The following is a 72,089-nucleotide window of genomic DNA, read 5'->3' as shown; positions in this document are numbered from 1 at the left end:
AGATTTCTCCCCCACTTCTGCACCCACCAGACAAATGGCCTGGCACCGGCAATGGGCCCAGACGGCCTGAGGCCCGGGTGTGAAATCGATCCTCCTCTTTTCCGATGCTCCATGCTCTCACTTCTCAACTGAGGGAAATAGAGAGAGGTGCTGTGGGGAGGGGGGCGGAAGGAAAAGGAGAGGTAGCAGGAAGGAGGCTGGGTGGTGGAAGGCGGTTGCAAGGCCTTGGGTGAGCTCATCTATTCCACAGCCACTCTAAACCAGCAGAGAGTGGCTGGGGACAGGGGGTGACTCGGGGACAGTGGGTACACAGGTGGAGGAGACACAGTCCAGCCATCGAGAGTTTGACCACCTAGCCAGGGCTCTGGATACTCAAACATACTATATAAGGCCTACAAGCAAGAAGCTGGAGGGATCAGGGCAGCCCGGGTGGCTCAGCGGTTTAGCGCCACCTTCAGCCCAGGGCCTGATCCTGGAGACCCGGGATCGAGTCCCACGTCGGGCTCCCTGCATGGAGCCTGCTTCTCCCTCTGCCTGTGTCTCTGCCTCTCTCTCTCTCTCTCTTTCTTGTGAATAAATAAATAAAATCTTAAAAAAAAAGAAGTTGGGGGTTTTAGAGGAAGGGTGGGCTGGGAAAGAGCTCAGCTTTGATGAGCAGGCTGGGAAAAGATCTGGGAGTTTGATGGCATTTAAAATAGTTCTTAAAAGATGAGTAGGATTTCAGTAGGTGATGGTCTTCTTGAACTCAGGCAACTGTAAAAGTGTAAATACAGGTAAGGGGGGTATACAAGCCTCAGATGGATCCTGACTAGTCCCTGAACTGGTCCCCCCCAGCCACCAGCTTCCCCTGAAGCTACCACTGAGTCAGCCAACAAATGGTGACTTCTCTGGAGCAGAGGAGGGAGAAAGGGAAGAGAATCGGACTTCAAACTTGGGCCACTGAGGCCCAGAGCCCTCCCATCAGCCAGCCTGCTGAGTCAGACCGCCAAGGGCCACGGGGTTTTGCTGTCAGAACTGAAGTCTGGGAGTGTCTTCGATTAGGAATAGTTTCTGAGTGAGACAGTGAAGCTTTCTAGCCCGTCACCGTGTGGGATGTGCAGTGCTTTCTTCCCCGCCGCTGGCTTCGCTTTGGTGTTTCAGTAATGAGGTACCCACAGTGGCGCCCCCGTGGCCCCAGGCACGTCTCTTCAGATGCTCCAAATTATCCGTCTGCCCTGCTGAAGGAAACATTGTAGAAATCTTTTCTTCCAGAATAACAGCGTGAAAAAGAAATGACTTTTTTCCCCCTATTTTTCAGCTTTTTAAAAGGAACATTTCAAGCATATATAGAAGGCAGAGAACAGGGCACGTGAACACTCAGGTTCCCAACATCCAGTTTCAACCACTCTCAGGGCTGCTCATTTATTCCTCTACAGGCCCCCTGCCCGGCACCTCCAGGGCCCGTCGCCTCACCCCCTGGATTATTCTGAAGCTAATACCAGACATCATATCATGGCATCAATAGGTACTTCAGTACTATCTCGATAAACAGCAGCTTTTAAAAATACATCATTACAGCGTTGTCATCACATCTAAAAATAGCAGTTCCTTAATAGGATCACATTTCCAATCAGTGTCCAAATGTCCCCATAAACTCATAAATGTTTATTTACTAATAAGCAGAACAATGCCTTCATACCGCATTTGGTGGTTGTGACTCTTTTAATCTGTGGCTTCCCCTCGCTCCTTTTCTCTTTGCAATTTGTTTGTTGAAGAAATAAGGTGATTGGTGTTGTAGAGCTTGCCACACTCCAGGCCTTTTGACTCCAACTGAAATAATAAATCCAGGCAATGATAATTGTAAAACCGTTAGGTGAGAGGTCAACAAGAACTTCAAAATGGATGTTACAGTTGACCTGACCCCCTGGACCAATCCTAACATCTCAGAATAACCTGAGATTCACATCACCTCCTATGATGAATGCTTACCAAAAAATTTAACTGGAATCCCATTGAGCCACCCGCTCTAATGATCAGTTTATAGCAAATACAAGGGACGAAGGAATATGGAAAACCACATGATAGGCTTTTTAAATTTCCATTTTGAAAAAAAAATTATATTTTGATGTCACAAACATGTATTTAAAATGTATCAGATTACTCTGTTATTATGAGACATTATAGTGTGATGTTTTCCCTAGGATTACTGAGGAGTAGGATGTATCCATGCCTCACTACATGAACTCGGAGTGCTATAATGTCTTGTTCTCTTGCTTGCCTTTTGTACACTTTAACCTACTTCCTAAGGACCGCTGACTGGACTGTACTATCACAATTTTTGCATGCCTCTGTGAGCCATGCCTCCCCCCAGCCCCTCGCTGCAAAGTTCTTTCCATTTCACTGTGCACTGAGAAACCAAATATCAACTTTTTCAGAACTTACAAGATAAAGGTTCTAAGTGAAAGCTAAACAAGAGCTCCTCTTCGTAAATGCACAAATATTCGTGGTGAGAATTTCATAATGATCGTTAAGTTTTTCGGGGTTTTTTCCCTCCCTAATTCTTGACCACACTCTGGATAGCAGAAGCTTCTGGATAAATGAGATGTAACCTGTGTTCTATACTAATTCCGTTGGATAGAAAGTTTGGTCACAACACCCAACAATAAGCCACAGTATGCATAGGGAAAATGGCAAAATTTCAAGTTGGAAAAACTCAGCACTGTGCACACACATGAAAGTTTGATGGGAATGTCACCTGGATTAGGTCATTAAAGACAAGGAAATGTAACAGCCTTGCTGTTGACATTCCCTTCTTCTCAAAACACCCTCTTTTTTGGGTTCCATGACCTAACACCCTCCTAATTTTCTCCGACCTCTGGGATTCTCCTTGGTCTTTTTCCTGGCTCATCGTCCATTTTACTGACTGTTAAATATTGGAAAATTTCAAGGCTTGATCCACTGCCCTGTTCTTCCCATCCTATACCCTCTGTCTGTGAGCTTGTCCATGCTTATGGTTTTAATTATTATCTATATGCTGATGACTCTTAAATCTATATCTCCAGCCTAGCCTCTCCCCAGAGCCCCCAGCCATAAATCCATTTGCCTATTCAACATCTTGACTTGGCCATCTCACAGCACTTCAAACTCCACATGGCCAAAAATTGAACTCAAACCTTCTCCCTGCAACCTGTATCTCTCCTCCCACATTCCTGCTCTCAATACACAGCACCGCCATCCGAAGATGAGCACACAAACACTTGGCAGCCATCCTTCACACCTCCTTCTCCCTCTTTGCCATATTCACTGCATCAGTAAGGGTTGTTGATCCTCATTTCCAAATCTGTCCATGCCTCTTTGTCTTCATGCTGCCACCACAGTACAATTTCTCACACTTTCACTCCTAGATTGCCTCCAGAGTCTTCTACACGCACCATGTCTTCCTTGTGTCCAATCCCTTCTGTAGCTACTTTCCTTGGAAATTGTACAAAATGTGCTCTTTATAAGTGTCTCATCTTCTCTGTGCCTTGAGGAGAGAGACTAAAATCCTTATCTTAGCTAACAAGGCCCTATGTCATCTGGCATTTATCTCCTTTACTTTCATTTCCTCATTCTGTGACCTGTTTCCCTGTGTTCTGGGATCTGATCATCATGGTTCAAAGGAGTTCAGGCCCCAGGACCTTTGCACATGTAGTTGCCTCTAGGATTGCTTTCTTCTCTTTTCCTTTTTTTATCGAGTTAACCCCTATGTGTCTTTCTTTATTCAGTTCTTTTAGAAAGTCTCTGTTGGCTGCTGGTTTGTCTTCCTAATGCCATGTTCACAGTCCTTGTTCTTTATGACTGAAACAATTTCACAACTAAAGAAATCGAGACCCAGAAATGTTATGCAACTTGCTTAGGTATCATATATCCAGGTAGTAGCTGTGCTAAAACACACTGGAATAATCTCATTTGAATAGCAGCTGGATCTGTTGTCAAGTATTAGAGTTCTGTGTCAAGTTTCAGCCTCTAAATGATGTGCAGAAGCTGGAATGAGTTGAGAGAAAAGGAATCAGCTAATTGAAAGGGAGCAAGTAGGACCTCTGAAGAAAGGTTAAAGGAGACAGGGACTGTTTAGTCTAGCATAATGTAGAGACATGGGAAGAAAAGAAATTTAAGAATTGTTCCAGTTTGGGAAGGTGGAAATGGCCACAAAAATATTTGTTTGAATGACCACAGGGCACAAGAGCCTATTGGAATCTGCACATCTCTGTAGGGATAAGAGGGTTTTAACCAGAGAGGGCTTGGTTTGACAAAGGCAAAGGTGATCAAAGATCTGAACAAAACACAGAGTTAGTTCCTGAAAGTCTTCTTGCGGAAATGATGAAGAGCAGGATCAATGAACATCTGACTTACCTGGTGGTTTCAATGTTGACCTAGGTCAGGCGGGAAGCCGGGCAGGCTGGCCTCTTGAGGTTGGAACGAATGAAGGAAAGGATGGATGTGAAAGTGAGCCTCGCCATCCGTCACAGGCCAGATCGTGCTCCCACCCTGCCTGGTGTGGAGAAAGAAATACTGAGTGGCATGTGTCCCCAAGGGCTCCTCAGCTGATCACACTCAGTTGGCCTTATCTGGCTCCCAGGTGTTTCCATTTATCTCTGATAAACTGTCAGCAGAGAGCCAGCTTTGTGGTGGGAGGTGGGGAGGGGGATGAGCGCAGGGGAGGCTAATACCCCAGATGTTTTCCGAGAAGATGGGAGAACGTTATTCTTCAGGACTAATGCATTTCGTCATCCCCTCCGCGTGCAGATGTTAAATTCGGGAACACTTCCAGGTTCTTTTTTCTCTCTTAAAATAAAATTAGTTGTGTATTAAAACACCTAGGACCCAGGCATCCCCAGGAACGTATCTCATTTGCATATGGATAAAGCTTTGGGAGCATAAGAGGGTTCTAAGTTTTACTGGCGTATGTCTTCCAGTCTAACGAATCCTGTGAGCTCCCTCCTTTGAAAAACAGGAAAAATAATAATAATCAGAAGTTCCATTTACTGAATATCTACTGTATGCCATATAAAAATCAAATCCTGTGACAACACTGCCAGCGTTGTATTAAAATCCATTTACAGATGAGTAAGTTGCCCCCAAATTGTGTTGTTTCTCCAAGTTCACAAAACTACTAAGTAGCAGAACCTGTATAGAATCAGGACTGTGTTACTTCGAATAATAATTGCAACCTTTTTAGAGCTTTCTTATGGGTCAACCACCCTGTGGAGCAGGTGCTATCAGGTCCATTTTGCAGGTGAGAAAACTAAGGCATAGGGAAGTCCAGTCATCGGCTGGAGTTTACACACCTAGCAAGTGCCAGAACAGAGTGCCAAAGGCAAGCAACTTGGTTTTGGAACTTGTGTTGTTGTTGTTGTCGTTGTCATTGTTGTTGTTGTTCTTATTCTTTTTTTTGTAGATTTTATTTATTTATGAGAGAGAGAGAGAGAGCACAGGTGGAGGAGCAGAGGGAGAGGGATAAGCAGACTCTCTGCTGAGCATGGAGCCCAACCCAGGGCTCATCCCAGGACCCTGAGACCATGACCTGAACTGAAACCAAGAGTTGGACGCTCAACCGACTGAGCCACCGAGGCACTCCTGGAACTTGTGTTCTTAACCACGACCCTGTACCAATTTTCATCCCCTTTCTATACTCCATAGACAGGGTTGGCTGGATACAATTTTTTCCACAAACTAGCTGATCTGAGCTTGTGATAGTTTGAGGTGGAAACTTCCCTCCCTTGTGTTGTCTTATCTTTCCATTGATTTTCTGCTGTTTGAGCAGCTGCAGTCCCCCCACCCTGGGAGAGCCTTTGCACACTAAGTCATTGGCTACAGGTGGCAAGATGGTGGCTCGGGTTCAAGTCTCTCCCCCGGAGTTGGATGTTCCAGAAAGGACACTGTGTTCCACAGAGCTGTCTCTCTGGCACAGGCTTTGATCTGGGAAAGGGTGAGCCTCACTGCAGAGCTGAAGCTGTCTCCCTGCTTTGTTTATGTGAGCATCCTTCCAGGACTCTGTCTGCTTTTAGGGTGGAAGTGCCCTGCCAAAACCTCCGGCTCTCCATGCTGGCTGCGTAGCCAACATACCTCCCGCCTTTTTGATGAGTCCTTTGCCCTGGATAGAGAGCAGTGTCTCATAGCCTTTTGAAGACTACAAAAGTTTCCTTGGCAGGATGAATGATCTACTGCAACACGCTCTTGCCTTTTGGAGTTGCCCTCTAATTTTTCCAGGCCCGATTTTGTAAATCATTTCATCTTGTACAAATACTGGGCTGTGAGCACAGATGATCTCGGAGGGGAGGATTGTTTAAAACTCCATTTAAGAATCTATCCTCCTTTCAACAGATTAATGCAGCTTGAATATGTGAATAACATTTTTCTTCAGTGCATGGTAATGTGCAGGTAGCTCTGGGGCCTTTGAGAGGAAGTAGAATGTGCTTCTAGTCCAGGAGGCTTCGGAAAAAGTGACTTGTCTGTGTATTGACAACTAATTTATCATCGGAAGCATTTAAGGTTCTACTCTGCGCAAGCGCTCATGCGGTGGCTGGAGGTGAGGGCGGGAGATGAAGTGGGGAAAACTGAAATGTTTTCAGAGAGATGTGTAAGATTGTAAAGGTCATTTAGAAGAGCCTCAAGCTTTCTGCCATCCCAAGAAGGTGGAAATCTCTAGTGGTCTTCAAGACAGATTAAAGTTAAATAGCTCACAGAATTGGAAGCATGTTTCATGGAACCATCAGAAGTCTTTTGCATCGTAGTTTGTCTGAACTTGCCCCTGACTCCAACAACGAAGGAACTCATGGAAGGCAGGCTGGGACAGAGAAGGTCCAACAACCACAAGTTGGTGAATGCACCATCAAAGAGGAGGTTTCTTTAACATCTCTGCTCTTCTTTCACCTGTTGACAAAACTGTTGCCCACACACCGTGACCACATTCATTTGAACTGAACATCCCTGAATCTTGAATGTTAGAAATTATCTTGCTGGTTTAGGGAGTTGAAGGCAGAACTGCCTCCTCTTAACTCACTTGGAGTAGAAGACCCAACTTGTTCCCCTGAGCGCAAGCAACTCAGTATGAGGCAATGAGTTTAACAAAAAGGTAACAAAACATTTTCTGTTGAAACTTTTTTCCTTAGGATGAAAAACTCTTGCCAGCAAGCTATATGCCAGGAGTGGAATTTTGGAAGTTGTTTTAGTGGAGTTAGAGATGAAAGCCTCTTGCAAGGTGATGTAAGCTGATGAGGGTGGAAGGGAGACATCAAGAGCCAACAGCCTTCTGTGAAGCATCACAAAATGCTACTTCGTGTAAATTGCACAAAATTTTCTCCTCTCCACAGATGAGGAAACAGAGACTTAGAGAGGTGAGGAAACATTTCCAAGGTACAATTCATCTGTGGCTGAGCTTGTAAAGGAATCATGGTTTTTTAAACTCTGAATCTTGTGGCCCTTCAGTTCCCCCAGGCCACCTCATTTACTTAGCCCAGGAAAGCGCTGTGAAGGGCTCCCCACCCATCTGCCTCTTTGCAGCGAGTCCCAGGCTCTGAGACAGAGCTGCTGCCCCACCAAGGCAATGGTGTCACATCGAGGAGGGGAACTAGACCGGCTCTTGCATTAGGCTGCCAGGGCCACTACTCCAGCTCTGTGGCTCTCTGGCTGGGGGCAAATGACTCAGACCCTTTGTATCTCAGTTTCCAAATCTGTAAAGAGGTGATAATACTCCTGCCCAACTGAGGGTTTTGTGAGTAATTAAATGATTTGGGAAGTGCTTCACCCAGTGTCTGGGAAAAAAAAAAAAAAAGGCTCACCATGTTAATATATTTTCTTTTTCTATTTGGAGCTTACATTATGTTTAGTTATATCAATTTCTTTATCATAAAACCACCCAGAATGAAACTTGGAGACTCTTGTGAAAGGCAAATGTAAACACTTATGAGCATGATCAGATAAATCAAAGAAAATGCAGACAATCCTAGAGAGCATCATAAAATGGCTGATCATACTTGTTTTTTAAGCAAAATAGAAATTTAAAATGAAAGAGCATGACTAGAGCAAAGGTGAGAATTGTAGGGAATTTCAATGAGGGTCGGTTCCCTATAATAATCAGTAACCCCGGAGCCATTCAGGAGAAGGAACCAGACTAATGCAATCTGCCTTTGTCACTGCCATTACCACCAGTGTATTTTTTTTAAACGTGAATTTAAAAAAAAAAGACTCAATTTTGTTAAAAATTAGGTGTCAGGTGGCCTCCAAAATGAGCTATGAAATACTGCCCTAAGCCAGAAAAAATGTTAGCCATCTTGCTAAAGAGTAGTCTTTAAAACAAAAATCTAAATAAGTTTCTTATTTTTTTTTACTATGAACATTTTGAATTTTCCATTATGTGAGGGGTCTTTTGCCAAGAGCAACGAGATTTGTGGGAAAGAAAAAAAAAAGCTCACAAACACCCCTTTGTGTATCAATTCCATTAATTTCTACACAATCAGAACACATATTAGTTCTCCCTGCACCAATAGAAAGCATGCTGATGGAGGGAATCCATCCAGGATATGTCAAAATAGGACCTTTTCAAACAATTCAGACAGTTTAAAGTTTCTCCTTAAAACAGAAGCTTATTTTTTTTCTCTGAGATTTTCCTTAAAGAGGTTGAGTTTCTGCCTCTATTCCCTCCCCAACCCTACATTTCAGGGGCATTTTCTTCAACGTCTCACCTTGGTGGTGGTGATATCACCCCTCTCTGTTGCAGGGAGAGGGAAGGATTAATGAAAATAAAGGTCAGCCCTTCCCTATCTCCTTTGGGGCCATGTCGTCTTAGTTTTGATCATTTCCCCCAAATTAAGATTTCTGCACAAACCCCCCATGTCTGTGTTTGGCTGGCAGTTTTATGGCTGACCAAATTTTGCACTGGCCAGTGTTCTGGTTGGCTGAATGTTTACACAGGCTGTTAATCAGATGAGGGTGGGGGATGGATGTGGGGGCCGTCTGTGAGCCGGAGCAGTCCTGTTTGCTGTCGTGTGCAAGGGCCTGCACTTTGTTACTACAAATTACATAATGACATGTTACATTTCAAAGTGTATTTTTACTTCAGGGAAAATTAAACCAATAAACAAACAACTCTGGTGGAAAAAAAAAAAAAAGAGAGAGGAAAAAAAATAAGATCCCTGGTTTCCAGATCTTCCTCTTCGTAAAGGTTCTTAATTAAATTGCAGCTATAAACAAATCTTTGTTTTATTGAAAAGAGAGCGATCGCATATAAAAGCTATTTTTAAAAATTAGGATTCGAACGTTTGCTGGACGAGGGTCTGGCCCGTGTTACGTGTTTTATGATCTGTCCAAAATGAAAAGGCAAGTTTGTGTGGTGATGGTAGATTCTCAATTTTTGATTGCTAATCCCTCTCAAATGTTGCTCCTGCCCCGCTTGAAAGGAGTATGTAAACACAGGAATTATCCTAGTGTTCCCAGGTACCAATTCAAGCAAAGCTGCTTAGTGTAAGGATGAACGTGCCGACTCTGGCTTTCTGGTCATGCAGGAAATCAAGACTGTGGAGCATACTATCCACGTTTTAGCAACTTTGAAGCAGTTTAGAAAAAAAAAAATCAACCCCTCCGAATCAACTTCCAAACCTTTCACCGCACACCTACAAATTCACTATTAAATTTTTTTTGTAAGCTGTTGAAACTAAGTATACGCTCAGGATCCAAGGTTATGGATGATGGCTCTTTTGGGGACTGGCCATGGGCACCTGTGTGGTTGTTATGCAAGTGCAGCTTCCCCTCACTACCTGACAGCAGAGCGTTCCTATGAAACCTTTCCTAAGCCGAAATTCGGACAGTTTAAAGTTTCTCCTTAAAACAGAAGCTTATTTTTTTTTTCTCCGAGATTTTCCTTAAAGAGTTTCTGCCTCTACTCCCTCCCCAACCCTGCATTTCAGGGGCATTTTCTTCAACGTTTCACCTTGGTGGTGGTGATATCACCCCTCTCTGTTGCAGGGGCAACAGGGGCTTCTTGCAAAGAAGCAAGTGCCAGTAATTTATGTGGAAAAGTCTTTGAGCATTCCCAGACCCAAATATAACCTCTCGTAGAGAGGCTTCTCTGACACCTTAGGACACATCTTGCCAATGGATACACACAATAAATGGAGATAAAGCAGAGATGCTCATAGACAGTTCAGAGCTGCGGCAGCCTGATGCTGAGATGCTGAGATGCTGAGATGCTGAGATGTTGAGCGGAGTCGGGGAAGGAACCTGGCCGGCCGCTCTCGCCGCTCGCTGGGGGTGCACGCTGCAGGGTAATGGCCCCCTGCAAACCAACACCGAGTGCTATTTTTGCTTTTCACATTTTTTTAAGTATAAAAGTGAAAATCCTCTTCGGATTTCTTTTGGTTAGCAAAAACAGGTACTAATGGAGGTCTTGGGTAAAAGCAAAGTGGTATAGTGCAAACTTACAAGCTTTCAAAAAGCAGGCAAGACCAGCATGTGCTGGCTAGACCTTTTGTAAAATTAATTAATTGATTGATTTTTTTTTTTTTTAGCATGAACGATGTTATCTAAAGAGAGTGTGTCCTGACTCTTTTTTTCCCCCAGTTATGTGGAGTACTGAGAATAAGGACTTATTAAACTGCACTTTAAATGAATGATTTCCCCACATCAGTCTCTTCCACATATGCCACTAAGGGAGCCACCTGACCTGGAATCTCCTGGGTCTTTTGGGGTGCTTGGCTGCTACCAGGAGTTGCAGCACCCCCCTGACTGGCTGCATGAAGATGCTCCCATGTCTATCTATCTATCTATCTATCTATCTATCTATCTATCTATCTAGATCACTTTTATATTTTAAACAGGTCCCATGATGCTTGCCTTTCTTAGGCAAAATTACGATGTGATTTAGGATAATTTATCAGTGCAGACCTCAACATGAGAACTCACAAGAGTTATTGAGGTAGACTGTCCACATCTTCCTCTTCAGTTTCTTTATTTTTAAATTCACAATGTCTACAAAGAGACCTTTTCTCTTCAGAGCTTAGAAATTAGTAAATGGGATTTTGAAACTCACAATGAAAATTTCAGATTTCTCCATGACTGAAAAACTTAGGAGGAAGAAAGGAGAGCAAAATAAAGGACAGATACAGAGTGGAGGTGTTTTTTGGACAAAAGGAAACTGTTCTAGACAATGCTGTTTGCTAACGATTGCCATGCAAATGCATGGTACCCTGTTTTATTTCATGGCAAAAAAAAAAAAGATATGCTTTCCTCTATCTCACCTTGTATCCTTGACAGTTCCATTTGAAAAATTATTTAGATTATTGCTTCCAAAAGTTCTCGACTCCTGAACCAAACTGAAGATCCACTGTTCAAGTGGTTTTTCACTTCGGGTGTGTTAGTGCAAGGACTGCCATCTGAGGCATTCTGTTGAGGCTTGGCCTTGACTTTAGAAGGAGCAAAAGAGACCACGAGACTTTTTCATTGTTGACTGTCATCAAATAAACAACAGTCCAAAGTGAAGAGTCTCATATGAATCCAGGGCTTTTATTCTATAAATGACTGACTAATCCAGTAAGAAAGAAGATTTTGAGCCAGGCAGTAGTCTATCAATGGACCCATCAGCCATGGTAAGCCTGTGAACGGGTAAGACGTCTTCATCTGGGTTTTTTTGCATCGCCAGCGTTTGAAGTGATAGATGGGGGCGAAGGGGGGGGGCACATACATCATAGCCTGTTGAATGGATGAATGAAAATGGGCAATGCAACAATAATAACAATAATAATGAGGCTTGACCTTCTCATTCTTTTTGATTGGATGCTCTCAATTTACCCATGGTGATGACTTCTCTCTCCTGCCTATTTTGGCTTCCAAGTCATGGTTTGTGTCAAGGCTCCAGGGAAAGCTCACCATAAGCACTGCTACTCCCCTGCACAAAGCCAGACAGGGGAAAGAGAGAGGCTTAAGGTAGAGGGAAGGGTGAAAGGTCAATTCTCAGATGGCAGTTCAGATGTAGAAAACAGAATGAGAACGAGGTAGCAGACATGGCCCTTCTTTCTAACCCCAACTTTGAATTTAGGTCCTGAAATGTATCTGCTTCTGTTTCTATCAATCTATCTACCTCTAGATCACTTATTACCCATCCATCCATCCATCTACCTATCTATTGATTTATCTATTGATCAATCTAATCTATCATCTATCTGTCCATTAGCTACCTATCACCTATTTTTTATCTATTCCTTCCTTTCTCTCCCTTCTTTCCTCCTTTTTTCCTTCCTTCCTTTTCAAAAATAAAACCAGTACTAATGCAGAAGTCTGAGATTAGACCTCACAAGCCAGTACTATTATTTTAGAGCAGTGGAGCATTTTGTTTTTTGTTTTTTGTTTTTTCCTCGTCTGGCTTTAACTCGCTTATTCTCTTCTCTCCCGTCCTTGCTGTGACATGTCCAAGAACCTCTTTGAAAATGTTTCTGTTTAATGCGGTTCAGGTTAATAAAAGTTCACCTTAAAAGAAACTCTCTGATATGGACTTGGTGATTAACTTTTGGGTGGAGGTCTATTTTCATATGCATGCAAATCTGTTTAAATGCTGTTTTAAATGTTCAGATCATGTGCACATATATAAAACCCACTTATGTGTCTTTAAATACTGTTTCAAATTTTAAAGTGTACACACATGCACAGAGCTTAACATGAATTATAATCGCATGCAACTCAAAGTAGAAAAGTTTACTTGAAAGCTGAACTGGCTTTGCACCGCAACGACAGATTAATCATGTAACATCTTATATAATGTATATGCCTATGAGTGTGGCATGCAAATGTGCTATTTAGAATATTTTCCTGATTGAATGAACAAGCCCACAGTTCACCATTTTCTATTCTCTTAAAAACATGAAACTCATTTTGAAAATGCTGGTTTAAATGGGCATTATTAAGTCTTTATCAGTTCTGAGCATTTCAGCCCTTTCCATCCAGAAATTTCTCAATCTGACAGAATAAGAAATGCATTTACATGGCCTAAGCTCTTAAATTGTCCCTTTCAATTAATGCCCCATCATGGAGCAATCTGGAAACCATTACTCAGTAACTCTTCATTATAATTGCTTGCAGCTGAGTATCCAGCCCTTGGTAATATAAGAATAAAAGAAAACTCAGTTAGTAACAAGTGCAATTGATTCCATTCAGAATTCCCCTGGTGCTTTGCCATGTTTGGCCTGCTTGAGAGGAAACACGAGGGTTTGGTTTTTTTTTTTTTTTTTTTTTTTTTCTTTTGGGGCCAGGAAATGAATTGGCAGACATAAGATGGTTTGTGTGGTGCTTGCCTTCGTTTTTCAGCTGGTCCTAGTTAAAAATGAGACGATGGGGCTCCTGCTTTCTCCCCCACTGGCTATGTTTTTTTTTGTTTGTGTGTGTGTGTGTGTGTGTGTGTGTGTGTGTGTTTTAGAGGGCTTTTCTGGTAATAGATAAGACTACAAAACTTCAATTTGCTGCAAAGTAACAGCATCTAGAAACTGTCACCCTCTGTAGCCACAGCCGATCCTGGGACTTACTTCTGCTAAGGAGAGGGTTTTAGAATTTGATTCACTCCCTCCTTGATCCTGTCTTTATGAGAGCAAAGTCCCTGGTGCATTTTGTACAGGTGGAGAGTGTTTATGTGTTTGGAGGCTATCAATCACCAACTCCAGAAATATAAAGATCTAAAATTATGATAGATGAAAATGTGAAAATGTGATGTGGTAAACTGCCCACCACCCCTACCTACCACAACTCCCCATCCCCTGTGTAAGTCAGGGACTCGGCTCCTAAAATTGGTGGAGGGGACTATTCTTAACACATTCATTCCCTTCAGAGACTCTGGTGGCTGGCATCCGTGTCCCCCTTGACTTGGAGCACCAGGGACCAGGGGGACAGTCACTTGGTAATATCCTGCCTGCCTTCTCCCCTATAGATGATTGACACCAGGTGACAAACGTGCCCTACTTCATGAATTTAAAATATGTCAATTATAAAATACATCTTATTATAAAAAAATTGATGCTCAGGATAGGGAAGTAGAACCCAATAAAACCGTAACTGCTCTTAATTAATTTTCATTTTTTGGTTTCATAATAATAGGGGAAAAAGCTCTCTATGAAGTTAAATAGCATTTTATTTTGATTTGCTATAGCAAAAAGATCGCAAATCTTCCATGACTAAGGAAGATTGCTATAAATATTTTAGTGTATTTCTCATACTTTTTTCTATGCACTTATTTTTAAAAAGGGGATGTTGGTTTTTTACATGGTTGTAATTATTCTGTATTTTCTACCCCATTGCAAACTTAAAAAAAATGTTATCACTATTACTAATTACATATCTGGAAAGCCCACTTGGAAATTTTATTTTTTTAAAAGATTTTATGTATTTATTCATGAGAGATACACAGAGAAAGGCAGAGACGTAGGCAGAGGGAGAAACAGGCTTGGGTGGGACTCCATCCTAGGACCCCAGGATCACAATCTGAGCCAAAGGCAGATGTTCAACCACCGAGCCACCCAGGTGCCCCCACGCTAGGCTTTGTAACTAAAGAGAAGCACTTAGGTAATGACCTCAAGCAAGAAGAACAATAGAAGGAGTAGTAGAATTCTCTTTGACCTTAAGAAGATTCAAGATCTCAATGCACAGAACCAGGAACGCCGACTTTCCCAGACTCTCAAGCTCTACTGCAGTGGTTATGAGGGACAGCAAACAAGCCTTCTCCCATGGGAGAACATTTTTTCCATTGAGAATTAAGTAAAAATGAATACAGAGGCAGATTTCATGAGGGCAAGGAGAATTGGATTGTTCTGTGTTTACCTGATTTTACATTTCCCTGAGATATAAAACAATTTTATGATGAATTTTAGATGATTAAAAATCATTGACTTCTCTGGTAGTATTTAACATTTTTTTTTTTCAGTTCCATTGCTTTAGGAAGAGATGTGGCCTATTAAGAACTGGATTCATTAAAATCTTTAATGAAGTAGATATAAAAAATATGTGGCAATGAAATCAGCTGATATCCAATGACCATGTCCGCTGACTATGAATTTGGGCCAATTACTTGTATTAATGGTTATTGACCTAGGAGGGTAGTGGTACGATGGAGGTTAAGTCTTTTTCCAATGAGAAGATGTGAGCAGTAGTTTAGGCTTTGATGTTTGAAATAATCCATCCCCAAAGTCCAACCTTTATATGCTGGTCTGGCCCAGCCAAACCAGCTTTAGCCAAATGGGCATATAGCTCTCGCATGTCTACTGATTTTTCCAGTTGAAAGTCTTATTCCTCTTTCATGGGAACTGGTCACGGATAGGTGCTGTGCCTTCATAAACCAGACAGGCCTGTCTGCTCTGCTCAATTCTCTAGACTGTTTATAGGACTTTGGCTTGCTTTCAGGTTTTCAGCACCTTTATTCAAATCCTCTCTCCCTTCCCTCCTGAGGTAGTATTTAAGCAATTTGCCCTTTTCCAATCAATCAACAGATCTTTTTTGAGGTCTAATTGAGTGGAATACTCCACCCCTGCCCAAGGCTGCTGATTAGTCATGTTTGTGGCCTGGCATCCCAAGACCAAAATCTTGGATATAATCCACTCCCCCTACCCCCACTATTTTAAATTGTGGTAAAATGCACATAATGTAAAATTACCATTTTAAACATTTTTAGGTGTACGGTTTAGTGGCATGAAGTACATTCATACTGCTTCATGGCAATGAAGATCTCTTTTCAGTGAAAATTATATCGAGTAGTAGTGAGTGATTTAAAATGCTGAGAAAAGATCATATTTTGTTTTTAGAGGAGGTGAAGCACACAAAAGCCTGTACTCTCACTTTTCACTGTGAGAAGATTGAGTCTATTTTGTTAAATCATATGTTTTTGTGTGATAAGTTCTACAGTCAAATGCTCTCCACTACCTAATGGTAAGTTCTGAATGTGAGTTGTTTTATTTTGCACATGGACATCCCATGACCTGGAACTGTACCAATGTACAAAAGAGACATATCAACAATAGCTGGTTCTCCATTGTTTATGGAAGGGTAGACTTGTAGAGGTTGCACACCAGAGGTCCCATGAGCATCCACCATCAGATGTGTTTGATTGAGCCAGCTAAGGATTTTTAGAAGTATAAATTGGTTTTCATCATTGCAGGATTAAGATAATTCATATGGAAATATTTATTTCCACTTTGTCTTGCAACTTGGTAGATCTGGCATCCTGGGCCCACACTGGGGCTGGCAGCCATCAACAGAAGCCGCAGAGGGGTGGCCCCTTCAGAGAGGGCAGGTGCCCTTCAGGTGGCCCCAGTTCTACTCACTCAACTCCACTCTTCATCACTTTGTTGAAACCCTGCCCATCCCCCACCCTTGAGCTCTACCATATTGTAGAGCTTCTCGAAATTCCCTAATTGCCCTCTTACTCATCACTGATGACAACACTCTTCTTAATGCTGCTTTATTGGCATTTGGGTGTTCATACAAACTAAAACCTTTGTGATCAACTTGGAATAAAATATCTGTCTGGGGAAAAAATTAAGGAAGATCTGGAGGAGGCCCCTCTCTAGTCACTGAAAGAAGGAGACAGCTTCTTTTATTTCCTGTAGCTGCCCATTGACTGTGAAGATAATAATTCCTGAAAGGAACATGAGATGGGAGGCCAGGGAACAAAAGAAAAGAGCAAATCAAGAAGACTCACGAATCTGCAAATGGGTCTGGAGCAGCTGAATTGTACCAAGTGCTGTAATAATGTCATAGAGAATCTTTGCAAGGGTTTGAATGGCACCAGGCATTCTAATCCAAAGAACCACATGAAATGGTGCGAATGCTTTGTTCCTGGGGGGACTGTTGGCCTCTAGTGAGGTCTCTCACCTGAGCAGCGGACCATATCTGAGGTAGACTGAAGGCTGTGGACCCACAGTCCCAGGAGAGAGGCACTCCTTCAGATCTCCAGTCTCTTCTGGGATCCAGTTAATTCTATGTTTAGAGATAAGGAGTGAACCCACATATGATGGTCTTTCGCAGGGGCCTCTTAAGAAAGGAAACTGGATCCAAAAGAGAAAACACAGTCTTTTCCTGGACACATCTCCATTCCCTTGGCCTTTGTGTGGTGACTTGGGAGGAAGAGGTGATTGCATTTGTGCATTCTCCCAGCTTCCAGAATCTTTCCCTGGGTGGGATTCTCAAATCTGGTTTGGATTGACAAATCTGGCTGAATGATGACCAAATCAAATCTGAAAAATCTTTCTCAGTGTTAAGGGGTTCTAGCCTTTAGTGTCCATAAAACCAAACAAGAGAAAGTTATGCTAAAAATAGGAACAGCAGGGAAAGAGCTCTTTCTAGGGTTTACGGTAAAGATCAAATGACTCCCAGGACCTCGGTGACTATTAACCCACTAGGATCCTTGCATCACCCAGAGCCAGAGCCATTACTACTAAAGAGTCTTTCTTACAGTTCTTTACAAGTTTTGTTGTTTGCACTCCCTGTGCAAGTGGGCAGGTGCCACCTGGGCCCATCCTAGGCATGGTGCTGATGTCTCACAGTCACTAACAAATGGGATGACACAAAAAATTGCTTTATCTAGCACAGCAAAATCAAGCTCCTCACATGAACCTCCCTTGGGCACTGTAGACCAGGGAAAGAAAGCATAATAAGCGGGTGACTTAACAGTTTCCTAGCAAAAGGCCCACCCCAGTTGTGTACCAACGAGGTGCTAGAACATTGCAGGCTACCAGTTACTTCTCTGAGCTTCTCACAGCCAACACCTAACTTCCTATCGTATCTGCTTAATTGTTTCAAATGTATGCACACAGGTTAATAGGAACCTTGTGCTTCCTATTCCAAAAGGAGCTGTGATTTCTTGGTAGTTATTTTGTCATACTTTCATCTTTCCTTTCTTCTCTTAGAAGACTCTCCCCATGGGTAGGCCTGGGACTCCCCTTACTAAAAAATCTGAAAGCCAGGAATGAGAGAGGCTGCAGACAGCAGGTCAGCCATGGCTCTTTCCTATCTCTGTCTTCCATCAGGGAGAGACTGTCCAAAGACTCTAAAAGCCATGGTAGCAGAGGCTGCCGAGGAATCTCCCAAACCTGCTTCCTCTTCCTCCCAGACTCATGCTGATAACTGCATTTCTAGCCTCCTTTGCAATTGGGTAGCTGCATACTGGGGCTCAGGCCAGAGCAATGTGAGCCACAGTGATTTGCCCCACCTCCAGGCTGAGCCTGTTTAACCTCCCATGGGAGGTTACCCATGCTTGTTGCCCCATTCAGCTGGTTAGGGTGGAAGTGAGTTCTGGGACAACGTTGGGAGTTGCCTAATGAAGATGCTGAGCCCCCCAACATGGAAAGCCCCCCTAAATAGTCTGATGGACGGGACCAGTGAGGAGCAGTCTCACATGACATGAGCTGTGACATGAGTGAGAAATCAGTTTGTTAAACCGTTGAGATTTCTGGGTTCTTCTAACATAGCAGTTAGCATTACTTTGGGAAAAACAAAACAAAACACAGACATTAGTTGGAGCTTTCTGAAGAAGCCGATAAAGAAATAAGGTCTAGGGATAACCTGTAGGAGAGGCAGGATGGTGCTTCTAAAGGACGGAGAAGGGAGAAGAAACACCACGGGTCCTCCACAAGATTTAGTATAGATCAATGTCTAGAGGAGCAGAATAATAGTTAGTGTGGCTCAGTCAGAGCCCAAACACTAAATCCCTGCTTCTTGGAGATATTGACATCTGTCCCGGCAGTCCGGAGCCAAGCATGCTTGTGGATGGTCACTCGGGAAATGTCAGAACTTAAGACCGTTGAAATTCTTGGAAAAGCTTATAACCAACACAGAGTCCTACATAGAGTAAGTAATTAAGTCTATATCCCAGAATTACAACCTTTACCCATGCAAAGCTGGAAACAATGGAAAGTATTTATATGCTGGACATTTTAATTACAGAATCGGAGGAAGAAAAATATACAGAGAAAAGGGATGTTGCAGTACCCAGGCTACAGTATTCCTAGAAAAGTAGGGAGAAAGTTCTGCTTTCACAAAAACTCTCACCAGTTTCCTGAATTTGAAGGGAGGAGATTATGGGTATGGGAGAAGGAACAACTCGAGTCACCCCAATGTTAGGAGTGTAGAACCCTCCTCAAGTCTTTCCTGGGTAATTGGATCCTCTATTAGGTGTATCACTTTGCCACTCAAAGTTGGGCTTGGATTTGCAAGAATGCTTTTCCAGAGGATTTGTGCTCCTGGGAGACAGTATCTGTAGAAGTAGTCACTGAGTATGTGGTGGCATCTGTTTTGGATGGCATGAAGCCCTCCCTATTCCCAGCCTCAGATCTGAAACACTCAAAGACAGACAGACAGACACACACACACACAATCTCCATTTTCTTCTTTTTTTTTAAGATTTTATTTATTTATTTATTTATTTATTTATTTATTTATTTGAGAGAAAGTGAATGAGAGAGAGAGAGAGAGCATGAGCAGGGGCACAGAGAAGAGGGAGAAGCAGACTCTCCACTGAATAGGGAGCGCCATTCAGGGCTCGATCCCAGGACCCTGGGATCACGACCTGAGCCAAAAACGGACACTTAACTGACTGAGCCACCCAGATGCCCCACAAAATTTCCACTTTAAAGTATCAAGAAAACAAGCCTTTATTTTAAAGACACTATAACTGTTCGTTAAATCTCATAAGATTAGAGATATATAAGAAGTGAATATATACATGCTATTTAAAAACAAAAATCAAACAGCTAGGCACAAAACTATTCTTAACCAGAATCTCTTTCTTCTTTTTTTTTTTTTTTTAAAGATTTTATTTATTTACTCATGAGAATCAGACACAGGCAGAGGGAGATGCAGGCTCTATGCAGGGAGCCCGACATGGGTCTCAATCCGGGATCCCCAGGATCACGCCCTGGGCTGAAGACAGGCGCTAAACCACTGAGCCACCCGGGCTGCCCCCCCTCCTTTTTTAAACCAAAATTTCTTAAATGATTCTGGGCAAAAGACAAAAATCAACTCTGAATTTTTTCCTAGTTTGAGAGTTCTGGACTCTGGGAAAGAGGATCTTCCGGTGCTGATGAGGCCATAGGTTAGGTAAGCTCGTTCTGTCTCTTTTTCTTTCCACTGTGTAAATTGGCTCGCACTGCCTGGGACAGAACTTTATCTATGTCACCCTTCTGGAGCCAAGGAGAGAACGAGATGGGAGGTGGCTGCCTTTCTTCTTTCTCTAAACCATGTGGTCTCTATTTTCCTTAGAGTAAAACACAGTAAAAACACATTCTATGGAACACATCAGACAAAATTTATGTGATTTTACCTATGCACTCTTAGAGTGAATTGAAGTCTAATCTGTGAATGTCTGATGAGTTTTAACACTATTTGTCTCTGAAATATTACACATACATATATATAAAATATATGTGTTATATATGTAACATTTATGTATATATATACATATATATACTTGATTAATATGTACATCTCTTGCACATCCTGAATCCTGCCGTAAGCCAGTAAATCACTGGCGTGCCATATTAAAAAAAGGCTCTGCGTTGAGTGCATTGCGCTACATGTGTCATTTGCTCTGGTGTGGCTTCTTTTCCTGGGGGTACGTTTTAATAGATAAAAGCCAACAAAAAGTGTGCATGTGAGAAGATCTGACTCAGCCCAGAGGGACAAAGGAAGACTGTTGCCTTTATGAAAATATTGTGTGATCCAGCAAATGTAGACACTGTTCGTAAATCGATGGAGGAACCTACAGGCTAGTATCAGCAAGGAATTAAAGACTGAGGTCTTTTGATGTTTATGAAGGCCATCCCACGTTCGTCCTCAGCCTGTGAAAATAGACCAATGATAAGAGGAAGCGGAGCTGGCAGTAAGTCTGGCCAGAGATGGTTGACTGCTTGGGAACTGGAGAAAACAGACGTGTAGTTGCAAATGTACCAGGAAAGCACCGTGAACAGCTGCCCAGGGAAGGGGTTGGTACAGAGGGTTCTCCCCACCAGTCCACAAGACAAGGTCTGCCCTAAAGTGATGGTCCTCAAAGTGTGTTTGCTGACTCAGCCCCAGCATCGCTAGGAACACCAGCTCTCAGGCCCACCTCAGACCTACTGAATCAGAAACCCTGGAAGCGGGTCCATCAGTCCATTGGTCCTTCAGCCAGCTTCTGGCCATTCTGATGATGGCTAAGTTTCAAGAACAACCATGCTACCGTGTACGCGGGGCAGGAGGCGTAACTTTGCTGGTCCTCGAAGGTGACTTTGGCCTTCCTGTCTCCTCTGGGCATCGGCCTCTTTTGATACTCTGTGTCATTCTAGTGTTTATGGGCATGAATTTTTTATGCCAACTAATCCCAAATCCAGCTCAAGTAAAGACACAGTCATCTATTTCAGGGCCAGAGAAAATCTAGCCGGGTCAGCCTTACTGAGCCGTGGGTATGTCCACTTTCTGAGAACACCACGCTGAGTGATTTTTGAGGATAATTCGATTATGGTTCAGTTTTCTTCTCATTGTGACACTGAAGCCCAGATAGATTCTATTCCACTAGGCCCCACCCTCCATCTCACTGTTTTGGCTTCTAATCAAGCAAGTCTCTGTGTCAGTCGCCAAGCACACACTCAGCCCCTTTCCGGAGATTCATTTAATGTTCCACAAATGTTTCATATTCAGCTAGATGACCTGCAACAGAGCAGATTTTTGAAGGGGATAAAAATAATCTTTTAAAATTATTCTGGGAGCTTTAAACACAATGAGTCTCTCTCAGCAGTTGCCCTCCTATATTCAGATGATTCATTCTGCATCAGATTTATATTATTAAAAAGACTTCCTGATGCATTATGAGCTCAGAGATCCCAGAATAGAGGCAGATTTAAGAATCCTATTCAAGTTCAAAGTTAACATGGAGAACACCTTTCCTCTGGTGTTATTTCCCATAGAAATATTGAGTTGTTCAGAAAGAATGCAAGAGAACTCAGTTATTTTGCTGTCATGGAGGACAAGGAGGACTTGACTAAACGTTGCTTTAAAAAAGATTTATTTATTTGAGAGAGAGAGAGAGAGAAAGAGAGAGAGGAGGGGGAGAGGGAGAGAGAGAGAGAGAATCTCCAGGAGACTTCCTGCTAAGCTTGGAGCCCCACTTGGGGCTCAATCTCACCACCCTGAGGTCATGACCTGAGCTGACACCAAGAGTCTGACACCCTATCAACTGTGCCACAAGGGCACCCCTAAACATTGCTTTTTATGTGGGGACTGAGCTGCCCACCACGATCCCCAGACTTGTGGGTTGCAGGCTGTTTTCTGGGTGTAACTAGGTTCCACCAACGAGAGGACTGGGAGCGGGCGAAGAGAGCAGCCAGAGCTCCAGCGAACAGAGCACTGAGCTGGCTGCCCGTCTGGCACCTGAGGCTGCACACGGATATGACACTTTGTAACTGCCATTGGATGTCGGAGGTCTCGCAGATGATAGCCCCACGGGGATCTCGAGAAGGCCACCTTCGCAAAGGTCTCTGGCTGGCTCCTTCTTTATGTCTGCTACCCAACAAGAAACCAATAGCAGGAAAAGATTTACAGTTTGGTGGGCAAAAGATAAATGATTTCAGTCTCTGGATGCTTTAAGAGCAAATTTTTGTTCATCATATGGTTAAAATTGATCATTCCATTGACTTTCAGATGGGCTGAGCCCAAACTAATGATGTTAGGTAATCAATGAGAAAAGGCTGCGCATGAAGAATTAAAAAGCGCAATAATGGATTACTGTTGCAAAAGGCCCCTCACAGCAAGAAAGAAGTGAGGGCTGGTCACGTTCAAAGGAGGCTGGATCAAGAATCACCTCCCCTGGCTCGGATGCTCTGAGCAGACTCTATTATAGACTGGTCTAAGAGGCCTGGCTTATGAAGGTAGCCCTCTGACAGTTATATTTCTTTTCAGGGAGATTTGGATTTCTCGGTCTGTGCTGGTGTTTCCTGCCCTGGTAGCCTGCCTTTTACTCCTAAGAAATAGATCCTGGGTGCTGCTCTTTGTTATAATTAGTTCTGGCTATTGGCTCTTCCTGTTTCAGCGTGTGTGAGGGGACCAGACCTTCGCCGTAACCCACTCAGAGGGACAGAGCATCGTTGATCACTCTTTTCCTGACTCCTAACATATGCTTGGGCCACAAGCCTCCCTGTGCAACTGCTGCACATCCAGGGCATCTGGACCTATGGGAATGAGCCCCCACCCCTGATTTCCCAGCAAACATGTGGAGAATAATACAAGGGCATTAAATTAGACCTCATTACCTAGCCAGTTGGGCCGTCCGGCTCTCCCGCACATAATAATGAGGTCTGATTTATTGTGATCATTATTCAGGCATTACAGGTCACTAAATAACATGCTCTGCCCACACATGTCTTCTGGGCTAATAAATATCCTGAGAGGAAACATTCTTGAGGACGTGAGTCTCAGGTTTGGATCAGTGACTCCGGGCTCATTAATTGTGTGTGAAGGCACTTTGCTTTCTTGCTCACAACATCTTGGGGAGAGAGATAGGAAAAGTCTAATTAACAACCTGGAGGGATGTGAATGAGAAACAGAGGAGAAACTGTCCACTAGATTCTATGTGGGACACAGGCCAAGGAGGGTACACTGGTGGAAGGGTCAGAGCTGAAGTTGATGCTGAGCAACTCAACCATGATACCAGTCTCATAGCACAGCATCCAAGATGTTAGGCCTTTAGGAGCTGGACTCGTGTTCGCTCTCCTCCTTGCACCATGTATTCCTGACATACCACTGGGAAGTTCCATCATGTTGCTCTCTCTCACCTCTGGGCCTTTGCATGTGCTTTTCCTCTCTGTCCAAAATTCCCTACCCCACTTCCGCCTCCCCTTTTACATGGGATTATTGTGTTTAGAGACTGCTTCAGTGTCATCTTCCCCAGATGGTCTTCCACAAGTATTGACTCTTACAGAGTATATCATGTAGTATTATTTTCATTTTCATTGACTCCCCACCAAATGGTAAGCCCCTGGAGAGCACAATCTGGATCTCCCTAATGGCCATATTTCTAATACCTAGAGCAGTAACTGGTACCTAGTGGGTGGTAACTAGCTGCTCATGCTCAGGAGAAAAAGGACACTGTGTGTGGCGATGACAAAAGAAGGTGGTAGTTTGCTACCCCTGGTAATCTCCACTCAGGGAGAAAAGGCCCTTAGCCCCTCCCAGACATCATTTTCCTGAGCCTCTCCTATCCAAACATACATCAAGTTGGGGACTTCTTGAAATAGAAAATATGAGCTTGGCTAATCTTTATCCTTCAGGGCCTAGCCTGGGTCTTGGAACATAGTAGGTGTTCATTAAATGCTGGATCAAGCTGCTGGCACTAGTAGCTGGGCTTTCCTACCCACCAGATTCTGGGGCCATGGGACCGCTTTCCTGGAATGTGTAGGGAGAATGTGGTTTGCTGCTGGGGAGATAGGCTTCTTTTTGGTTCTACCTCCAGGTAGAGCTTTGCCAGTGGGCAGAGAAAAATGAGGCTCTGACAAGGTCAAGGGTTCTCTGCAAGTCCGGCTGCTGTAGGGCAACACTGTGATACCTGGCTATATGCTTCTCCTTGCTGTCATAATCTCAAATCAGAGAGTATTGAGGTTTCAGCTTTAGACATAATAGAATTACAAGAAAATGACAAGCATCAGTGGATTGTCATAAGTCCTATATTGATAATGTCCATATTTATCTTTTAAAATTGCAATACATTTTTTTAAAGGCCCATTTGCCTTGAGGAAGACACTGGGGATTGGGAAAATAGGATTAAAAATAATCCTTTTTCTCTAACTCACAATGCAAAGTGTGTAACTGGTAAATACTAAGCAAATCTGACCATATATCTACATTATTTATGGGAATAATTTAGGATTATTTGCTTTATAGAAAATTTGTTGGAATGCTTTAAAAATTACTGAAATTAAATGAAATCAGGCTCCTTGAATTATCCATGAATGCAGCTTCACATAATCAATACTTTAGCCATTCTGGGATGACATTACATCTCAAGACTATTTTCTAACTTAATAAGATTAGAAATAATAAACTGATATTATTTCTTTGTGAATTGGGGCCTCTGACCTGGTAATTTAATGCCTTCATTATTGCACTCGAAGAACACTGAGAGACCCACTGAGACCCACGTCCTAGCAACTATATTCTGTCCAAGTGATAGCCTGATCCCTCCTGCTTTCTTTGCATGGTGGGTTATATGCGATTGACGAATATTCTTATTTTTAAAATACTCTGAGCATTATTTTCAGGAAAGTGGTGTATATATCTAAAATGGGAAACTTTTATTGATTCAATAGCAAAGACTAGTAGAGAATGAGATGACTTATTCCCGAATTATATTATCACAGATATTTTATACTGGCCAAGAGGTGAGCTCTCTAGCATGGGGCCATGAGAGAGTTGTTTTGTTTGCTTTTTCAGTCCAGCCTGGGCTCAATGCACTGCTGTAGTTCATGCTGCTCTTTGCTGCTCTCTGGGAGAAAAATGCAAGGAAGGGTGTGAATATCTGAACGTGTGGTGGGGCCTGGGGCTTGAACTCATCCCCTGTTCTCACGAGCTCTGCTCCTGCCCTTCCTAAGTTGAGCAATCCCCCGAGTGTGCCCGTATTCAAGCACTTTCTCATGAACCCTGGCTATCGCCTGTGCGGCTCAAAGGGAACTCCTCCCCACTTCAAGTGTGTTGAGCGTACATCTCAGCTCAGGAGATATGTCAGGCCCTCCGTGCGGCCTGTTCCCAGAGAGTCACCTACGGTGAGAAACCGTTGGGGGATGTGATTCCCAAGGCCATGAACCAGCCTCTAAATGGGAAAATGCAATGAAATGGATGGGAATGTTCTAGGAAAAGATGGCCCTGGCTGGGAGGGGTGCGGCTAAAAGAAGATGGAATGTGTTCTATTTACGGAGCATGGTTTAAAATGCTGAACACTACGGGCAGGAGGCAGTTATGAATTCTTTAATTGAGCAGGACAATAGGAAATTGAAATCCCTCTGGGAGAACGGGAATGATTTGCCCACTGGGTCTGTTGATTGTGGGTGACTTGCGAAACCAGATCTGTCATCGGGAAGCTCTGTTGAAAGTTATGTGGCAGAGATGACTTGGGCCCAATTAGTTCTGGACTATGCCACAGCAACAACCAGGATAGCCCACTGTGCTCCAGATGCTGTGGTAAATACTTCGCATTTATCATCTCATTTATTTCTTAAGTCAACCACAATCGCGTGAGGTGGGCGTTATTACTCCATACTTAAACACTTGATGACCTGTGACTTGCCCAAGGTCACCCACTTGGAGAGATGGAGCTGGGGCTTAAATCCAGCTTATCTATCTTCAACGTCATATGCTCAAAGTCCTAATCCTGTACCATTTGGCCATGCATGAAAGATGCAAGAAAGGGTAGCGGATACACAATACAACCTTAAAATCAGTTTCTCTCCAGGAGAAATATTTTTTGTTCAGTCTCTTTCTGTCTTCTCTGACAACTGATCCCAGCTTTACAACGGAGTGATTTGCAAATATTGCAAATAGGGAACTAGTTATCGCTAAAAAGTAGTGCATGCTTCTGGCCATTTCTAATAAGACTCTAAATGCTCTGGGAAATGCCCGTGCTCGGTAAAGCCTCATACAGAGCATAGAGCATTAACATCAGATCTGAGCTGGATGCATTTTCCCAAGACTCAGGAATACATTTGCCCATGGGAACTGGAATGCGACGGGGAGGCCCCTGGTTAGTTAGTCCATTGCAGTATCTCTTCCAAGGTAATGAACTCTGCTGAATGACAATAAGAAACAACCTTGAATCAATCATGAGAAACTCATGATACAACATGGTTGTAAGAACAGTGGAAGATTCATAATTAACCCTGGCACGAGGACAAAACTAAAAATTCGAACAGTAATGATGACTGTGACCAACATTCATTGAGTGCTCACTCTGAGTCAGATATTGTTTTACATCCTCCACATGCAAAGTCAGCTCATTGGATTCTTAAAGCAACTCTGTAAAGTGGATGTTGTTGTATAATTTATTTCTGCTTCTATCTTACTGACTGGAACGAGTCACATGGCACAGATAGCTGCAAGGGAGACACAAGCTGAGTGGCCAGTGCCCAGATAAAATTCTGGGCATTATTCAAAGAAAAGAAATGAATCAGGGGGACAGTGAACAGTCTGTGCTCCCCCACACCTTGAGCTAATGAACTTACCCTTGGGTGCCCCAAGAAAAGAAGCCTTTCTTACCTTTTCCTTCAACTGGATTTCTAGAAGATGATTTCTGGAGGATTTCACTAAGGTACTGGGCATTCTGAATAGGCAAAAGATACCAAAGGGTGAGGGAGGGAAATGAACAGCTTGAGCCTTACTTCTTCTGTAAACCTTCTTCCTATGGGAGAACCAATGGTTTTGTCCATGAAGCTCTCACAGCTCTTTGCCTGATTTTAGAAGCTAGTAAAATTGTTCACTTATTTATTTGACAAGTGTTTATTGAGAGACCATGATGCACCAGGCCCTGAACCTATAAAGACACACAAGACAAACAAAGTGCTTGCTGCTGTGGAGTTTCTACTCTGTGTGAAGGAGACAGCAGTAACAAGAAAATAAGTGAGCATCATTTTAGAAGTTGATAGATACTAGGAAGAACATATAGATAAAACCATGCAAAACTCAGTAATTTATAATAAGTATTCATTTTTGGGGATACCAGCTATATAATTTGGGGTCCTAGAACAAAATGAAAATGTAAAGTCCTATTGAAAAAATCAATAATTTCAAAACAGTAATAGGAGAGCAATTAGCATGGGGCCCTTTTAAGCAAGGGGCCCTGTACGGCTAGACAAGCTATTGTAGCAATTTATTAATAGAATTGAATTCTGCCAAGTTTTGATAATATTCAAGTTCATAACCATCACCATGCTATTATTAAGTAAATCAGTATGCAAGCAGAAGTTTTCCTACTCCACATATTTAAGTCAAATCTGTAAGAGTATTTTATTATTATTTTTTAAAGATTTTATTTGTTCATGAGAGACACAGGAGAGGCAGAGACACAGGCAGAGAAAGAAGCAGGCACCCTGTGGGGAGCTTGATGCAGGACTCGATCCCAGGACTCTGGGATCATGACCTGAGCCGAAGGCAAGCAGACGCTCAACCACTGAGCCACCCAGTTGCCCCTGTAAGAGTACTTTAAATTTCATTTGTAAATGCTTGAATTTCTGTAGGAAGTCCTAAATCTTCCAACAGAAAAATGTGTATTTTCAGGGTGATCCTGATAATAGAAATCAAACTTGGAAGAAATATTTTTACAGTAGGAAAGGATTCAGTATTAAGACAAAAATATTGAAATTGCGAGTTGGCTACTGTAGTCATGTAGCACCATGGAACCAACTCTGTTTGCAGGTGTGTGGGTAGGTGGCTTCAGGTTGGGTTCATATTTGCTCTCATGTCTCCACACACATTTTCCTTAGACTGGGAGTTCCCAGGGCATAGTATCTCCGGTGGGCTGTAGGAAGACAGGGGCATGCCAAACTTCCCAAACGTATTTCTAGCCTCTGTTTGCAAAGTGTCTGCTAACATCCCATTGGCCAAAGGAGTTACACGACCAGTTTCAAGGTTAAGGGGCAGGGAAATATATCCTTCCCAACACGATGCCACAGTAAGGATTTGGATGTAAAATTCTATGAAGGGAAAGAGTAAGTATTGAGAGCAATGATCCTGGTAGTCATGGTGAGTGTGATGGAGATCAACTGGGTTTAAGAATATGAAGGACAAGTTTTCATTTAACAGGAAGAATGGATTGTAAAGGGCAAGCAAGAGTGGAAGCAAGGAGACCAGTAAGTCAGAGAGAAAGATGCTGGCTTGGATTATACTGGTAGAAATGAAGATCAAGATGAAGGATATTACGATTTAGAGGTAAACGTAAAGGAACTTTCCGTTGGGTTGAGGGAGGTGAGCGAGTAAAGAAATGAAAGAATAAAGAATTCTATTTTTTTTATTTGAGCAACAAAGTGAAAGGTGGTGCTACTTATTAAGGGTGGGAGGCAGGAGGGGATTAATTAGTGGATCTCTGTCCTCAGCCAGACTACAAGCTTTGCAAAGAGGAGACTAAGTCTTATTTATCTCTAGATTCCCGGAGACTTGTATAGTGATTGGTACATAATAGTTGGTTGAAAAGTGAACTAAGGAAGGAAGAAAGCAGATACTTTGTATACTGAGGATATCCACATTGATTCATCAATCATATTTTGATCGTAGTCCCAGTAGTTATTTATCCCATTAACATTTACTATGAGCAAGGCAGTGTCCTAGGTGCTGGTAAATAGAAGTGGTTACAGCAGCTGATCTCAAGGAGCTGATGGTCTAGTGGAAGAAAACCAGGAAAACCCAGGACCATAAGATGGGATGAGAAGAGTGTGCATATTGTGAAAGTGGACAGGAAAGCCCCAAACGCAGCCCTTTGGGGAGAATCTGAGGAAGTCTTTCCTAGAGGAAGTGAGGCTTGAACCGAGTCTTCCAAGGACTCTTGGAGTCCTGCCACAGAAGAGGCTGGAAATAGTGTTGTAGGCAATGACAAGAACAGCATGTGGGAAGGCTGAGAGGCTTGACCGGTTGTGGTATGTTTAGGGAAATGCAAAAAGTGGCCGCATGGGGGGTACCAGCTCAGTTTGGAGAAGCAGGCCGGGGCTAGATCATGAAGGGGCTTTGCATCGTGTGCTCTGTGATAGAGGCAATGACTTGTGGAGAGGATTTTAGGTAGAGTGACATGATTTATGTTCTGGAAAGATGTTCCCTGGAGTAAGGTGGGGGTGGATTGGAGTTGGAAGGGGCTGGGGGCAGGGGGACTGGTAGGAAGACTGGTAGTCTTAGCGTCATGTGGGTGAGAGACAGTGGAAGCGAGCCTGAGGCACTGATGGTGAGAAGGGAAAGAGGTGGCTGGGATGAATGACATCCGGGACGCCGAATCGACAGGACAGACTGGATCCAGGGAAGAAAGGAGAGGAAGGCCTTGAGGATGATGTCCAGGTTTCAGGCTTGGGCCACTGTAGGAGGGGGGTGTCGTCCTTCACAGTGATGAAGACAGCAGCCGGGAGAGAGTTTGGCCTGCCAAAGAGAGAGGGCCACGGGAGCTGGAACCCACATCTTACAAGCCTACAAACATCAGAGAGGATTCAGCAAAGCAGCTGTTCCAGGAGCTTGGTTGTGGGGTCGGTATTGCTTTCCTGGGCTTCCCGGTTCTGCCATTTGCAAAGCCTAAAGTTAATTCAGTGAACCTAGTTATTATCCTCCTTTTCCCTGTGCAACTGGTGGAAAGTCTGGCGGGAGGTATTTCTGCTTCTAAAGGGGACCCCCAGCAGTCCAGGCTGCGGTGCCCCGCAGCACTAGCTAGATGGCAATAGTCAATATCGACGCTGTTGGACGTTTGGGGGGCATAATCCTTTGTTGTCAGTGCTGCTGAAGTGTACATTGTTGAGCAGCTTCCCTGGACTTTACCCACTAGATACCAGTAGCAAACCCCCAACTACGACAACCAAAAATGACACCAGATAAAGCCAATCTCTCCTGGAGGGCAGGTAACTGAGAACAATTCCTTTCCTTCCTTGGCCCGTCTCAGCTATAGTAAAAATAATATTAATAATTACAAATAAACATGTATTGAATGTTTTTCCATGTACTCTCCTGAAAATGTTATTATGGTATTTGAAATATTTTATTTAATTCCCCGTCCCCTTCTGCACCCGAAATTCTATGTAGAGGTTTCTATTTGTTCTATTTTACAGTAACCAAAGCACACAGGTGTCACACAGGTGTCTCCAGGTGCTGGGGCTATCACGTGGCTTTTGTTTGTTTGTTTTTGCCACTATATTCGAGGTGAATTTCAACCCCACCATCTAGAGTGTTGACAACATCTGCCTAGGACCTACCCATATATTCTGTGGAAAACTTGACATTGGATCCTTGAATATTTATTTTATTTTTTTTAAAGATTTCATTTATTTATTCATAGAGACACAGATTGAGAGAGAGAGAGAGAGAGACAGGCAGAGGGAGAAGCAGGCTCCATGCAGGGAGCCCAATGCAGGACTCGATCCCGGTTATCCAGGATCATACCCCAGGCTGCAGGAGGCGCTAAACTGCTACGCCACTAGGGCTGCCCTATTTATTTTATTTTACTAACACTTACTGTATGCCAGGTGCTGATACAAGCATTCTTCAGAGGTTAACTCATTTTATTCTTATAATAACCTAATGGCTCATGTTCTACAATCATCTTCATAATACGGATGTGGAAATGGGGGCACAGAGAGGTTGAGTAACTTGCCTGAGGCCACACAGCTACTGGGCAGCAGAGGCAGGGTTCAGATCCACCCTGTCTGGTTCCAGAGTCCTGCTCTTACCTACTACACTATGCTTAGCCTGAGGTCAGTTGAGTGTTGGGTTTGAAGGAATATCCAGGAACCATGAGCAAGCCAAGAAGGCGGTTGGTAGCTGTGTCTTTGGAATAAATTGTTATGTATAGCGTGTGGACAAAAGACTCCACACAGGAGCATTAGAATTCATCACGAGGCACTTAAATCCCTTCCCAGTGGTTCTTCTCACTCCAGGGCCTTACGGCTCCCAACCACCTTGGAGAATTGAATCATGTTTATGGGGAGCTCCTGTAGGCAGAGCAGGCTGTGGTTCTAATTCCATCCTTCTGGTCCAGATGAAGGCTGCCCCATGTTACAGTGGTGCCAGCCAGCTCCTCAACACTTTCTCCATTATTACCTCTGTTGAGGGAGGGAGGAAAGAAAGCCCAGAAAGGCCGTGCTAGGCATTGTTCTCAGAACCAAGGCTCAGCTAAACCTGCTGAGGGCACAGACAAGCCGAGAGCTGGGAAGGTGGACACAAGGGTACTGGACAGAAAGACAGATGTGGTGGGCGGTGGTCCACAATGGGCCAGTGACCGTAGGCCTCAGTTAACATCAGGAGAAGCAAAACAGCACAGCACAGCCTCCAAAGGGGCAGGATGGGGTGATGACAAGGAGACCAGCAATGGCTGCATCAAAGCAGACGCGCAGGGCCGCCTTCTCAGCTTGGGGCGACCCAGGAGTGGAGGGACTTCAACATTGGCCTGACCTTTGACCCAAACCTAAGCCAAACCTTCAGCAGGATGAAAAGAAGGCATTTTCAGATCATTATGGCCTTTCTTTCCAGACTTCTACACCTTATCCAGGGTTCAATTGCCTGAGAGTAATCCTAAGAGGTGCCATCTGCGAGCCTGCTGGAGCTGGCCCCCCAGGAAGCAGGGATAACAAACAATCCACGAGGTCAATTCCCCCTGGAGAGTCTCGCTGTGCTTTCTAAGACTGCAAAAGTCTGAAGAGGCAAAAATCTGGGCATTGTGGGCTTGCTCAGTGTCCCCCAGAGCCTCCCGGTGCTGAGGTCAGGGAAGGGTTAGACACACAACGCCGAGTCTGGTTCACCGGGCTGCCCAAGCAATGTCCGACAACTATGCATCGAGAAAGGTTCCATTCAAGATGGGCAGCCGGGATGGGGGGAAGGCTGGTAGCTAAGGAATATAAGAACGGCGACGCTGTTGCCCTATCCTGAGGGGTCTGAGGGTCTGAACACCAACCCCTTACGTGAGTAGGGGTTCTCTGTTGTCGGCTCTGCATAGCAGGCCAGCTGCCCATGACACATAATGTCTTCTGAAATTAGAACTCTTCACCCCAGTAATTGCCTTGGGGTTTGAACCCAGGTCTAGCTGACCCTAAGTCCACGTCATAGCACTGACATCTGTTCTGTCTGTGAGGCATTTTGTGATTTGCTGCATGTACATGGTGGGTGAGCCAGCACCCTTGAGCCCCTCAGCCCGCTCCAGGGTCCCTCCCCTGCCCGCAGCCAGCTCTGTTGAGTCCCTCAGAGTGGGTGGCTTCCAGCTTCTCTCGTCCCACCCACCTGCTCTCCTGACCCACTCTGCCCAGACGGGACAGCTTCCTCTCCTTGCGCACTAACGAGCTCTGGAAGCCCAGGCAGCAGCCGGGGGTGGGGATTAGGGCCGCAGCGGGAGGCAGCCGGGATGTAGGCGGCCCCTGCTTGTTTTGGGAAGGTACCAATTCGGGACCACCCAAACGGCTCCTTAGCCTGGGCTCCACTTGGGAACCCTGACATGCAGTTGGCAGCCTTCCTGCTCCTTCTCTACCTTCTGATAACTCCCCTGGGCCAAATGCTCAAGTACCATAAGCTTCTCAAAGCCCCACGGCCAAGGCGCTGCTGGGCCAGAGATGCTGAAGATGCAGCATCAGGGCTGCTGAGGATGCAGGCCCCCACCCCCCCCCCCAGCTATGTGCACTCCCCCTCCCCCTTCAGTTAAGAACCAGCTGCCCACTTGTTCAGGGAGTCTGACTTCAAACAGTGGTGACTGCCCTCCAGGCCCACCTGCCTCGGCCGGCCTGTGTAGGCTCTCCCCAGGACCGCCCACCTCCACAGCCCACCAGCAGCCTGCTTCCAGCCGGGAGCACCCTGCTCACTGCCACGGTGGGTGCTACTGTCGGGTGCAGAGAGTGTGGAGAAGGTGAGACTCACTGTGTGGTTTGAGAATCAGAAATTCTGGCTCTGAATCTCACCTAAGCCACTTAGGAGCCTTGGGACCTTAGGGAAAGCCACACTTCTCACCACGTTGGTGCCCCTTCATCCATATGATGGGGCTAATACCACCTCTCTCTCTCTCTCTTTCTCTCTTTCTCTCTCTCTCTCTCTCTCTCTCTCTCTCTCTCTCTCTCGTGTTATATAAGTTAAAGAGATGCTGCACGCAGTGTGTCTAGAGCAGGGCTTGACACTTAGTAGGCCCTCCATGGACGGGAATCTGTGTCTCCACTTGTGTACACTCAAATCATTCTGCTGCTTCTGGTCTCTCCCCTGCACGGAGACCTCAGGCCCATTCCCCCGGCCCCCATCATCCACGTCCATGTGCAGAGGGATGAAGGCCACATTTGGAGCCATGGCTCAGGGTGGGCTTGGGAGACACAGAAAGTACAGGTGCCAACCCCTCTGCGTAGCCCCGGAGGCCCGACCAAGCCCCAAGCACATGTTCAGGCTCATCGTCCATTTCTCCCATTTGTCCATTTGTGGTTCCCACTACACTCTGTTCTCTTTATCTGGAACACCTTTGCTTCCTATCTTTGTCTAAAACCCAGCCCATTGAAATGGCTTCTCCATGAAGGCCTTGCTTAGCACCTTTTTTTGGAGGTTAGTGTTGCAAATAGGTAATAATAAAAAGCATCTCCTTTGAACTCCCCAGCTAGAAGGGGCCCATCCTCCTTCCAACCCTTCTGCAGAGCACCGACTATGACAGGTGCCTGAAGACAGGGATGGGGTGCCTTGTAAGATAGCTACCTGTCTTTTTGTTCTGTTCTCCTTGGAAGACTATAAACTCTATAAAAACAGAGGATATATTTTATATATTTATCAACTGCGTATTGATAGGACATAACCTAGGCCAGAGTTTCTCAGTCTTGGCACTACTGACATTTGGGGCTGGGTAATTCTTTATTGTGGAGGTTGTTTACTGTCCTCTTCATTGTAGGGTGTCTAGCAGTAACCTTGGCCTCTACCCATTAGATGTCAGTACTACTTTACCTCCCAGCTGTGACAACCAAAAATACCTCCAGACTTTACCAAATGAATCCAAGGAGGAGCAGGGGAGCAAAATCATCCTTGGGTGGGAACCACTGCTCTAGACTGCTAACCAATACACTTAAAAATATTTTTTTAATTTTTTTTTCTTAAAAATATTTTATTATAAAAAATTGCGGGCACACATATAAGTAGAAAGAAAGAAGGTGTAATGAGCCATTCCTATCTACCACCCCTCTTCAATAACTATTAATCTTTTTCTAGAGTATTTTAAAGCCAAACTTAGAGATGTCATTTCATACTTAAGTATGTATCTCTAAAAGATAAGGACTTAGGAAAAACATTATCACAATACCATTACATCTAACAAGATTAGTAATTATTTTAAATCTTATCTAATACTCAGCCAGTGTTCAGATTCCTTGATGGCCTCAAATTATGGACTTTTTCTTTTTTTTACAATTGGTTTCTTCAAACCAAGATTAAATAAGGCCATGAGATGCACTTAAATTTCTTTTCCTCCATCTTTTTCATGCCATTTATTTATTCATTCATTTTTTAATTTAAATTCATTTGCCTTACATAGTATAACACCCAGTGCTCATCCCATCACGTGCACTCCTTAGTGCCTGTCACCCAGTTACCCCATCCCCCCACCCTCCTCCCCTTCCCCAACCCTTTGTTTCCCAGAGTCAGGAGTCTCTCATGGTTTGTCTTCCTCTCTAATTTTTCCAGACTCAGTTTCCTCCACTTCCCTTATGGTCCCTTTCACTATTTCTTATATTCCACATATGAGTGAGACCATATGGTAGTTGTTTTTATAGTTAATATATATTTTTATTTTTATTAAGTTTTTAATTTAATTCCAGTGTAGCTAGCATACAGTAATACATATATTTAATTACTGAAAGTGAGAGGTACTGAAGCAGATTTTGAGGCAAAGGGACAAGGTTGTTGAAAACTGGTGCAAAATTTTCTTTCCTGAACACGTAATGCTCTTGTGGCCATTAGCATTGGTTTGGTTCTGCTGAGAGTCACCACTGACATGCTCATTGCCTAAAATACCACTCATTTCATGCATTTATAAATAAATATCTTCATTTTAATTCTAAGTGTATTTGTAATGCTCAAAATTTAAATTCAACACACTCCCTTCATGAAGATGATGTTATGTATAGCTTGGAGAAGAAACACGGTCTTCCAATCCAAAGTCAAGTGGAAATGGAAAGGCATCTCCTGTTGATTTGCTTCCTTCTTTAATTGTCAAGAAAAGCAGATATTTAAAGTAATTGCTTGGCTAATAGGTCCTTTGACCAGTGGTGTACTCATGTTTAAGCATGTTTCACAGATTTTAGAGAATGACTTTCTCTTTGTGTTTACATGATTATTTCTACAGCAAAATAAGAGAAGGATTTATTTTTCCCTGCAAAAGTAACCTCAGGGTAATAGGAAAAATTATATATCTATCATGGTGCATTTTTGTTTGCTTGTAGAAACTGCAATTTGTTTTCCTCTCTTGTAATGTTTGCTTTCTTTGTGACATAGAGAATATTTGAAGATATATTAGTATGCATTTGTTCTATACATATATTCTTGCCCTTGGGTAGAAATCTAGTGTCCGTGGAAGAGTGTGGCATTTGATTGAAAGCCAGCAAGCCTGGGTAGTTTTCCAACAGTTACAGTTCACGGTTCTGCTGGAAGCACATACCTCCAACTGTGGATAATGGACCTTCCTTGAGAACCTGAGACAAGTTGCTGGTTAATGTCTCTGAAACAGCCTGTTAAGACTGTTACTACAAATTAGAGTCTGGATCATTCCGAAACCCAAATAGACTTCTTTCATCTTCCAGATGGCCGTCTGATCGGGAGCTGGGCAAGATCACGTTTCAGGTTGTGACTTAATGATTCGGGACAATATTTATGGTTATTACTTGACAGAGGGCAGTGAGGAAAATTAAAGCACAGCCCCATGCTTCATTTATGACAAAAAACAAATTCATGGCAGGGTTGTAGATTAGAGATGGCATCTCCCAGCTCCAGGCAAAGCTCAGGCATAGCTCTGGTGATGACCCACTCGACCAGGTACAACTTGGCTGGTGAATCCTGACCCCAAAACTTCAGTCAGTGCATTCTCTCTAGAAATAACCAAGTGAACCTCAAAATGGAAATCTTAGGAAAGGTATAGCGATGAGTGAGAGATTTGAGAGGAGACAAATAATGCAATTATGTTCTTTGCTGGTATGACAATTACATGCAGCTGAAATATTATGTTTTGAGGCACATTTTTAACTTTATTATTACAGTTGGTAATACCAACAGGAGAAAATAATCGTGCCTGCCAGTGGTGGGCATTCTGTTTATGTAGTGTGTAATTTCTGCATTAACTTTTCCGTCTAAAACATGCTCTACATGATATAATATTTATCTCTTACATTACCCAGAATTTTAGGAATTCCATAGTTGGGTACTGTGGGAAGAGAGAGACAAGATGGGGAAGACAAGACATAGAAAGGGGATAAATAAAGCTAGAGTCAGTTAATGAAAGTGTAGATTGTCTAGAAGAAAAGCCAGGAGAAAGTTTATCTTGCTCCATTAATCCTCTACTCTGTGAAATGAGAATGCACATATTGTTCTGGGGGAAAAAAAAGAAAGAAAACTAAACCATATGCCATTAATACATTTGACCAACTGTGACATTTTTTAAATAAGGTTTTAACTGGTTTTATTACACCAACTGTGTAATTTCAAAATGACTCTGTCATCTATTATATCTATTATAAACAAGTACTTTGTTTAACCAAGCCAATAATAACCTTCACAGACAGAGAAGGTTGGGGTTTGAGAGAACCAAATCCTCTGATTGTTTAGATAAAGGGAAGGAAATTCTTTGGCTAGATACAAAAAGCCCTATCTTGAAAAAATTTTTTTCAATTTATCACATTATTTCCAATAATTTGATATGCTCTTCTGTGACATGTGGAACTGGCTTTCTAGTGCCCGAAGCCCACCTCTAAGTGCGTGCCATCTTGGTTCCACACTTACAGTCTAGTTTCCAAAGGTTCAGCACAGCAGGGCTCTGGGAACTCTACCGGGGGTGCCCTACCAAGGGAGGAGTTTGCCAGAGAATGTGTGGTCAGGCTGACTTACAGAGGAGTCTCTGCCTCCAAAAGGCTTTGGCCTGTTTAGCCCAAACTGAGAATGACTACTAATGCCAGATCGCCTTGCCTCTTTGTATCCTGTAAGGTGCCCCCAACACTCTCCTGGATTCAAAGAAAAAGCTTCAGCTCCCCAAACATTTTTCAGCTGCTGGCCTGCCTTTCTTTTGATCTAGTCTTTTAACTCATTGTTATGTGCATTGTTTTTATTTCTTTCCGAGCATTTGGCTTTGTTCCTACCTTCTGGAGAAGCTTGGGCTCTTTCATTTTACAGGAGAATAGACCAGATGCCCCTCAGTGAGCCGTGTGTGCCTGTTGTTTTCCTTGGGGGGTGGTGTTCAGGGTGAGTGAGGCCATGGTCATCTCCTTTACTCAGCACACGCCGGCATAATGTTGAGCTGACTCAGTGGGGAGCGCTGACAGCTGGTACTGTGGCTCAGGTGAAGGGTGTGGGCTTTGAGATGGATAAAGCTAGGTTCACATCCTGCTTCTACTCTCCGTATGACCAGAGATTAACCCTCTGAGCATCCATCTTCATCTGTGAAATGGGAACAATAAGGCCAGTTTCACAGGGCTATGGTAAGAATGACATGATATCATATGCCTGAGATACAGGAAAACACTCCCTGTTGAAAGTTGGACCTCTGATCTCCAAACCATCAGGATCTATGCACCATCTGTGCCTCATACCGCAAAGTTACAGCAGGAACCATAGGCCCAGGGCTGTAGGACCAGTGTTCCCAGGCAACTCAGGCTCTATTCTATGACCCACTTCCAGCACCAGCACTTTCCTTCTAATAGACTTCGCCTGTGCAATTTCCTCACATTCAATCTTCTGATACTCTTATGTTGCTGTCTTACATTGTTGGAGTCATGAATTTATCAAGCTGAAATTTACCTTCTAGGTCAATGCTTCTCCTTACGGAGAAAGTCCTTGAGGTCCAGGAGGTTGTATGACTTACAAAAAGACACCTGAGCTAGCTTGTGGCAAAACTGGGTTCTTGACGCATAGGCCATCGGAGTGTTCACTTCCCAGTCTTACATTATTTAACTTCTGTGTTTTCATGTCTGATTCCTACCCCTGTCTCCACCCCTGACGCACAGCTGTCCCTTAGATTTAACATCCCTTGCAGGCATATCTGCTTGCAGGTGGTCTTGCGTTCAAAGGGGGGCAATCGATGAATACTTGCTGAACTGAGCCAGTTGAGCGACGGTGGAATTCCTGGACGTGTCAGCGAACAAACATTTTATCAGTAGCCTCCCTTTCAATTTTACAGACATATTGATCTGAAAAGCAATACCGATAAAATTTTCATGTAGGAAGAGGAGCCTTACCCCAAACCTATGATTACTGCATTCCTTCCCCTGGGAGCTCAGTTGTCCTTGTCAAGGTGGGAGCGGGGATATCTGAATTGCTGCATGGGGTGAACGTTTCCTTAGCACAGAAAGACCGGGGGTGGGGGTGGTATTCAATGTCTTTTCTGTACCTTGTGATAAATAAGACCTTATATTTATGACAGACTAGCTGTCCTCAAACTCAGCCAAGCAGCGGCCCCTCGCCTGGTGGACACCCGGGTGGGGGGTGAAGACACAGAAATGAACGGAAGGCATTGCACAAGTTAGCAAGGGAGGGGGATGCCGGCAGAGTAGAGGCCAGTCTACCAATTAGGGGAGAAGTGAAACAGATGGCACCTGACACTGGGTGGAGAAAGCAGGAGGGTTTCAAATACGTATTGGATTCCGTTTTCACCAAGAGGTCAGCTTTAATCAAGTTCCCAATGTAAATATTACCAATATAAACCAAATAATGGAGGTTAAACTGCCGCTCTCGAGGTCAGTGACTCTTGGTCAAGCTGGAAGATTTCACATCAAATGGACAGGCTGGAATTTACCTGCAGGGCCTCCGTGCTGGCCGTGAAACCTGAGCCCGCCCCGACCCCTCTGGCTGTGGGATGGAGGGCAGAGCCTGGAGGCATGGAGGCCCTGTCTCTGCTTTGGGCTGGGTGCTTGAAAACCAGAGGTATTGGGGACCCAGGGCTGCGATTTCTCTATGGCTGAGAATCAAAGTGAATGTTCGATGCATGGGCTCAGGCACCCTGTCTGGTGGCCTCACTAGGGAGAGATACCTGGTGGCCCTGGGAGGGGACCCTTTTCCCCTTTGTTCTGAGGCTGTGGTCTCTGATGAACCCTCAGGCAACCCTTTACAAGATGTGTTACAAGATACGTTACAACACCTTAAGTACAGAAAGGGTCAGTATAACAAACTGGAGGCAAGCCTGGCCGGTAGGTCGAGTCAGCGTGATCCTGATCATCCGGGGATTTTTGAGGATGTTCTATCCTCCTTTGTGCCCTTTGACTGGCTATGTGGAGTCACACATGTGCAGCATCATTTGTCTCTGCCTCCTCTTATGCCCGTGGTCCAGTTCCCCAAACCATTGTCCTCATCCCTCGCACATCATCTACAAGCTTCCGTGCCTCCGTAGGGTTTCTGGTCTTCTGAGGAGAACAGGACAAGAAGACAGGTAGCTACCCTACAAGGCACCCCGTCCCTGTCTTCGGGCACCTGTCATAGTCGGTGCTCTGCAGAAGGGATGGAAGGAGGATGGGCCCCTTCTAGCTGGGGAGTTCAAAGGAGATGCTTTTTATTATTACCTATTTGCAATACTAACCTCCAAAAAAAGGTGCTAAGCAAGGCCTTCATGGAGAAGCCATTTCAATGGCCTGGGTTTTAAACAAAGATAGGAAGGAAAGGTCCAGATAAAGAGAACAGAGAGAACAGAATGTCATGGGAACCACATATGGGAGAAATGGACAATGAGCCTGAACATGTGCTTGGGGCTTGGTCGGGCCTCCGGGGCTACGCAGAGGGGTTGCCACCTGTACTTTCTGTGTCTCCCAAGCCCACCATGAGCCATGGCTCCAAATGTGGCCTTCCATCCCTCTGTGGGTGGATGTGGATGATCGGGGCCGGGGAACGGGTCTGAGGTCTCCATGCAGGGGAGAGACCGCACACTCTGAACTTCTCTGTTGCCTGAGCTTTGGGGTCTATTTTTTAAAACAAAACACTTCAGCCACCTTTGAGTCACTGCACTGTATGAGAAATAAATTTGTTGCCTCCGTTTCTTTTGTTCTTCCAACGTGCCAATCATTACGCCAAGGGACTTGTGTGCCTCGCAGCATTTAATCTTCATAGCACTGCACGAAGCCGAGCCTCTAACCATTCCCAGCTTACAGATGGGGAAACTGAGGCAGAGAGCGTTTAAGTAACTTGCCCAAGGTCACACTGTGATGCAGAGAGGGCTCGACCTCAAATGTATTTGATGGCGGTCTAGTGACCTTAACCGTGACTCATGTTCGTCCTAAAATGAAATCATTACACTGTCCTCTTGGCCCTGATAGTTTGGAGAGCTCACTCAATTTTGACCAGGTTCTGAATAAATACAATCCACCATCTGCATGTCCTAGTTCTTTCTTCCAAAAATGGGCTTTTAATCAGAGATATGAAAAGATCCCTGCGGATGGTACCTGTAGGGGTAAATCCAGGTGTGAAACACCGCAAGCAGGGAGAGGCCCGCTGCCTCAGAAGGCTGGGGAAGGCTACTTGGTGGAAACTCCCCCAGAGACCACAGCGGACCCCAGCAGCCGTGTGACAGTCCAGGGGGTGCCCTTGTCCTCAGCGAACCACACATCCAGGAGGCACCTGACCCGCCTCATTGCCTGAGCCTTGTGCTTCCCTGGCTGGACACAGAACAGACTTCTGCTCCCCGTGAAATGCTCCTCTTGTCATCTTTATGGGCACGCCAGCCCATAAAACCAAGAGAGATATGACTGGAATAACCACATTATCTCTTTCAAAGCAAAAAAGAGAGGCGGGTGTACATGGAGATTGATGTACAAAAGCACGGGTCTAAATAAACAATCTACATAAATTTGCATTTGCATGGGGGCATGGTTATAAAATGTGGTCTTCATTAAAGAGAGGGGCTGGTGAGGCACCTTTAGCAGGGCCTGACACGTGTGATTTCTGATCAGCTGGCTCCCTTGTGTCTTTAAAGTCAAATCCTGCATATGGAGTATTTGCCTCGTCTCTATAACCTAACAAAATCACCTCATGTGAAAGCCACCGAGATCTATGACATGTAAACATTATACATATGGTATAATTAATAGGGATTAAAGATGTATGTTCACATGCATGATTTCCGGGGCGCTTAGAGACAAATGTGTCCTGGCGATATGTGTTAGAAAAATCCTGGTATCCTGGTAAAGATCTAATTGTTAACTCACTGATCCCAAAGGAAAAGGGAACAAAGAGTAATCAGGAGCGACCTAAAAGAACTTCTTAATAGAAAGAAGGGAGGGAACAGTTGTGCTCTTTCTCATCCAACCCATGACTAAATAAATAGAATGGGAAAATGACTTTGAACAACAGCACGGGGGATGTCAGTTAAAAGAATGACAAGAGGATTGTTCTGTCCAGGTTGTGATCTGTTCCGTGTAAAATGGAGGAAAAGAGAGCAGGTTGGCTTGGGACCCTTTCAGTAGAAGAAATCAGGAAAAAAATAGTGGCCAGTCTTGCTAAAGATATTTGCAAACAGGACTGTATTGTGGGGCAGGCACTGAACTTAAAATGAGAGGACTAACATTTCAGACTCAGGTTTCCATCATTAGCTGTGTGACCTTGGGTAAGTTACATCACTGCTCTGGACTTCATTTTCCTCATCTGTAAAACTGGAGCGTTGAACCAGAAAGTATAAAAGGTTATTTCCAGTTCTAATAATGTTTGGCTTGAGGTTTCTATGGCAAGGAGTCCATGTGTTGTGGTTTGCCTGTGATGGTCCTAATTTATGCCTATCGTCCTGGTATAATTACTAAGAGTGCACATTTTCACTCTCAAGTGTCCCGGCTTGGATCATAAATTATATAATCACCCATCTAAAGCAGTTAATAAAATTTTTCACTTCACATCAGCTTAGATTGTGTCTCACAATATGATATGAATAAAAAATGAGACAAATATTTGGCCAATTTGTTTGCTTTCCCAAGAAACAAATAATAGTAATAGTAATAATTCGCATTTATTGAATTGACTGCACGACTGACCTTCTTGCCTAGGGTTTTCCAAGCATTAACTGATGTAATTCTCATTACAACTCTAGCAGTTAGATGCTGCTCATTTTCCTTTTACATTTGGGATCACTAAGGCATCAGAGGTTAAGAAAACTTGCCCAAGCTAGGATTTGAACTTAGGTCTCTCTGACTCTTCCAGAACCAGCACGTAAGCTCTCAGCCATGCTGCTCGCAATATAATGCATTCCCCTAATATCCACGGTACCCCAGCTCCACAAGTGCCTTGGCTAGTTTTAGCAGCCAATCTTCTTGGCTGTGAGAGGAAAGCCCTTGCAAGTTCTAAACCACCCCACGTGACATTTAGGTTTACAGATGAACATCTTCCAAAATCACAATGATTTCATATGAACAACAGTTTTTGCTTTCCAACAAAGGCACTCAGACCCCGGGGTCATTGTGAAAGAGCCCTTGGAGCTCTACACTTTTTGATATTTACCAAATAAGGCCTGCCCAGAGATTACTGGGAAATTGCGATGTTGATTAAACCATGATGTTCCTGTTACCCAGCAAGGCAAACGGTTGAGTGATAAAGCAGTCCGGTGTTCTAAAATCATTTCCAAAGCAAAAGAGGGTTTGAACAAAATAAATGATTTGAATGCAAGACATAAACAACCAAACAGGCTTGTAAACGAGACCAGTAATGAGGCATCTGGGACACCAGTTCTGCTCCTGATGACTTTCGGGCGAGCCTTGATGCCTTTCAGATTTTCAAAGAAAAATAAACTGGTGACAAAAGAACAGCAGCTGTGGGCACAATAAGGAAATTAGTCAGAGCAGATTTGTAATTAAGCACTGAAAATGGATCGGGATGATCCTTCCCTGCATACAAGTACCTTTTGCTTTTTGCCTCTTTTCAAATCCTTTTTTTTTTTTTAAATAAACACACATTTAAGCTTCAGTCATGCATGTCTCAACCTGGGATATTAGCTAAAGATATTACTTTTTCTGGGAAAAACAAGAAATTAGCTCATCAGAAGCACAGAACCCCATGAAGTGAAATAACATTGACTTTGGTTTCCCATTTTGTTTTTATTTTTCTCATTTTTTTTTTAACTTTGGAAAGCCAGAAGAGTTGTCTCTGCTCAAAATATTGTATATTTATGTATAATGAAGGAAGAGTGAAGGATCCTGGGGCATCGTGAGGACAACTGATTTTCATCTCCTGATACAAGATGAAGATGAGAATTTTACCACCTTCTTGTCTTTACATCATTCAACAACAGCATCACTGACAAATTTTAGGCCTGAAAGATACTTTTATCCATTGACAGTCTTAAGAAATATAGTGGGATTTTCACATGGGAAGAACTTTAGTGTTGAATATATTTATTATGCCTTCTAAGCTAGAGATGGCCCTCTACCCCCCATCACCCCCAGAGAGATTTACCCTTGTGGGTATCACGGCTGACATTCCCCAGCAGCTGTTAAGGGGGGACAGACCTAGACCCTTCTTGAACTGGAAATTAGTGTGTTTCTCAGAGGAGCTGATACCTACTTCCTGGTCCACTCCGGAGGGTACACCCTTCCTCCTCCGTCCTGGATCCCATCCCTTCTTCCTGTAAATCACCCCGAGCCCAGAGAAACGTAGGAGGAGTGGGTCAGACCCAGGTGTCCTGAATCATTAAGCACACTGGCTCCTCTGGGGGCTGGCCAGACTCTCTGAGCTTTGACAGCAGTGAAATGTGACAAGAAAGTAAATATCCTAGTGCCCTACTTACCCAGAGGTCAGGCGTCTCTCAACCTCTGCCTTCTGGAACTCTGTTGAGAAGCAGGAAGGAAGCAAAGCAGGCTTGAAGCCCCGGAAACACCAGTCACAAAGCAATGCACTTTAACTATGTCTAATTGACTCTTAATTAACACACACTCCTAACAAGCCCATTTATGTAGACTCCCAGCCCACCACAAATTAAAAGCAGAAAAGTAGAAGGGGGACGAGGAAGAAGGGAAGAGAGATTAGCAGTGATCACACTAAAGGCAGTAAGAAATGATGGCAAACAGCCTGACATCAAAGGAAGAGATAAAAACAAGCCCCTGAGAAACAGTCCCAGAATTAGCAAAATCAGCACTCCACAGCCATTTATATCAGGTCAAACAGCACAGCACATCTGTTACTGAACACCACAGTTTCTGCTCTAAAAGCCATGACAACCTGCCTGAGAGAGAGAGCCTGGTGCCGGGAGCACAGGAACCGTGGCCTGGTCTCCACATTCCCCCCACCGAAGCCCCCAGAGTGCTCGGGGATCTCCTGGGGAGCTTGTTGTAAACACAGAGCCCAGAGCCAGGGCCCTGGCCCTGGAGGGTTTGGATTAAAAAAGTCCAGATCCTCAGGCCAGAATTTTGCATTTCCACGAGGCCTCTCCCACTGTGATGGTGACTCAGAATCACACTTTCAAAAACACTGCTAACTCCTTCACCAAATTGGGTTATGGTTCAGACAAGTCAATCGCTGCTTTGGGTCTCGCTGCCTCTGCAAAAGAGACGATCTAGTATATCGTCTCTTAATGCCCTCACAGACCAACCAGCTAAGAGCATATACTAATTTTATGATTAACTCAACAGCCAAGAAAGTGTCCATGATGACAACAAGCTGACTCCTTCTTTTAAAAAAGGAGGCCTAGCAAAGCATGTTCAATCTGTGTCTCTAAACTTTCTTAACTGCAACACCCTGTCAGTAAAAATTTGGGGGGTACTCACTTTCAGTAGTCATATATTTTATAGTTTATGCATGTGATGCTAACCTAATATATTATTTATACCTCAAAACAGACACAATAACAAATGAGAAGTTCTAATATTTTCTTCACATACATCACTTTAAAGACCATTGAGATAAATTTTGGGACAAATTCTATTCAACATCCAGAAGACTGTGAGCTTTTTGGGGCACACATTTTGCTTTATTTGTTATTATGCGCTCAGGGCCCAGCACAATTCCTGGCTCATGGTCAGAAATGGTAATGAATGAATGAATGAATGAATGGACCAGAGAGAGTGAGGGAGGAGGGATGAAGAAAGAAAGAAAGACACACAGACAGACTTGGAATTTGAAGTGACTAAGCTCCAGTTGTCCGGAGTCTCTGTCTACGTGGAATGTCTTTTTCCTCCATGGTGGTCAACACTGTGACTGAATACGGAGAATAAAGAGTGAAGTTGAGAAGTATCAGTCATATTTGAGGAAACTGCCTGTTAGAATTTAGGGAGTATGATCAATATTTATGACGCTCAGAAAGCCCTCTCTGGGGCAGAATGACTCACAGTTCATGAAAAGGTAAAAGCATTGGTTGCTCTGTAACAGGTATACATTAAATACCATATGTGTCCATGACAGGTTTCGTGTGTGTGTGTGTGTGTGTGTATTGAAGACATTTTAGGAGTAGTAGAAATTTCCTTTTCCAGGGATATGCTTTGTGGGATGCAATTTATCTAACTTGTCAATTAATTAATTAATTAATTAATTAACTAACTGGTTTGGGGAAACGTAGTTATATCCTTTAAACATACTTTAAAAATCAATATATACTGGACTGTTCTTTGTGCAAGAACATTTTAAATCCCCCTGCTTACAAAAAACATAGTGTGTGGCTTATGTCATATGAAGAGTCAGTTTGCAGAGTCCCGTAGGTGTCCACCTTTAGTATTCTGCTTGTCAAACTGACTGAGGCTGAATTATACTCACCTGCCCATTGATCATTGACATGGCAATCTCCTTAGTGAGTCATAAGGATCACTGGAACTGCTGGATCTGTGAGAAAGAATTATCTTAGGAAGGAGAGAATAGATCCAACTTTGGAGAAATGGAATACCTACTTCACTTGGTCCAGCACTTCTCAAACATTCTGGTCTCGGGACTCCAAATTATTGTTGATCGAAGGGAGCTGACACTTACAAACATTAACTGTATTGGAAATTAGAATGGAGACATCTTTAAAATACAAGAATATCCATTCCATTCATTAGCTATCAGAGCAATGGAATCTTCATCTTATATGGCTTCCAGAAAAAGACACTATAAATTCATGAGAGAATGGGAGTGAAAAAAGGCAAATAACATTCCAGTATTATTATGAAAATAGTTTTAACTGGATGAACCACTGAAAGGTCTCCAGAATCTCCAGAGATCTCCGAGCTACCCCTTATGAACCACTTACTTAGTCAATTCCAACACAAAAGCCTGACCCATGCCTGCTCCTGGAAGAAGCCTTTGACCAAGATATAAGAGTGACATCTGGTTGGTGAAGACTAAGATTTCTTTTGGGTGGAGGCTCTGTCGGTGACACCTGGTGGCCCACCAAACTGTGACAAAGCATGTACCGTGGTGTGCTGAATGTGAAGGATACGGTATTTATAAGAATGACCTTTTCACCTCTGAAATATTTGGAACTGGTGACCTTCTCTTCTTGACATGATCCTTGACACAGTGACCCGTGTTCCTGTGAATTCCTTGCAGTGGCCACCTCTGGAAATCATTAGCTCCTGAATGTGGGTGAAGAACGTTGAGGGGTGGCTCACCTAGGCTCAGTCCCCAAGTTTCCTAGCAGTATTCTTCTGAACTGAGATCTTTCCGTTTCAGCAGGAATTCTCTGCTGTGTCAGAAACAGGGTGGACGAAGTACTTACTCTCTTGGGCAGATACTTGACAGGTCATTATTTTAACTGTATAAACACACAAATATTTGTTGAATGAATGAAATATGAAGCATGAAACAACTGAATGTATTAACCATGGTCTTGGAAAGACAGATCTCTTCCTGGGGTGAAACGGAAGCAGAATCTTCTCCTTCTTCCAGTGAGAGAAGGAAGTAGGGTGAACTCACCCTAGATGGAGATAGGTTGGACATTTGGACATGGGGCAGGGGACTGGAGGCAAAGTTGGTTGCAGCTTAAGATGGTGAGTCTTCTTGTTCAAAGAGCACAAAAGAAAGGGCATTAGAGGCACAAAATAGAAAAAAGTTTCTTTTCTTAACTTGTCACGGTCTTTTCTTAACTTGCCATGGTCTTTTTTATTTGCTGTCGGATGGTCATTTTAAGTAAACAAAAATTAAAATTTTAAATTATTAGCATGAATTATACCATTCATCTTTATATCGTGGAGTGCCAATTTTAAATGGGGATGGAAGAGCACTTAACTTGTCTGCAAAATCACTGAAATTATGCAATTTGTTTTTCGTACTGCGTACATGCATATGAATTTAATTCTTACCAGAACAGTGGAAACACTTCACAAAACTAACTCAATTGTTTTTATTTCACGTCTTGAAACGTGCACATTCTATCACACTCTGGAAGCAGATGGCTTCCATAACACGCTTACCTTGTACTCAGTTTGAGTCTCGTTAAACTCCAACACATGCTGGGGCCGCCAGAATGCTGTGCCCGAGAGGCATTGCCAAAGCTATATGTGAATAGGGGAGCAAGGGATGAGGGACACCTATGTTGTGCATATCTCCTCTGTTCACATGCATGCCCCTTTGCCCCATTGGACCTCATGAGTTTAAGGATGAAAATTTTAAGAATTTCAAGTTGGTGACATACCTGATTTAACCAAGCAAGGGACCCTACTGAGCATGGGCCCTGCTTGATGACACAGATCACTTGCCCAGAGCTGACCTGACTTTGGGTGATGCTCTTGTGCTGAGAACAGGGGCTCATTCAGGCCGGGGGACCTGCTCTTGGACTCTTGGGAACTGCTTTTGTGTTTTCAGAATGCACAAAACGTAGCAGCAGGGCATTAGATATATATACTGTATAAATCTAATCTGTATTGGTGTTTGTGCTAAAAAATGTTTTACTGAGAAGAATACCTGAAAAAAACAAAAAGCACCATCCCAGAAGATAGCATAAGGGGTGAGTCAAGGAGGAGAGTCTAGGGGCTGAGGAGAAAGAAGCCAATTTTGTTTATTTAGCAATGGCTTCCTGATGGGGGTCAGTTCATACCCCCACCTCCCCTTCCCCTGATGAGGGATGATCAGGCCGAGGTGAGCTCTAGCCAGACTGGTGGGACCTGAGTTGATGTGAGCCTCTTGACCTATAAGGGGAGAATCTAAGTTGTATCCATGGAGAAGAGCTGAGGATGAAGCCAGGGGCATCACTAGCTCCTGTCAGAAGTCCACGAACAAGAGAGAGACCAAAAAATGTGTCAAAATGAGAGAAGCCAAGTTAAAACAAGACTCATATGCCATTGAATTCACCTTCTTCCTGTTTTACAGATGAGGACATGGACAGCCAGAGAGTGAAGCGACCTGCTAAGGGTCACAGAGCTAGCTATGGCCAGGTCTATTACCCTGCTTGCCTGTAGGTTACAGCAGGTGGAGCAGAAATACCCCCATGCAGCAGGAACCAAAAATCTTATTTATCATCCTCATTTTACAGATGAGGAACCCAAGGTTCAGAAGAAGGTGGTGGTAATATGGGCTTCTTCTGGATGGCAAGTTGGTCATGCGGTCCACCTTTGGGTCAGCTCGGGTCAAAGTCTGGAGGCCAATTGCAGTGGCCGTGATGGTGGCCAGCATCCTGCTCAGAGTGAGTGCAATTGCTGAAAGCTTTGGAGGAATCTAAGGGATCAACCAGTAATCCCCGGTTTTGGAAATGGGTGGACACAGTCTTCAGCAGCTGGACTAGAATTTATAAATTCAATTTACTTTATCTTCCCAAGCAAGTTCAAGGGCATTAAAACTCACTTTACAATGATCTCTTTGGTATTTACAATATCCCTAAAAGGTAACAAAGCTGCTTCATCTCATATTTTTATCTTTGCAGCGCAAAGGAGCAGGGATGAGGCCATCCCACCCTGACTGGGAGAGCTGCTGCCCGACTCCAAATCCCCGCACCGGCTCTGACATGAGGCTGCATATAAGGCAGCTTCTCACTGTCCTTCCATTTCTTCTTTTACCTCATTTGGTTAAACCACACAAGCTCAGTGCTCGGAACTTCCGTTTTCTTATCTTGAACATCATGTACTGTTCCAGCTCCAGTCAGCCACCCACAAGGAAGCGTTCTGTTCCTTTTCGACAGAGGGCCTGGCCGGCCACATGGCCACGCTGTTGAAAAGCTCTGTAAGTAACATTGTCTGTAAGATCTTGAAAAGATCTATCAGAACTGGAAAGTGCACAGTGTTAGAGTTTAGTAGTTATCTCTGGTCTGCTTATCTCACAATCAAATATGAAAAGGAAAACCAGAGGCAAGAGAGGGAGGGTGAGGATGCAGGGGTGGATCAGGGATGGAGAGGAATCAGGCATGATTCTTTCCTAATTTATTTTGAGTTTTCCTGAACTTGGTCTTCACTGCACAAATCAATGTATCAGGCCTCAATCTTTGTCACATTTGTTGGAAACCTAAACTGTGCTAATGCTTTATTGTAGTCAACTCATTCAAATTGCTATTATATGCTTGTCATTTTTAGTATTACTTGACATATGTTTGTACCATTCTCTATCTTTTCTTTTTTAACTTTGATAACTTGGTTAAGTATTTCATTAAATCTGTAGATGTTGCAGTAAATGCCTCCCTTTGGGCTGGGAAAAAAAAAAAAAAAGAAAGGAAATTTGCATGGCAAGTTCTCAATCTTGTGTTTTTGTTTTCCTGAGGCTTCTGGTTTCTCAGAACCTATGCTTCAAACAATCTATTTACTTTTGATTTACACTGCAGAGAAGTTTGAGAAGTTCTAACTTTAATGGGTAAAAATAATTGCAAGTGGCGAAAAAAAAAAAAAAGAAAAAGAAAAAGAAAAAATGTGCCATGGAAAAATGCCTGAATCTATTTCACTTAAAAAGTTATGTCAGGAATTACACTGTGAATTGGGTTGAAATGCCATGCCCATTTCTTTCTGCTGCGGGAAATTTAAAAGTATCCATTGAAATCTAGACTGTGAGAGTCACAGAAAGCTCATGGATGATCTAAAACAACATGTGTACCTGTTTCTCTTTGGTGTGTGCATTTGCACAGATACACAGCATATTGTTTCAAATAATAGTTTTACTCAGACAACTTGAATCTGGGCAACTGGAAAGCTGTCTAGTTTAGCTCGTCCTCACCCTGTTCGGCTCTAATCCTCTCCCCAACCTAGAGATGGGTTTATTTCTTCTGTTGACATTCAGCACATGCTTGCTTGGAATCTGTCTTCCTCTCCCTTGTCCTGATATCGGATATTCTCAGTCTCCCATGGACAGTCTCTGAGAGGGGGGAGCAAATGTTGCAGCAATAATAGTAGCTGGTACGTCCTCAAAGTTTGCCCCGAGCTTTTCTATTTACCTTGATCTCAGCTCTTTGGAGGTACTAGCATTTAATCTTCACCATGACCTTGTGAGGCGGTTCTGTGAACAACCCCATTTTAAAGTTGAGAAAACTGAGACAGAGAAGTGAAGCAACTTGTCAAAGCTATGGCAGGATTCCAGCCCAGGCGGGCTGCTTCCAAAGCACGTGCTCATAACCAAATATGGTATCCCCCACCCTGCACCCCTGGTACGAACCGGGAAATGGAGTATAATTGTTGACGGGGGCAAGTAATGAAGGAGGGCACCAGGGAGGCTTGGGAGTCAGAAATGATCTGTTTCTTGATCCAGATGCTGGATTGTGGAACTGACTATTTATGCACTTTTATGGATGTGGATCATACTTCCCTGATATTAAAATAGAAAGGAGGAAATGGGCAAAAATAAAGAGTTAAGGTATATGTATATCACCGATGGCAAGTTGAATGCAGTTCTTGGCACTAGGTTGCTTTGGGGTAATGACTTGATCTCTGTCCAGGTCTCTATTTACTCATCTGCAAAGCTGAGCATAGATGATTCCTACTTCGCAGGGAAGGATTAAATGGTCTGCTTTCCACAGAGATTCAGAAATGAAGATAATGTCTTCTTTGATACCATGGCGATGAGGGTGTCCTGGCTAGTTTAGGGAAGGGAGCGTCTGGCTTCATAGCTGGTCCCCAGGATCCCTTCTTCCTAAATAAATAAAGTGTAGGTATTCACAGGCCATTTTGTTGGCCAGTTCAAGGTGTGTTCCTTCTCCAGATAAAGAGCTCTTCCTTTTGTTGTCCTTTCACAACAAATTGTATGACCAGATCCAATGTTAGCTAACCTGATACTAACAAATCCACTGGCTCCCCCTTGTTCAAGAGGTGCAGACATTGGGAAGAGTACATTTTTGCGTCTCTGGTGTAAATCTTGTGTTCCAGAGGTAAAAAGCTGAAATGAAAATGAATGGATCTATGTTATCTCCTAGCTTTTATGATAAAGGTAGAATTTTAGGCAGAAGCACGGGAGAGAAAAAAGTAATTTCTTGAATGATAGGACCGTTACTGTGTCTGCCCATTGGCTGAATGTGTTTCAAACCTGTAATGCCTGAAATCTTTGTTCCCTTCTTTCAGGCTCCATCACACGGGGCGAGCCCACTAGCTTTTCTAAGATGCCCACCCTTCACCGTGCCCTTCCACGCCTGATGGCCTGCCCTTCTTCACAAAGGTCCGTTCTAATTTCACCAACGGTCAGCTCTGCTTGCCACAGTCCTGTCAAAGCAGACAAATTAAACATGTCAGGTGACATATGGAAGAAAAGGCTTTTTGATTTACTATGGAACTGTTTATGGATAAGAGTTATTTCTCTTGGCCTGGTACCTGTTCCCAAGGCTTGATCACATTTCAAGGCGCTGCTGCCATTTACTCAAAAAGTCTAGGTCCTCACATGTTTGTGGGCACATGGCTGTCTGCGCACAGTCATCTGAATACAGCTGGGAAGCTGCAGCCAGGTTGTTGACTGCAAAGTGCAAATGAAGGGAAACTGAAATCTCCCTCCAGCCCTGCCTCACTTCCTTGCTTCATGATTTGAAGCGTCGGGATGGCTATGTCAGTTGGGAAAAGGACCGAGGGTCACAGCTCAATGAAAAAGAAAAAAAAAAAATCCTTAGTTTAGCGTGGACAAGTTTGAAAACATCGTGTGGATGGAAAGCTCTATTTCTGTTTGCAAATAGGATGCTGCTGTGTCTATTTCTTGTGGTGGAGTCCTTTATAAGAAAGAAAGCCCTAGCGGTATGGGAAGGTCAGATTGGGGGTGATCGTTCTCCCTCTAGCTTTTCAGATGTCACAACCAGATGAAGGATAATTTAAGAAGCCCCGAGCTGGGTGATGGGTCTTGCAGAGCTGCTTGTCTGTTGGACCTGGAGGAAAGCTTATCCCGGGCAAGGTAATTTACGACAGAAGACACAGGCGCAGCTCCCTGCAGGCAGCACAACTGAAGTCCTCTGAAGAACTCCTGCTTTATTGGAGAGAGCTGTAAGGCTGAAGACAGGATAACTTATGGCTTTCCAGTGGCTTTCCCCTTTCTCCTCTTCCTTGTTGTGATTGTTATTTATTATTTGTGGGCAGGGATGAGAGGGTTCACTTTGCCAACTTTTGAACCCTCTCTAAATTCATGGCTCTGAGTCTTGAACCGTCCCTGAACCTTACTGTGCTTGAGTCCCTATTCTTTTAGCATCCTTTCAGCTTCCCGTTGTGGACGGAGAAAGACTCTGGAAGGTTTATTTTAAAAGGTGGAAATAATTCCTTAAACATCAAATAGCTCTTTTAAAAAAGGCAGCCTGTTTTGAGGAGTCAAGTGTAAATGAATTGAAAACATATGCTCCAGATCTCCCCCAGTTTATGCAGCAAGTTCATGGCTGAATTACTAATAGGGCTTCACTGGATTCAGAGCTGAGATGAAACAACGGGCAGGGGATGGGCCAGGCACATTAGTTCTCTCGGTCTCTACTGCTTTGTTCCTTATTTAATATAAAATGGGCTTTAGTTGAGCTCTGAAAGCTGGAGGGAAGAGGAGGAGACATTTATAAGCAGTATTTTGCCAAGTAAGAAATCTGTATTAGGAAAGAGCATTTTGGCAGAGGATTTAAATTCTTGGTTTAATGGCTGTAACATTAGGAGGCAGAGAGAACTTTGAAATCCGGGCTGTCTAACTCTCCACTCGGCTGAAGCCCTTCTCATCACCTTCACACCCGCAGCTAATTTGGCGCTTCCTTCCACCCTGCAAGGCCTGTCCTTAGGAACCCTGAGAGGTTATTTGGGTCTAGTACTTTCTATGGCCAATTGCCTTAAATATGTCTTTTTGAAAGGGGGCCCTGCAGATAGAGACAGCTGAAGCGAGGCAGCCTGGGCTAACAGAAGGACAGCCCAAGAAATTCTGCTCTTCCCCTGGTCCCTATGCTCAGGGCTGCCCAGTGCTGCTCCCACCTCGGACCAGTGTGGCCACAGCACAGACTGTTGGGAATCGGGGTGCAAGAAACGTCTGCTGACTGGGTATCCCAGCGGCTGGACAACAGTGCTCATCGGATCCTAGTGGATGGCACCCTGTAATGCGTGGCCCTGAGGCCCTGAACCAGACAGAGCCTCGCAAGGAATGTTAACTTTTGCTGCTAACATCCCTCTGTCCATGCTTGGGGGAAACCACTTGCCATGTCCCATGTGTCTGCCATGTTTCCCCACATGGCAAAGATGGGCTTGCCTTTTGCCACACACCTTGCGGCCTAGATGTGGGGCAGATGAGAAATCCCACAAAGAGCCTATGGATCCTCAGTTGAAAGTCAAGTGCCCACATGAAGTACCAGGCACTAGACTGGTGAAAGGTGTTTGTAGCATCAGAGCTCAGGGGAAAGTAGATAGGCTTTGCATGCAGTTAGCAAGCAGCTCCAAACACGCTTTCTACTTCTTTGTGGAGACGAAAACACAGTTGTTACAAGTTACTTTGTGATGACAGAGTGTGCTGAAAAGGAACTGCCAAGAAAACCCGTTGGCCCAGCCCGGGCCCTTGGGTCCCATGGCCAGCTGGGATTATCTAAAGTGGGCGTCCTTAGAGAAAGCAGGAATTCTCTTCCACCACAGACTGTTGAAACCTCCCCATTCAACTGTTTTAAAAGCTGCAGAGAATTAAAAATAGAAGCTTTCTGGAGGGAGGAGAGGGTCCTTTGGGGGCACTTTGTTTGCTTTGGTTTCTATCTCCCTCCCTGGAATGCGGCGAAAACCTGGAGAAGCCAGCACTCAAAGAAGGCCTTGCAGAGAAACGAAACCCCCTCACGCCAGAATGAAGGGTGAGGAGACCTTTCTGGGTTCTGGTTTTATAATCATTTCTGTTTATAGTAGGAAGGCAATAGCCCCCTTCTTGAATTCAGCACATGTCGTCCCTTCTGAACGATGCCCCTCCTTACTCCAACATTATAGGGCTAGAGCTTCAATAGGTTACTATTAAGCAGCTAATGTTAAATACAGACGGACACTGGTGGTTGAATGGGATGACTGTCACCCGGGTGGCAAAGGTGCCACTCTCGTGGGTGGGAGGTGACGATTGCAAATGGCAGCCACCAGAGTCCAAATGCTTCACTGGACGGTTGGGGGGCAGAAGGACTTGCATGCTCTTCTGAAAGTTCAAGAAAGGGTATGGGCCGAGGGGGAGGGATTGAAAGGCAATCCATAGGCCACTGGGCACTGATTTTAGTTCCTTGGATCCTAAGAAAATGGGGAAGGGGAAAAAGTCTGGGGTTTCAGGACAGTCGCCTTTGGCTTTTCTCTCTCTCTCAGTCTCTCCTTTGCTCTATCTCTGTCTCTGACTCTGTCTCTGCCTTTCTCTCTCTCTCTCTCTCTCTCACACACACACACACACAGCCCCGTGGCTTAGTCTCCTGGCTCAGATTCTATAAAACACTAGACTATGCTAGGAAAGGAAGAATTCCAATGTTACTCCAGAACGATCTGAAATAAAGTTTTTTATGAGGGATCCCAGTGGGTTGTCTGACCCTGGGACTTTCATTCTTTTCTCAGAAATCCATGGGGGGGGGGGAGCCCCAGTAAAAAGCAGTCAGTAAATATAGAGATTTGGAACATGTCGGTTTAAAGAGGGAGGTTCCCCACACCATCCCTGCTCTGGCTCCACAGAGAAGCAGGCCCCCCCCCTTCCATTTCCCTCTTGCTCCCAGCCACCTGGCCCTGACACCGTCCTGCAGCCGCCTCAAGGATGCTGTGGTGCCCATGAGGTGCTGAGGTGCCTTCGAGAGGGAGAACTCTGAATGGGATCTGTCTGTGTCCAGTGGAGGTCTCTCTACAATATACAAGATGTGATGTGGGGATACACCTTAGCTACACTCTTGCACAGGAGCAAAGTGTGTCTTGTCTTTCTTCAGTGAAAGAGGGATTATGAGAAATGTCCCTCCTCTCTTCACCTCACAAGGGGGAGATGAAAATAAAAAAGTTAATTTTTTTGACAGGCGCTGTCATACTCAGGTGACAGGCAAAGCAATATTATGTTTATTATTACAGTTATCGCTGTGTCCCCATGTGCTCATCGCTCTCTCGCTCTCACATCACAGGGGTGAGTATGGTCTCCCCGGGAAAAGACAACAGTGCAGGCTGCTAATGAGAAAATTCGCAGGGCCACACTAGGCAACCGCTTCAAATTAGAGTTTCCCTGGGCATCGATCATGCCTCATTCCAAAATGAGGCAATCAGAGAACCTGACTACCTTAAAAATAATGGTATGGAGACAGAAAGGGCCGACATAGACCTAAATGTTTTAATTACTATTTTGAAAAATGCAAAACTAGCTAGCTCATGAATTTTTTATTTATACAGACCCGCCCTCTCTGGTCGCCACTGGCCACATGTGGCTAGTAAAGCATTTGAAATGTGGCTACTTGGAATTAAGATGGGCTGTAAGTGTAAAATATACACTGGCTTTTGAAAGTTTGTAATCGCAAGGAAAAAAAAAGAATACAGATTACCTTATTAATTCTTTTATATGTTACATGTTGAAATGATATGATTGCATACATTTAGTAAATATTTTAACTAAAGTTAATTGTAACTGGCTCTTTTTCTTTTTTAAATGTGACGTTGGGTGGCCCTTCCCTTTAGTGGCTACCAGCAAATTTAAAATGACATATGCGGCTGCATTTGTGGCTTGCACTATATTTCTATTGGGCAGCCCTGCTATGGACTTTATTAGTAGACGGTGAGGGGGAATTGCTCTCTGGAATTCAGCATTTTTTCCCCCCAATTCACAGTATCAGGGATATGACTGACCTGGAAGGACTCCGTTGTTACACACAGCGTCAGGAAAAATCATGAAACACTTTGTGGCAGATGAAAGAGAAGTTACTGACTGTCCTTTCTGATGCATCCATGCATTTATCTCTGTTTTTCCTTGTTTTCCAGCTTTTTTATAATTCTGCAAGTTGTAGAAAACTAACAATAATGAAAATGACTCTTATCTATAGATGTGCAAATTACTCGTGTCTAGTGGAATAGTTGATCATTGCTGTCTGTATGGATAGACCCTTTTGCCATTCTATGTACACTTATCTCAGTATGCCTTATTGCCCATATATGTGAGATTCCTTGAATTTTGACCCCATGGCAAAACATCTTATGTCCCCTCATTAACTAATGAGTTAAAAAAAAAAACTTTGACACAAGTTCTTTTTATATTCTTAGAAGAGTCACGATTTTATCTTTTTAAATAATCCTAGAGAATTGAGGCATCCATGGTCATCAGGATTAACCACCGTGTCTCTCTTTTCCCTCTCATTCCCAGCCACTCCTGTGGTCCCCATGGTAGTAGGACTGATACCCGGTGATGAGATGGAGAATGAGTTTTTCTATAGGAAGTGTTTCACCTGATAGCCATGTGAACACTACTCGACATAGAGCAAGCTACATTGTGGGTTATTCTGAATTACGTGGGCCAGCCAGGGAATCCTCCCACCCAGTGGAATATTTGATTTTAAGAGAGACATGCTGAGTTCCAAATAATGAAAGAGAAACTTAACATACAACACATCGGTAAGGGGTCCATGATAAACATCATGCACCCAGGGCATAAAATCCCTGAATTTAATGGCAAACATATATAAAAGAAAGTGGGTTGTTATGAGGTTTTGTCCTCCCCACCTCTTTTCTTTATTTGTTTTGCTTTATAAAACCAACCTCATTCTTATTTTACCTGATTGTCATTTTTTTTTTCAACAAGAGCTGGTTACCTTCAAAGCAAGGCCTGACAAGATGACCCAGACACATCAGTATTTATTTCACACATCCATTGATTTCTATGAATAGAATTGATTTTAATAAACATAAACAAACTAAAAACATAAAATAGGTGATTTCACACACCCCTTTCTACGAAATTTGGAAATACTGCACTTGGAATGTATATGTTTTGTTTCTTCTCCTTACCTTTATTTTTTTTTAAGAAGTTGGCTTTTATTAGCAGAAAGATCATTAAATTTTGTGAGTATTGGCCTCTAGCATTTAAGTTTTTACAGAACACATGAACGTTTACTGGTTTCACCAGCGGAGACGCATGATTTTTATGTATCTGTAATTCTGAAAGGGAAACATTCCCTCTACAAACGCAGAGCAGTCCACTTATAAAATTTATGTTTGTGGGCTCTTTTCTTATATAAAGCAGCCACCTTGGAGACTCCATTTAAACAATTAAACAATATTCTCACCTATATAACCTGCCCATATGTAATTATTTTCTTTTTTGGTTCTTTGGTAAATAACACAAGAGGCTTTGTGGCATGAGGAAATTCCTTGACCCGGGTATTTTCAACACCATAATTTGCTTGGTGAAAATGAAAACCAAAGAATGCCTTTTTTTATATATATAATTTTTGGTTGTTTGAAATTAATTTTCGACATTTAAATTGGCTGGGAGAGGCTTTCAATTTTTTATTCTAAGAAATACTTTTAAAAATTGTTAATAAGAAAGAGTATGAATTTATGCAACTATTTGCTTCAGAATAAGATAACGTCTTTCAAAAAGTTGATTTATTTGAGAACCTTTCATCAAATTTAAAAGATCTTTATGTGCTTTTGATGTATGTTATAAAAGAGTTTTGATATATCTTAATTCTCAATAAAATGGGGAAGAAATGCTGGCACATTGCACCTCCTATCATTATTCAAAAATAATAGAACACTATACTTTAAAAATAAAACTCAGGTTTCATTTGGATGGACAATTTGTTTGTTATGGAAGAGATTTAGTCCAGAATCATTTGCTACAGAAAGGAGTTACTATATGTGTTAGCTCTTTTCTTTATCTGGGATTTCTCTAACTAGGATTTTTCTCCCAAGCTGATTTTACCTGTTTCTTCTCTCTGAAGGAGTTTGTTACAGTGGTGACTGGCAGTTAAATAAACAGATGGATAGACGTAAAGAATTTCTGGACAGCAAAGAATTGGGGAATCATTTCCAGAAAATAGATTTATTTTGTATTAAACTGATAATATTTAGAAGGTAACAAAAGGGTGATGTGTTTGTCATCTGCTGTGTATTCAGGGCTGAAAAAGCTTTGGAAACAAAAAGTTACTATTTATCGCATATGACCTTAGTAATCATCAATACTGTTGCTTACATAAATAATATCACAGGCTTCTTTATGACACGTGGCTTTTTTCGTCAGGAGAGCCTCCATTGTTATCATGTCCATAATTTATGTGAAAAGTAGCTAAGAAGGGAGTAAATTCAGGAGGTACAGAGGTGCCTCGGGTAACTGCAATACGAAATCCAGGCAATTCATGAAATGCCTGTGGCCTCTGTCGAGCGAAGTTTGGTATTTGTTTTTGTCTTAGAAGAGGGATCTTTATCAAAATTTCAAAAGTTTCCCTGACCAGCCCCCTTCAGAAAAGCTTCAAAATGCTTAGCTTGCAGGGTTGCAGAAACAACTGCTTGTCTCTATAATATCCAGATGAAAATGAAAGATTTTAAGAGTATCTCATTATTTTATCCATATGATGCCCAATTCGATCCAAAGACTGTAATTTTCATACGGATTTTTGGCAGCATGTAACCTTAGAAAGCTAGAGTCCTTTAAATAGCATGCCATCTCAGGCTCCTTTTGTCCAAACTCAGATCCCTTTTCTGTTTAGCATCATAACTGCTTGTCCCCTGTCCCATCCTTCCTACTTTCTCCCCATGAATTAACCAAAGAAAACCTCAACGTACTCCCGACTTACAGAGGCATGGATAATTCCATGCTGTACTGTGATCCATTTAAGCATATGATCAGTGCATGTTCATTCAATGGGTCTGTGTCTGGAATAAGTTATTAAAGGAAGAGTGTGTCGTCGATGAGGGGTTTTATTAATTTAGAAACTCAGGACTCCAGTATTTTTTTTTTTTTTACAATAACAAAGGAGTGATAAAGTGATGAATCACTTACAATCAACCATGACGAAGATGATATTGTCAAAGCCTATTTTTGCGGGTACTATTCCAGAAGTTTGTCCACAATTGACTCTGATTTCTCATTCTTCAAAGTTTTCCCTGTATCCCGAACTAACCTGCAGGAGAGCAGAAGTTGAAGGAAATTGCAAAGCAACATCTGAATAATGAACATCTTGCCAGGAAAATGCGTCTGATCTCCAAGGAAAGGGTGTTGGAAGAGATGCAAGATGGTGGGAGGATTTTCTCTGACATGACTTTGAGTGCTTTGACAGCAATATTGTCCCGTTTATGAAGCATACAGAAGTATGCTCAAGGAGCGAGGAAGTCCTGGAGACATGATCGGAAGGAGAGCTGCAGACAAGGAAGTTGTTCAAACTAGCTCACTTCTCATCTTGGTATTTTCAGAGTTTTTCTCTGCATCTCACACTAATGACAAGCCTGTACGAAAGACAAAACTTTTCCAGATGCTTCGGTGAATTTACTGAGTTTTTATCCTTTTAGGGATAATAGTAAGTAACTTTCAATTAGGACTTTACCATTTAGAAAGCATTTCATTTTCATAATAATCATTAAAGTTGCCATAATAATAATTATTATTATTGTCACTATGCTGATTTTTATAAATAAGGATGCTAAAATTCAGACTCTTTTTAATCATCTAAGAAATAGGTGGAGAGGCAGGGATTTTTAAATACAAACCATCAAACCTCAAATTCCCTGCTTTTCTCCCTCCTTTTGGGATGACAACAGGGTAGAAAAAGATATTAATCTCTTTAATAATTACATTTGCTTTTTTGAGTAAGAACTCGAAGAAATGTAATATGCCGTTTAAAATCTTTTACGTTTATAGTCTTATACAATATTCATACTGTTTTTGCAATATTTAAGAGAGGAGGAAGTGTATTTCTTCACCATAAAAATAAACTAATACCATCAGGCTAGGAGCCGCTACCAACCAAAGCATCCTGATAGCTTCCATACACTGTTGGGGGCATTTATGAAAGTTTAGCGATTGCAAGGAGTGGGACCAGCACCAGGAAGGCTTCTCTGTGAATCTCCAGCGTCCCCAGGGGCCCTTCCTCTTCCTCTCACTTTGTTCCACTCCCCTGATGATTTGCTATTCCAACCACAGCAATCAAACGAGAAGGTTGGGATCTCCTCAAGGAGCGGTGCATGTGGCCTTAGATGGCCTTATGAGTTTACCTTTCAGCTAAATTCAAAGATGAAAGTCAGGAAACAAAAACAAAACAAACCTTTATAGTCATCTTTATCTCAAGGACTGGGCTCCCTTTCCAACACAGAATGGCTTTCTCAGTGATATGGGATTGTTCTTCTACAACAGATGGGTCTGTAAGTGGAAAGAGACCTCTTCATTTGTCTGGTGGCATGTGGACTTCTTCAAATGCACATGTGGTTCTGATTTCCATGGAGGGACCACACGACATTAATGCAATTTCCTCTTTAATGTGCCCCCTCTCTATCAGCCCTGATGTTCAGGCATCCACATTCAAGACACAGGCCTCCATCAGATCAGCATGAGTGCCACAGAGCTTTGTGGAGCTTCGCCAAAGTAACAGGCCAGCATTTGGGAGAGGCTAGTGATGATGTGATTTCAATTTCATACCATCTGTCCCCAGATTTCTTTCACTACTGGGCTGGTCACTGGCTTTGAAGAATAATCAGAATGCCAGGGCTCTGGAATGCTGTGTATGGAGGAGTTGAAAGGACGGGAGACCCTCCAGGCCCCATTGCCGATCCTTGCCATGAAGGGGTGGACAGAGCCTGCTGCCTCCCATTAAGAGATGTACTTGAAAGTCCTAATGAAAGCAGTGTCAACCTTCTACAGCTGGCTGTGTGTCTGAGGGGCTGGGCAGATGTCACATTGCTTCCTGGGTGAGAGAGGGACATAGACAACCAAGGAAGAAGGGGTAAAAGATTGGCTGGCATTCTTCTCAGCGGGGAGCATTCTTTCTTCTTGGGAGAATAGAGTCTTACCACCTATTGTCAAATGTAACCCCCTCCAACCCCTTTCTCCAGCAGGATCTCACCACCCCAATAAGAACCTAAACTGAAAAACAAAAACAAGAGGGAAAAGTGCATTTTTGGGGGCCAGTGAGTCAGAGTTTTTTTTCTAATGGTGGATTATTTTACACAGGCCTTTGAATGATTATTTTCTTTGCTTCCAGGCAATCCGGATTAATTGATACAATAAAGGTCTGGAAGCCCTAAAATGTTGGTTTAATTCCCAACTCTGACACAAAAGAAGCTAAACGACTTGCAAGAGAATATGTTGAAAAATCAACAACAATTTTCCTATCTGCAAATAGTATTGGAGTGCCACTGGGACGCTGTGTGGCATTCAAAAAAATTGTGTTCCAAATGCTAATTATTCACCAGTTGGTGTTCCAGATCGTGTCTCTTGACATCAGTAAGTTGATTGCTAACAGGATGATAATACTGGTTTCGCTTTTTAAATGTGGGTTCCAAAAGTCTAAATTTTCAAAGTCGCCAGAGAAACAGTATATTGAATAGAAAAAAAACCATGGGCAAGAATCAGGATGTCAACTTGTTCACTTTGCAATGAGAAAACCAGGGCCAGGAGAGGTTAGTGACCTGGCCAAGGCCACAGAGAAGGTTAGTGACTTGCCAGGACAAGAATGCTGGGCTTGACTTTGATCAGTACCACATTCTAGAAACCATTTGGCTTTTTATATGCTTGCTCTCATGATGACTCTTGGGAAGGGATTTCGCATGACATGGGTCTTTCACGGCTCTACATGGGTGATTTGGGAGCAACGTGCAAGGGCACTTTTCGATATAGCTGCTTCCCCATTGTGTACAATGCTCATTCCTCGATGACAGGATTGCCAGCGTCTCCTATCAGTTGCTGAAGTCTTAGAAGGCATGAAAATAAACAAAGCCTGACAACTCTGTTCCCGTGTTATGACCTGTTCACCTCCCTGCCACTTCCAACTTCACTTCTCCCTGAGTAGCCTCCACATTATTTAAGGCAGCAGGACGTTCAGAATCAGGCAGCATGTGCTGAAGCTGCCAGAAGGAAGGGCTGTGCGACTGGTATTTGTGGATCTGAGCTCTTCAAAAGCCTGGTCATGCCTGGCACAGAAGGAGCTGAGGCCATCCTAAAGGTGGCTTTTAGTCCCAAAATTTCTAAACATCCTCCCTTTTTCTTAACTACTTCATGTCCTGAAATCACTAAGGTTTTCACTCTGATAAAAAAATGTCTTAAAGTACTCAGGAGCCTACTTGATTCTGGAATGTTCTGACAGGCCACTTGAACAAAAGCATAGAGTAAATCCAATTTATAGTTTACTGTGGATGACACTAACAATCATTCAAATCCATTTTATTTTATTTGTTTCAAATGCATTTTATGTTTTTTTTTTAAGATTTTATGTATTATTCATGAGAGACACACAGAGAGAGAGGCAGAGACCTAGGCAGAGGGAGAAGCAGGCTCCCCGCAGGGAGCTCAATGTGAGACTTGATCCCGGACACCAGGATCATGACCTGAGCCGAAGGCAGATGCTCAACCGCTGAGCCACTCAGGCATCCCTCAAATTCATTTTAAAATACCCTTTTTTACATAGACATTCACAGTTGCATTTTTCATAGTGACCTGAAAGTAGAAGCAACCCAAAGAAATGTCTGCCAACTGATGACTGGGTGAACAAAGATCTGGTATATCTATATGATGGAATATTTTTTTGGCAATAAAAATGAAGTACTGATACATACTACAACATGGATGAGCCTCAAAAAGTTATGCCGAGTGAGAGAAGCCAGAGCAAAAAAACAAAAACCCACACATATTTAGATGGTTCCTTTTTTTACGAAATATCCAGAAAAGGCAAATCTGTAGAAACAGAAAGGAGCTTACTGATTGCTAAAGACTGGCCGTGGGAATGAGGATCTACTGCAAATGGACACAAGGTTTCTTCTGGGATGATGGAATTGTTCTAAAATTAGGTTGTGGTGATGGTTGCGCAACTCTGTAAATGTACTCATCATTGACTGTACACTTTGAATGAGTGAGTCCTCTGCTGCGGAAATACCTCACTAAATCAGCTAAAACCAACCACCACCCAGCAGATGGCCCAGCTGCTGGCATGGAGGACATCTCTGGGGGGGAATGATGTTTGGTGCAATCGGCCACGGGACTGTTTAGCCTTAGGGTTTCCCTTGGCCCCTCAACAACTCACGGTGAACCAGAGACCCTCCAGTCCTTCAGGAGCTCTTGACATGATGCAACAATTTACAAAATCAACTGTCTGCCCTTGTGAAGTCAAGTCTGAAAACCCTCGGTTCAGGGACACATATATTCAAAGGGAGAAGCCCATGGCAGCGGCAACGATTTAGGTCTGCAATTAAGATACTTCAAGTGTTTGGGGCTGACAAGGAGTTAAAGTAAATGTTGATTCAGTTGTAAAGTTTCCAAAGATGTAGCCTTGCAAAAGGGTCTTGCACAACTGCATGGTTTTGTTTATTTATGCGTTGTTATTGTCTTTAAAATATTCTTTTTTTTCCTCCCGCAGAAAATTTCCAACCAGCACTGGGACCCTTAGCGGGGGAGACTGGAAACGGGTCTGAATAATGCATTCAAGATAATTTCAAAAAATCACCCTTTAACGAGTACCATATTCCCTCCAATTTTCCCTTGTATATGATTCACCATTTTGCAAATACTGATGTATAAAGAATGCATTGAATGTGGCAAAAGTTGAAGATAGCCCCTGTGGATAAGACCTAATGGACACCATCCTGAAATAATACATACAGCTCAGCCTCCAGACATGTGTCTTCAATTTAAAATAATTCAGCAATCATGTTCAACCAGAACCTGATTACACAAAATGGGACTTTTTAACTCCCAGACTTGGATCAAATTTTGAGGCCACAAAAAGGGAGGGGGGGGTGGAGATAATATGTGCCATGTTTATATATTCCAGATACTATGATTAAATGATCCACACTCAGATTTAACTGTTTCTTTGAGCTTATCAAGGTATCTCTAACCATTTCCTACCTATAGATACGTGCCAAGCCTTTATGAGAACTTGTATCGAAGTCCTGAGCCAAGATGCAAAAGGAAGAAAGCTGAAAATCAGTTGGGTTCTTCTGTCTGAATATTATGGTTTCCAAAGCACTGAACTGGGTCATGTTCTCTACTTCCCTGGAGACTCAGGAAGGAAGAGTTGAGTCTTCTGGTATGATACCAGGGTATCCCGGTTCATTGTGTCTGCTGTGCTCACCGAATGATGCTCTTCCCCTCCTTTGATCCTTGCCCACCACCTCTCTTCTCCTTTATTACTATGGCTGGCTTCTTTGTCACAGGCAAGTTGGATCTGTGCTCATATGGGATTTCTGAGATGCTAGGAAGTCCCCACATCTTTCTCCTTTGATAAACTGCCCAATGCTTGAGGTGCTACCATTACAGGTACTTAACTACTTCAAATCCCTTTACTCAGAAGAAATGGTGGCTATAAAGGTGCATGGTGAATCCCAAGCAATGGTGTCTGGTGATAAGATTGCCAGATAAAATACAAATGCTCAAGTCAATTCAGATTTCAGATAAGCAACAAATAATTTTTTGTATGCGTGAGTCCCAAAATTGCATAAGGCATACACATCCTAACAAGGTATTTGTTGTTTAATTGAAACTTGAAGTTAAGAAAAATAAAAAATAAAAAAAAAAGAAACTTGAAGTTAGCCAGGTCTTGTATACTTTCACTCGCTAACTCTGGCAATCTGATGTATCTAGTGACCACCACTCTGTGGTATGTGGGTAAGGGAGCCTGTGGCTGGAAAGGGTGGGAAAATGAGACTGTAACGTGAGCATCTCCACATCACTGGTGAAGGGCTATGAGCCAGTTCATTTCCCCAGAATTATTAAAGGATCAGATGGTGTACAAATCAGGCAGCCTAAACCTGAGCATATTAGAAATAAAGGGTTTTGTGTGTCTTGTTTTTCAATAAGATGAACATATTTAGAATGGGTGATCTCCTTTTTAAACAGGTAATATCAATAAATCTGAACCTTTTGTTGACAGGTTTATCGGTATTTTATGAGTTAAAAGAAGAAAGCTGGATACCATTTTGGATGCTCCTGCTGCTTTGGGTTCTAATTTCTGTGTCTGGCTTGGGGTGGGGGACAGGGAGTGGAAGGTAAGAGCAGTAGAAAGTGTGCTGTGTAGGGGGCTGCCAGTGGTGCTGGGAGTCTACAAACCAGTTGTCTCAAGAAATTCGTTACTAACAAAAAAACAGCAAAATTCGCAAGTGACTGGCCTTTCCCCCCATCAGTGAGAGTGGATTCAATATTATCTTTTCCATAACTTCACCTTTAATGACTTGCACACTGGGACAGAGAGAAAAGTGACTCGAAAGTCAACCCTCTGGGGATTCCAGGTAAGTTGACCAGGTCCCCAACCATTTGTCATTTGTGTGAAAATCAATGGTCACATGTGCTGGGGCAAAAGATTAGGTTGAGATGCACTGCTTCCAGATACTCTTAGGACGGGAAGCCCAGAGGGGAACTTTCTCCTCTGTCTAAGGTACCATTTCCTGCTTGTGGCCATCCCAAACTTTCCTCACGTTAATAAACCCACATATGCAAGAAGAAAGGTTGTCTACCCTTCTTTCACTTCCTTTCTTTCCACCTGGATACAGACACATTTATTTGTAGGGTCTGCTTTGCGCCACACCGTCTCGGTTCCTGCCTGGAGGAGCTTGTAGTTCAAGGAAGGGGAAGATGGTGTTGTATGAGGAGATCAAAAGTGAATGATTCTGAAAGCAATCAAGAGTGTTGGGAGGGAGACTCCCAACAAGGGATGAAGCTGAGCCTGAGCTGAAAAGGAAGGGGACATGGTTCTTGGGATGAGAGGAAGGACATCAACTCATCACTGAGATGACCTATCATGGGATAGAAAGCAGTGACAGCAGTTCTAGGAGGCACAGAAAATTTGGCTGACTATGAAGTTTCTAAAATAAGCAGTCCTTGCCATTCTCCACACCCCCTCATACCACCCCCCCCACCTCGCCTCTCCCATGGAAGGGAATTGTCTCTGTATCAACCGAGGAAGGGTTGCCTTGGGACATTGTCCTGAGCTCCCCCTGGGGTCTTCTTTTCTGATGGAGCCGCATTTCAGAGAAAATGGAACAACCTCTGTTTTGTTATGTTTAAATGTCAATGTAATGCTGTGGAATGATACAGGTCTCATGTAGGCATCCGTGGGGCTTGGTTACAGGACTCATTTCATCCTATCTTATGTGACCATTCATAGTTTACCAATTTGCCTTTTCCTTTAGACTAAGTCCTGGGAAGGCAAAAGTGATACCCCGTTTGTTTCTGTCCCCTAACAGTGCTTTGTGGTGTCAGGCCCTTGCCAAAGACTCCGTAAATGCTTAAATGAAAAAGGGATGCCTGGGTGGCTCAGTAGTTGAGCATCTGCCTTGGGCTCAGGGTGTGATCCCAGGGTCCTGGGATCAAGTTCTGCATCAGGCTCCCTGCAGGGAGCCTGCTTCCTCCTCTGCCTATGTCTCTGCCTCTCTCTCTGTGTCTCTCATGAATAAATAAATAAAACCTTAAAAAAGTAACAAAAATCATTTTTTGCTTCATTAAAAATAATTCTAACTAAAAAAAATAATAATACTTCTAACTAATTTCTGCCAAATATTATAGAAACAATCTCCTCAAATTATGGCTTCAACAATGGATCAAAAGTCAAGTTTCAAATAAGTTTCCTGGTGGAGGGCACTACACAGAGACACGCATGCTCACTCTACGGCAATAAAAAAGTCATTTGTGAATTTAAGAACCACAGGATAACAACAGATAATTCACGCTCAGTTATGATCTATTTCTAAGGCCAGGGAGAGTGTGAGTAAATGAAACACACAGATCATCTTCAAATCACACAAGCTCCAAGACTACTACTAGTACTACTTTTTGTTCTCCTCCTCCTCCTCCTCCTCCTCCTCCTCCTCTTTCTTCTCCTTCTTCTTCTTCTTCTTCGGTTGGTAGGTGGAAACTCTCACAATTTTGGAGTTTTATCTTATTTTGAATATCCCCCTTTCTCTGAAAGCGAAGACATGGACAAGTAGTACCTACCAAATTTAAGAGGCCTAAATAGTATGGAGGTTCCTCAAGAAGTTGAAAACAGAGCTACCCTATGACCCAGCAATTGCACTACTGGGTGTTTACCCCAAAGACACAGATGTAGTGATCCGAAGGGCACCTGTACCCCAATGTTCATAGCAGCAGTGTCCATAGTAGCCAAACTATGAAAGGAGCCATGATGTCCTTCAACAGATGAATGGATAAAGAAGATGTACCATGTATACATACATATATAATGGAATATTAGTCATCATAAAAGATGAACACCTACCATTTACATCAACGTGGATGGAACTGTAGAGTATTATGTTGAGTGAAATAAGTCAATTGGAGAAAGACAATTACTGTATGGTTTCACTTATACATGGAATATAACAGTGTAGAGGATCATAGGGAAAGGGAGGGAAAGGCAAATGGGAAGAAATTAGACAGGGAGACAAACCATAAGAGACTCTTAACTCTGGGAAACAAACTGAGGGTTGCTGAAGGGGAGGTGGGTAGGGGGATGGGGTAACTGTGTGATGTGGTAAGCACTGGGTATTATATGCAACTGATGAATTATTTTTTAAAAGATTTTATTTATTTATTCATGAGAGACACAGAGAGACAGAGGCAGAGACATAGGCAGAGGGAGAAGCAGGCTTCATGCAGGGAGCCCGATATGGGACTCGATCCTGGGACTCTAGGAGCCGAAGACAAATGCTTATCCACTGAGCCACCTAGGTGTCCCACAACTGATGAATTATTGAAAACTCTATCTGAAACTAATAATGTACTGTATATTGGCTAATTGAATTTAAATTAAAAAAAAAAAGAAAAGGAAATCTAAGAGGCCACTGGTCATAGCACATGGAGTTGCTTTGGGTGACACTGAGAAAAAAGCATTGCCATGGCAACAGCCCAAATTCAGAGACAATATAGATGTTGAAAAATGCATGGCTTTGAATCTATGGAATACAGATACTTCTGCCTACTGCTTGCCCAGGGCTCTGAATATTATAGATAGTCAATAAATATTTGTTGCACGAGTGAGTAAATAAAGGGAACAAACAGAAATCCTCAGGTTGTCTGATGCCTAGAGTCAGCTTCTAAGACCACTGGACCCGATCTCTTTTTGATACTTTAAGTAGTCACTGTGAAAGGACAGGCTCTTTGACTGCTGAAAACAAAACAAAATAAAACACAAAGAGGCAAAAAACTAGATTGCAGACTGCATCCCACAAATCTACCCCCCAGAGGAGTTAGGCTTCGCATGTTGTTCAAGAAGGAATGATGAGTTTTCATCCCCAGGGATTTTTTTTTTCTTGAAACAATCAAAAAAGAAAGAGTCGCATGCAAGAAGCACACTGAAGTGTGCACTAGTGTGCAAATTAGTGTGTGTAGGTTAAGGAAGGCAGGTGGATTTAAGTACATGACAGAGAGTAAAAATATCTCTTTGCAAGAAGCTTTAACATGTATGTCGGAGAACAGCACACAAACAAGACTGAGCCCTCCCATCTCAGAAACGCAGCTTGCAACTCTGTGTCTCCTCTCCGTGATAAATATGGGCAATATTCATGTCATCTTCTAAGCCCCCAAAAATACAGCCGACTCTGTTCAACAGAGCTGGTCAGACTGCGGCAGGTAAATCATCTCCGGATCAGAACTCCATATACACATAATCTTCAGGGCATTTGCAAAGTCCGGGGGCACTGAGCGACAGATCTGGAATATTGATATTACCCGTAGCTTGTCTTACTTGAGTTTGTGCATATGGTTTTTTTCCTCACCAGTTAAGTAATAAGGAGGTATTTTCTGACATGGACCTCCTTATAAATTGGCTTTTTGTTCCCCTTTTCAGGGTCCCGGCAAGAGAACCAAGAAGCCATTTTAATTAAGAGTAGAATTCAATTTTTGGAAAAATGACCTGCCTTCCCAAATATTTAACATTGAATGTCATTCCAGAGGTTATTTCCCGAGGGCCCGGCACAGGTTTTTGAACCAAGTACCCACTCAAGTAACATTGATTAAGTGAAAGAATGAACAGATGTTCTTGAGAAGCGCATACCTGCCACCGCAGGGCAGGAGGCAGAGGCCTGGGCCACTATGTTAAGGGTGGCTTCCTGCAGTACCTTCTGAAGATTATAGATAAGGGCTGTGTAGGAAAAGGAGCTCCTGTTTAAAAAGCATGCAGGGCGGTGGATTTAACAGGGCTTCTCAAACTCTTGTGCTTGTGTCTCCTCTGAAAGATTTTTGAAACTTGTGTACCTTTGTCACACTGTTAGGTTGGCATCTGAATGGTTTTGTCCCAAATTGGAACAGTTACAGGGGACATAACTTCTGGCATGTTTTAAGTATTGACATTAAAAAACAAAACTGTTACATTATCCTTTAAAAAAAAAAGTCTTTATTTATTTATTTAGAGAGAGGAAGCGTGTGGAGGGGAGGGGCAGAGGGAGAGAGAGAGTCCCAAGCAGACTCCCGCTGAGCTCAGAGCCCGACATGAGACTTGATCCTGGGACCCTGAGATTATGATCTGAGTTGAAATAAGAGTCAGATGCTTAACTGACTGTACCACTCAGGCGTAATTATTCTTTTAAATGTATCCACAAAATCTAAGAACCAGAGCAGATGATACCCAGCTCACTATTTTTTTAAAAAAATATGGAAAGAAATTCCTGAAATTTTTTATTTCTTTATTTTCCTCAGTTTTCATTGTTCATTTATTTTCTACTCACCCTCCATGATTTCATCCTAATAGAATGTATTTTTATGCTTAAAAGTCTTGTTATCGAACACTGTTTTACTTTCTTGTAACAAAAATATGTATGTGATTTGAAGTGGATATTTTTATTCATTCTGTCTATAATGCTATATTTAAAAAAAGATTCTACCACTGCTGTTTAACAAATAACAGTCTATTCTTATAAACTTTCCTTTAAATTATTAAATACAAAAAGTAAAAGTTACTGAATATTCATCTCTTAATGAGACGGAAGAGGTTTTTGGTTTAATCAGAAGTCAAATAAGGTCCATATGTGGCAATAGGATAAAAACAATGTTTTATTTTAGACAATGATATTTCATTTGTGTGCCTTTCTTAAGGTTTTATTTTTTTTTCTGAAGGTTTTAAATTTCCGTCTGTATCTGCCTTTCTATCCAAGCTACAAAGGCGGGTAAGCACACATCTTAATATCAGAAAGATGGAAGATAATAATGTCAAGTACGATTCAAACCAATGATCCCTGGCAACGGAAAATGGAGGCAACCCATTGAGGGTAAGGCTGTGAAGCACACAGATCATATGTGGAAGGTTTGGTCATCCCATGGATGAAGAAACTATCCAGTTGAGCTTCTGGCAGAGAGTAGGGGGACCATGGGCAGGGTGATGGAAGAAAGCAGCTGTGATTGCCAAGCAGGGCTTCCTGACCAACTACAGAAGCAGGGATGGAGATAGGAACACTAGTCTATTTCCAGCTGTAGATTTCCCCAAGTCTGAGAAGTAATGAAGTAGAAGGAGACCTTTTGTATACAGTGAATGGTGGCATTGCCATCCCAAATCCATAGAAAGGTCATACTGTGGGATGGGGTGACATGTAAAACATATCTGGGGTGGGCATGGGCTCATCTACTAGAATCTCCTTAACAGCTTGACATGTCTGTTGTCCTAAATGCACACATCTCCCAAGACAAGCATTCATTCTCTCAGATTATATAACTGAACACTTTAAACAGAACAAAAACATTTCCTGGACCATAACTTGATAGATACTCTGTGGGTTCTATAAACCATATTGCTTGGTTCTTTCCTTCATATCCCTTCCACCACACATACTTCCTCTTCTTTGGGCCCTTTCAAGAGA

At 43.1% G+C, this 72,089-nt stretch overlaps 3 long non-coding RNA genes across 7 annotated transcripts in view; 1 reads left to right on the top strand and 2 right to left on the bottom strand.

The window, feature by feature from the left end:
* The window catches only part of LOC112670877 (uncharacterized), a 4,819-nt gene extending 137 nt beyond the window's left edge, over window positions 1-4,682 (bottom strand). The window contains exons 1-3 of the long non-coding RNA XR_003143265.3: window positions 4,372-4,682; window positions 1,679-1,809; window positions 1-1,214 (exon numbers count right to left, since the gene is read on the bottom strand). The exon at window positions 1-1,214 is cut by the window's left edge and continues 137 nt beyond it. This is a non-coding gene — a long non-coding RNA (uncharacterized LOC112670877). The remainder of the gene's footprint in view (window positions 1,215-1,678; window positions 1,810-4,371) is intronic.
* A 38,155-nt stretch (window positions 4,683-42,837) lies between these two features.
* On the bottom strand, window positions 42,838-45,051 carry LOC112670598 (uncharacterized). Its single transcript, XR_004804743.2, has 2 exons — window positions 44,627-45,051; window positions 42,838-43,652 (listed from the first exon to the last, which is right to left on the bottom strand). It is a non-coding gene; the product is annotated as an uncharacterized LOC112670598 (long non-coding RNA).
* Window positions 45,052-49,677: 4,626 nt separating this feature from the next.
* LOC112670597 (uncharacterized) lies at window positions 49,678-66,178 on the top strand. Of its 5 annotated transcripts, none has more exons than XR_003143057.3 (5): window positions 49,678-49,959; window positions 52,272-52,365; window positions 60,207-60,622; window positions 62,300-62,541; window positions 64,667-66,178. It is a non-coding gene; the product is annotated as an uncharacterized LOC112670597 (long non-coding RNA). The 5 variants fall into 5 exon arrangements; XR_004804590.2 differs by lacking the exon at window positions 60,207-60,622 and adding an exon at window positions 56,199-56,250 and having other exon boundaries at window positions 49,684-49,959; window positions 64,667-65,109; XR_004804591.2 differs by lacking the exon at window positions 60,207-60,622 and having other exon boundaries at window positions 49,683-49,959; window positions 52,272-52,439; window positions 64,667-65,109.
* The last annotated feature ends 5,911 nt before the right edge of the window (window positions 66,179-72,089 follow it).

The sequence above is a fragment of the Canis lupus genome, chromosome 14 (assembly GCF_003254725.2).
Source record: "Canis lupus dingo isolate Sandy chromosome 14, ASM325472v2, whole genome shotgun sequence".
NCBI classification, from domain to species: Eukaryota; Metazoa; Chordata; class Mammalia; order Carnivora; family Canidae; genus Canis; species Canis lupus.
This window is presented reverse-complemented; position numbering and strand designations above follow the sequence as displayed.